Genomic DNA, 72089 nt, shown 5'->3' on the forward strand with positions numbered 1-72089 from the left:
TAAGGACATCACGCACATCCATGCCCGAGGCAGGATTCGAACCTGCGACCGTAGCGGTGGCGCGGTTCCAGACTGTAGCGCCTAGAACCGCTCGGCCACCACGGCCGGTGTTGACTGACAGAGACCGCCGGCAGTTGAACAGGGTTGTAATGTATAATAGGCAGAAACCTATCCACACCATCACACAGGAATTCCAAACTGCTTCAGGATCCACTGCAAGTACTATGCCAGTCAGTGAGGGAGGTGAGAAAACTTGGATTTTATGGTCGAGCGGCTGCTCATAAGCCACACATTATGCCAGTAAATGCCAAACGACACCTCGCTTGGTGTAAGGAGCGTAAATATTGGACGATTGAACAGTGGAAAAACGTTGTGTTGAGTGACGAATCACGGTGTACAATGTGGCTATACGTTGTCAGGGTGTGGGTATGTCGAATGCCCGGTGAACGTCATCTGCCAGGGTGTTAGGGCCAGCAGTAAAAATCGGAGGCGGTGTGTTATGGTGTAGTCGTGTTTCTTATGGAGGGGGCTTGTTTTGCGTGGCACTATCACGACACAAGCCTACATTGATGTTTTAAGCACGTTCTTGCTTCCCACTGTCGAAGAGCAATTTGGGGATGGTGATTGCATCTTTCAACACTATCGAGCACCTGTGGCGGAGTGGTTACACTACAGTAACAACTCTGTAATGGACTTGTCTGCACGGAGTCCTGGCCCGAATCCTACAGAAATCCTTTGGGATGTTTTGAAACGCCGACTTCGTGCCAGGCCTCACCGACCGACATCGATATCTCTCCTCAGTGCAGCACTCCATGAAGAATGGGCTGCCATTCCCCATGAAACCTTCCAGCGCCTAACTGAACATAAGCCTGCGAGAGTGAAAGCTTTCATCAAGGCTAAGGGTGGGTCAACACCATATTGAATTCCAGCATTACCGATGGAGGCCGCCACGAACTTGTAAGTCATTTTCAGCCGGTGTCCGGATACTTTTGATAACATAGGTAATTACGTGACATTATAAGAACGAGAGTGATCTCCATATCAGTGTAAAAAAGCTTCAAAAATGAAGTTTTATTGCCCAGAGCGCAGTTGATATGTATCCTTATTACTAGTTCCAGCAAGGCTGCCATCTTCCGATCATCATATACGTGAATTATAAAGCCCCTACGTGTGGGACATTACCATATGGCCATCAAGTACGGAGCCGGTTGTCAAGGTACACCTATATGACAGCAGTGGGTGTGCTGCATGTGATGTATTTGACACGTCTATGCCTTAATGATACACTTATGGCTTTTATTTTAGTGTACTTAGTGTTGCACGAGAATGTTTTATCTCTGAGCTTACCTCCATGTTTTCAGTGGGCAGATGGCAAAGTGACTCACGTAGAGCCGTAGTAAATTCACGTATCCGATGATCTGAATATGGCAATATAACTGTTCTGCAGCTATTAATCAGGATATGTATCAACTACAATCTGGCCACTAAAATTTCTATTTTGGAAGCGTTTTTACCGATCGGTATCTAACAGAAGTCAAATTCGCATGAAGTGATTCACATGCTTGTATATGTACGTGATTGACAAGCAGCATCTGAACGGTGGGCGTGACTGACATACTGTTCGTTTGGCACTGCAGGACCTGAGTTACGTCATGTACTTTAGGTCAGGAAATGCTCTTGTTAACAGCAAAGCATCTATCACGATATAAATAATGAAAAAAAGCACAAATCAGTTATTTCTTCATGCTAAGGACAACGCGTTTCGAGAAATTATTCTCATTTTCAGTTGCATTTGTGAACATAAATATTTTTTGTGATGTTTGCATGTGTGATTTTCTTCTCCTGTTGCGCTGTAGTTGTCTTTTTGAGGTTATACTGCAATGAAAAAATTGGACAAAGGAATCTTGAAATATGTTTTCATATATTACTATCAGAGATAATATTTCTTTTGTTTTACTTACGAGTATTGTACCTTCTCCATTACTCTGAATATCACACACACGCGTAAATAACCACTTACAATGTTTTCGTAACCAAAGCGTCCTACAGAGCTATTACGACAGTACTATTTCATAAAGAGTTTGTATACAGTCAGAGGTGTTACAGTTTCTGGACATTAAGCGACCCTCACACTAATAATAATAATACTGCCATCAATAATATGTCAAACCTTCAGCATATTTTAGTGGACCTTACACCATCTATAATATTGTCATTATTTTCAGATGGCGATACGATTTCTTGAAGACATCATGTCGAACGAGGAGACAGCGTGTGCCATAATCGTATTAGCATCAGCTGGAAAAACAAACAGCCGACAACAATGAAATAGACGAAATCGTTTCGTGAGTAGTCAAAGAAAAGGAATGACGTTCCACACATGAAGCTGTTGACGGAAATCCGAATCCCTGACCCGAAGGGTTCCTTTAACTATACGACAAATTACTTATGATGATATGGGGAAAAGTCGAAAACCAAGCTCGCAGACTGTCCAGCCATAAAAGAACTGCAGATCATTGTTCCGAAAATCACGAAACCTTGCAGGCTAAAATTGACTCAGTTGCATCTACTGATACGGGTACGCAACTTGTAAAAACTCAGGAAAACTTAAAGGACACAGTACATACTCTAAAATTTGGTTCCGAAAAACACACGGAGGAAATCAGCACATTATCAGAAAAAGTAGCCGGACTTTCGGATCAGTTAACGAATTTATTTACGAAGGGAGATGATGGTTTCAATGTTGCAAGACCGGAAGCCTTTACTGACACAAGTAAAAGTAAATTAGGAAATTTAAACAAAGTCAGAATCAGATTAATACGCAAAGTAAAATAAAAAATGCGGGAAGTACAAGATCAGTTGGCTCATGTGATACAAGAATTATACATTTTAGGGGATACTCGCGCTCCGACACGGGAAGAGTGATTTAGAAATACGGAAAAGACACACACTGTCTTCCGTAGCACAGCTATTCGTATTCACATACTCGTCGTGTCACAATGGTAGAAACATACAGACCCAGCTGCATCCCGACATCAACGAGCCAAACGTTCCACCACTGCCACCGTGCGCTCTGTCTACTAGGACACGAGACAGCTCCACTGCAGTCTTTCTTCCTCCATTGTCACCAAGGTAGCCTTCATACATATCACTCCTTCCGCCAAAGAGAGCGTACCATCACTGCCCAGCGACTTATTGAAGTCGCGATGTCAGTGAAGAAATAGCGCCACCCTTGACCCAGCATGAGGGACGTGGGACACCATGCCGGCAGATTGCTTAAGCAGTTGGCTGAGAGGGCTTTAGGACAACAGCGTGTCAAGAGTAACAGACACGGATCATTCCAAAATGAAAACATGACAAGAAGATCTTCGACCGTTTGTGAGCTGACGGATGACAGAAGCTGAAATCTCGGCAGAGGCTATTGGCAAAGTGTCACCACTAACAATCGGCAACAGATTACTGGAAACTGGGTTGAGATCTAGAGTTAGCATGTGTCATTCATGGCTAACACCCTGCTACAGACAACAGATATTTTCTTTATGTAGAGACTTAGCCATAACGAGCATTCAGTGACATTCTGTAGTGTACATCGGTGAGTCGAAGTGACAGCATCGTAAAGGTGAAAGGTCACAAGAAGCAGCGATTCTAGAGACCCATAACTCTCCAGCTCCTGGTACCAGTGTGGATCCTACAGGATATGAGAACAGAACTCATTTGGTAACTGTTGAAGGGAGCTGAATGCTCGCCAGCGTGAAGCAAAAATCGTAAACCCTGTCGTCATACTCTTCACGACAGAGGTACGAAGTGGTGTATTCCAGCAAAATTCTGCACGAACCCACACTGCTTTTTACATCATGAACGCCAAGGCAAGGATCAAATTGGTGGGGTTTGGGGGGGGGGGGGGGGTTGGGGGAGGCATGTAACCCTCAAAATATTTGTTAAAATCGTTGATATTTTTACATATATCAATTTTAAAATGTTTTAGCCAACTTTAGGATGGCAAAAACTAAATCTATTGAAAGTGACAAGAAATTGTAGAAAATTTCGATATGTGTTTCACACAGGGTACTGTTTACTTGCGTGCCCACTTGAATGGGCTTACGACGATTAAAAAGCTGCCCATGTCAGCTGCCAACAGCACACGGTCTGTAAAACCACAGCTAGAACCTGTAAACCACAAGAAGTTGAGTAAGTAAGAAAACACAGAAAAGGAAGAACCCTCAGCTAAGAAAAACATAACAGTAAGTCTAATATTCAGGATCATAACGCTGAAATAACTGAAAGGAACAATAGACACCTCATCCATTCGTTCACATAGCCGCGTCTGCAGATTTGGGTTCACAACATTAGTGCTAACTGAAATACTGAAAATGGTGAGTGCACACTTCGATTTCATCACATGTAAAGTTTGACGTTGTCAAAATAGTGAGAGTTCGTTGCTATCACAGTTCTTACATCAATCGCATCACTCATGCACCGGTGTCTCTCAAATTTTCCAACAGTAGATTTTCAAATAATATGTCTCTCTTAACAGAAATTTTCTGGTAGTACTGTCAAAGCGATGAACTAAGCACTGACTGTTTTTACAGGGAGTGTTTCCAGAGTTTTTTGTTGTCTTTTACTTGTGCCCACATTATTTTCATTTTCTCACAATGGACACTTTTCCTCTCGGCAGGCGGAGTTCCTCCAGTCTTCTTGGACTTTTCTGCCAGGCCAAGCGTCCAGTCGTGAATGTTCTGCCTAAACGTTTTTCTGTTTTTTATGTGAGGTTGTGTTATTCCTGCTTCATTCAGGACGTCTTTTACTGCGCCGACCCATTTTCTTTGTTTCAATTTTACCTTAAATGTGTCTTTTACAGAACACCACAAACCATCCAATGAATCTGGTTAGCTTCATTATTTTAATATACCAGAAGAATTTTACGTTATGTTTCTTCATAGCTGGATACATCCTGGTAATCTTTTACTTCATTTGCTCTTAATTTGTACTCTTCTTCTTGAGTGTAATTTGTGATCTGAAATTTTTGGATCTCTTCAGTGTCTCTCCTTCTCTTTAAAATGTGTGTGTCAGTCCCATAAAGACCTTTTCTTTGGTGAATTTTATTGCTGATCGTGTTGCGTCTCAGTATTTTTGGCAGCCCTCACACAGACAGCAGACGCTGGAATATTGAGGTCGTAAAGATAACTGGTTAATTTTGTAATAGGTGTTTTCCACATCTATATTTGTACGAAGTAGAGACGATAATGTTAAGTATCAAGTGCAGACTTTAAATTGTTTTCGGTCCACATATGTAAAGTAGAGCCCTATCTATTCGGGGTATTAAAGGTTTAACGTTCTATCTTTTATTTCTTTTTAAAACGCGATTTAGGCCTAATTTTTCTAGCGTACAAGTTCATCGTTTTGGCGTAAGTTAAAGTGCATTCCGTTTCTATATTAATAGTACATACACACATACATAACTTTAGTGATTACTGGGATCTGTCGACAGTGGAATGCTATCATTATTTTGTAGTTAAATAAATTTGAAAACAACCATGATTGCGAACTGTATCAGCTGCCAGAGCAGAGCTACTTCTGGGGTTCTATGCAGCTGTTGTGACGGTTTCATTGAGTGGGAGGGGGGTGGTTGGGAGGGAATATAATGGCATGGTAACTGAGGAAGTAAAGAAGACTCTCCCATGGCATTGCAAAATATGTTAGAGGACAGGAAAATAGCTGGGCAGGAGAGAAGATTAGAGCCCTTAAGGCAGAACTGGTTAATGCTAGGGAGGAACGATGAGGTTGGGGACAAGAAGGGTAAGGACAAGTATGAAGTTGTAGCAGGGAACAGGGGCCACAGAAGGAGAAAAGTTTCTCATAGTTTCATCACTGGTGCAAAAAATAGATCTTCCATGCTGAGTTAAGTAAGGAAGAGGATCAAATAGACGTAGGTGTAGTGAATACCTAACAGACTTTCGTTAGCAAACGCTTTCATAGAAAGTAGAAAGTAGGGGGAAAGTTCTATAGCTAGAAAGTAACCGTGGAAGAGATGGTGGCAGGTTTTTCAGGAAAAATTAGGTGACAGGTACTATGTCACAAACTTTTTCAAGCCCAGTGCATGTCTTAGCCAAGTGGGTAGAGGATGCACAATCCTTGTGCAAGGGTTTTACAAAACAGGATTATGTTGTAATAGTGGGTGAAGCAGGTAACAGTATTGATAGGGATCAGGGCTACAATATTTAGAGTGACCTGGTAAAAATAGCTTCTGTAACGAACTGTCATATGTCAGGTTGGTGCATGCTTTCATGCAGTACGATCAGCTCTGTAAGGAGAGTCAGTATCGAGTTAGATCGACATATTCAGGCGGCTACTAGGTCAGACACGGATGTTGATTTCTTTTGATGCTATAGGTTGGTTGGATTTCATTAAGCATTGCCTGCATCTGAGTAGGAAAGTGAAAGACAAATTGGCTGAGTTGGTAAGAAAATCCTTGAGGGGGGTGGGCGCTGGGACTCATGGGAGTACCTCTTTTTTCAGGCTAATATCGATGTACAGTCATACAACAGTGAAAGGAATAAAGGATAACGAGAAGCTCAGACATGCAGGCACTAAAGATGTTAGAATATCTCAAGATTCTTTTAAAAGTACAGTGAAAAATAATATTAGTAATACTGCATCAGAATATCAGGAGATTAGAAAGCAAAGCAGGTGAATTTCATGTTTGTTTGGAAGATTTAGAAAAAGAGAATATAATAGATGTAATCTGCCTGTCTGAACATTGTGAAGTCACAGATATGGAAAAGGTAAATTTTAAGTGGATATAAGATTTCAGCACATGTAAGTAGAGACAATATAGAAAAAGGAGGAGTTGCCATATGTGTAGAAAGTTATTGTACTGTGAAAAATTTAGAAATTAAACATTCAGCATAGAGCAACAAGTAGAAGCATGTGCCTATGGGATTATACTAAATAACTGCAATTTTATAATTGTGATTGTGTATGGGTAACATTGGGGAAATTTTCAATTATTTCTGGAAAATTTGTGTGCTTGTTGTGCTGTATGTCAGGCAGAGGAAAGCGCATTATTATTTCAGAGGTTTTCAATGTAGATTTTCTGAAAGAGTCTGATAGGAAGAATGATTTTCAAGTATTACTCAGTTTTTTTCAGTTTGACATCAGTTATCGATTTTCCTACTTGGGTAGTACAGGAAAGCATCACACCGATAGATATTTTCATGTATCAAGATAAATTTAATCAAATAAGCATTTATCCCATGGCCTTTCTGATCATGATACACAGCTAGTTACAGTATGTGACATAGCTCCATAGAGTAATGCAAAACAGTCCTCCAAAGTGGTGTTTTCAGCTAACGATTTAACAACTGCAAATTTTAGGGATAGCTTGCAGCACTTAAACTATGATGAGATGTACTTGGGACCTGATTCTAATTTAAAATATCACTTACTTCATGAAATGTTTGTGAGTATTATTGAAAACAGTTTCCCTATGGAAACAGTGAAACATAATTGTAAGAAACCATGTAGAATACCATGGCTTACCAAAGGGATAAAAATATCTTGTAACCAGAGAATAGAATTTATCTAACAGCAAGTTGGAGTAATGACCTAGAAACAGTCAAATTTTATTAAAATTACTGTACCATGTTAAGGAAAGGTATTAAAAAGCTCAGAAGTACTTGTATTATGTGTGAAATTACCAACTCTGTTAACAAAATTAAACAGTTTGGAATATTGTTGAAAGGGAAACAGGGCAACAAAGCACAGGAAGATGTGTTAGCATCAAACTAAATGAAACGTTTATTAATAAGAAGTCAGATGCTGCAAATATTTTTAATAATCATTTTTTAAATATTGTGGGACAAAATAGAATCAACATGATCATCAGAAAAGGTAAAGCAATAAATGGTGGAGGCAATACCTATGTAATTTGGTAAAATTTAAGTTTTACCCACCTCTCCTTCTGAAGTTAGGAAAATAATAAACTCACTCAAAAAGCCGGCCGCGGTGGTCTCGCGGTTCTAGGCGCGCAGTCCGGAACCGTGCGACTGCTACGGTCGCAGGTTCGAATCCTGCCTCGGGCATGGATGTGTGTGATGTCCTTAGGTTAGTTAGGTTTAAGTAGTTCTAAGTTCTAGGGGACTTATGACCACAGCAGTTGAGTCCCATAGTGCTCAGAGCCATTTGAACCATTTTTTCACTCAAAAGTAAAAGCTCAAATGGAATTGATGGCATCTCCAACAAGGTACTAAAAGGTTGTTCCCAGCAGATAAGTAAGACTGTCAGCCAAATATGTAATAGCTCACTGAAGCTGGGCTTTTGCTGGTAAATTGAAAGATTATACTGTTAAACCGTTTGCATTAAAAAGGGGGATAGTTCTGATGGCAAAAACTACCGCACTGTCTCACTTCTGACAGCTTTGTCCAAAATTCTTGAAAGAGTTATGTATTCAAGAATAGCTTCAGATATTTCTAAAAAATAAACTTATAACAACATTCCAATTTGTTTTACGGAACGGCTTCTTAGCAGAAAATGCTATATATGCTTTCACTGAACAAATATTAAATGCTATAGATAACTGAACATCACCCACTGCGATTTTCTGCGATCTTTCAGAGGTTTTTGATTGTGTAAATCATGAAATTCTTCTAGATAAGCTTAAGTATTGTGGCTTCATATTTAACTGGAAGAGTACAGAAAGTTAAAATAAACAGTTCACATAATGCGCAAAAATCAGTAGATTCCTGAAACTGGGGAGATATCAAGAATGGGGTTCCACAATGTTCAGTCTTGGCTCCCTTATTGTCCTTAGTCTATATTAACGACTTGCCACTCTGTATCAGAGAAGATGTGAAACTGACTCTTTTTTAATGATACGAGTATACTAATCACACCCAGCAAACAAGAATTAAGTGAGGAAATTGTAAATGAACCACTTATCACAGAAACCCCTCATGTCCAAAATGAGCGATTTTTCAAAATAAGAAAAAAAAAACATAATTCTTCACACAAAAGTCACAGTGTGATCCAGTTTTAATCTGTTTTAATTACATGGGATGTATCTATTTTCCACAAGTGTAGATTCTTAATTTAATATTCAATGTGGAGATATACATTGTTAAATTTCTGATAAAAATGTAAATACATTGGCACCTCAGATGGGAAACTTGGTTGCGATGAAAAATCTTTCTCCATCTGAACTCTGAAGGTTCCTGCAATCCACCAATGAACGTTATAGTTTTCACCTCACCAGGAGTAAATTTCCTGTAGGGAAACTTCATAAAGTCAAACTAAAAAAACATTGCTTGTCTTCTAGAAAAATTTTCATACCTTGTGATTCCACAGACACTATAATCTTCTTGTAATGCGCTGGCCACCATAATTTGAAGTCTTGAATTTGTTCTTCATTCACAGTGTGTAACGTGAAAGCTCTCTGAGAACTGTAAGAGATGATTAATTCGGTATAATTTAGTTCAAGCACTTCAAGCACTTAAGTCTCTGTCTCAAGGCAGGTAGCTGTGCCCTGTGATGGGAAAATATTGATGAACTGCATCAAATCTACTTTGGCTATCAATGTCAAATTGAACCAGGTTCCGATTAATTTTTGTTTTGGCTAGCGTAGCCGTCAGAGAAAATACAGAAATGTCAGACTTTTTCGCAACGTATTCACTTATATAACTTAAGATAAAGAAGTAAACTTCATTGGGGCTCTTGTTAGCTGTTGTTTCATCATATGTGTAGAATATAGCCTTCCCAGATTTTAAATCATGTGTAATGAAGAATCTAAGTAAGGTGACGGAAATAGAATGTGTCTTGTATGGGTATTATTGGAAGCATGAGATTTTGCATGTAAACAAAGCTAAAGCTGGCGACATCTTCAGAATCTCTGCACATGTTCTGCGCACTGTCAGTTGCCTTGTGGGACTTTTCAGCTCATATTTTATGGATTAATAGTTCAGCTGCGGCCACACGCTTTGCATTGTCATTTAAGGTAGGACTTAATATTTTCACACTTAATTCTTCGCAGATACAACACGTATCAACCTGTGGTTGATCAAATTTCAAATTGAAAGTTTCCAGTAATAGCAATATGTAACTTAGACTTCAGGGTATTGCGATGGAAACAGAACCCATATCATTTTCACATTAAGATTTGAAGCGCAATATTTGTACTCTCTGTTTGTTTAGTGTGATTCATAAATTGAAAAACTGTTTATGTGGTTCTCAACCAACAATGTTACACCAGCTGGATACGCATTTGGAGATTGCTGTTTTCCTTGCATATCTATGGGGACCTTACCAGAGGCCAGTAGATTTCTTAATTTCCGCCGTCTGTCGTCAGAAACACGATACACGAATAAAAATGCAGACTTACGGACTCGAACAAGGCCGTAAGAGCTAGAGAGCCAAGTTTTGCACGTATGACCCTTGTATTTGTTCTTGACAGGTAAGCCGTTGTCGCCTGACAGTCTTGGACGTTTTTTTGCAATGTGACATACTTCTGTTAGCCTCTATAAATAACCATCTTGTTCATTTATAGTGTCGAAACTTAAAAACTGGAACATAATTCCATCATGGTGTATAAGCTAATTTTAGTAGTCACTCATTTCCATTTGCACGTGCAATAACAGATGCAACCGCTCTGTTAAATTGTTAAAAACTTAATCAGCCGGTGCCGTGATTTTGAAATGCGAATTAGTGTGAATGTCGCGTAATAAATCTTTCACGTGAGGCGTCGTTGCGACAGAGGCAAAGGTGAATTGGGAAGCTGACTGACTACACCAAATAAGAGGGCACGTAGATTCGCGAGTGAGTGGTTCAAAATAAGAATTAATGCTGTAAGGGAACATAAGTATAATTATGAGTATGTCGGTACACACTCGTTGTATGCTAACGTACGATTGAGACAGATTCATGTACGTTAGTCTAAGTACTGTCATTCGCCGTGGACTGGGTAAAAGAATTGTGGTTAAAATGAATTTATTCATCTGAGAAAGAAAATAATCGGACTTCGTAAATAAACGAAAAGAAAGATTTCTGGTTCTGAATGTCGCCGAAAATATGACTTAAATATTGAATTAACACTGGCGGCCACGAAGGGAAAGAGATGAACACATTCACGTAGCTCTATTATTAAGCAGCGCCGTTGTGAAGATCGTCGCCTCCACATATATTCTCGCACAAAATTAAATTAATGATAATCAGCCTGAGTTACAGGAATTGGGATCCATGGTATCGTAAATGAACATATCGTATTGTTTCAGAAGTTGCTTTCATTATTTAGCATAATTTCACGTGTAATTACAGGGCACTTCGTTCATACGTCTTTTCGTCTGTACAGAGAACAACAAAAGGTAACTGTTACTAAAACTAATAAAGGAAAAGCGTAAACCCTCTTTTGTCCGTCAGCGTAGAATATTTTTAAAATGAATCTATTAGAGTTGAATAATTATCTATGCATTTATCAAAAAGAAAAACATTATTAAGTCTCTTTACACGGATCAGTGCATTCGTAAATGAGTAATACTAACAATACCCAAACAATAATAGCAGTTTCTTTAGACTTAACGGTTTCACCTTTAAAGTCCACATATTTAATGTTTTTAACTCTACTCTCTTTTATTCGTACTCGTTGCTATATAACGCTCTTAACATCTTTCATTTTTCATACTGAATTCACCACTGCTGAAAGCCATTTCACTTGCAACTGATGCACAAAGCCTGAAATGTGTATACAGTAAAAATGAGGGAGGAAACCAGAAACAGAAGAATAACGAGTGATATTGCCAACACTACGCTTTGAATAAAAAATCCTCGTCTGCTGGACTTGAGATGCTCCTGCATCAAATTAAAAGTTCCACCAGCTATTGGAGCCTCTGTTTGCTGCTGACATGAGGGGTTTCCACACAAATCGATGCATCTGTACACAAATTATCATATGATCTTATAATATCAATTTGCTTAAAAAGTGGACATGAGGGGTTTCTGCAAAAAGCGGTTTAATTGTTTAGTGGTTCTCTACAGATTTTGATAAAACACGATATATACAGTTCTGTTCAGTAAATCGCACAACACCATTAATAAATACAGAGTCTGAACAGAGGTCTGTCGCTAAGGCACAATATTCCCAATATTCGGGTGCGTGCATTGATGAGACATTGAAAAAAAAATGGTTCAAACGGCTCTGAGCACTATGGGACTCAACTGCCGAGGTCATAAGTCCCCTAGAACTTAGAACTACTTAAACCTAACTAACCTAAGGACAACACACACATCCATGCCCGAGGCAGGATTCGAACCTGCGACGGTAGCGGTCGCGCGGTTCCAGACTGTAGCGCCAGAACCGCTCGGCCACCAGCGGCCGGCGAGACATTGAATTGTAAGAAACATTTTGATGGTTTGCTGAAACATCTGGGTTCAGCTTCTTATGCTAATGAGGTTATTGCAAATTTTGGCGATAAAATATGAGTAAATTAGCTTAATATGTGTTGTATTCATTCACTGCTTTTGCATGGCATCATATTTTGGGGGAATTCATCATTGACGAAAAGTACTCATTGCACAAAAGTGTGTAATCAGTTTATATGTACATTGTGAAGCCGCTTCGAATGTCCTTAGTTCCTTAAATAAATGTTTGCAAAATGCTCTTGGCCGGGCTCCAGGTATTATTTAGTCTTACTTTTGGTCAGAAAGGGGTGAACTACGCAGCCACAAAAATCTTTGGTCACTGACGAAGTAATATAAAAAGTCTGACAGATAAACAACCAACATCTAAAAACAAATTAAAAGAATCTCTGAATGACAAATTTTTCTACTCAATACATGAATTTTTGTATATAAAGTAGTAATCTTACAAAATAAAAAAAGCTTAAGTAGTGGCATGTCCAGAAACCTTCTCTTATACTGGCACGTTCCACACCATTACAAAGTGTTTTATTCATGATCTATGTAATACATATTAATCTAAATTAAGCTAATCTTATCTCTGCGTATTTTAAAACACATTTTTTCTTGTAGGTATTTTTCTATTTCTGATGGGTGTTTCTATTTTGTAGTAACGTATTTCGGAACCAATCCTTTTCAGGTCAGTCCCGTGGATGATTTCACCTACATATTTGAACTAAGAAACCCTCGATTTTCCTGTATTTATTTTGTAGATCTTTGATCACAGTACCAGACTGTTGCTAGGTGTAATACTTTTTCATAAAATTTTGATGTTTCTTTAGAATTTCTATTTTTTTGCTTTGCTTTCATAGTGTTCAATGGTTGTCTCAAAAGTTAACCAGTCTATCTGAATACTGGTTCTTCCTCATTTGATTGAGTTTGCAGCTTCAAGCTCTGATCTTAGTAGTCATTAACTTTGGATTACTTCTTATAAGATGCGTGAAAAGTATTGGGGGCAGTCGATCACCTTTGGTCACGCCTGTTTTGATTTCTAAATTTAGCAAACAAATTATTGCTACAATAAAAATCCACTGCATCTATGACACATTGTAAGTGGGGGTGACAGTGACTTATATTTGATAAGGAGGATGACAGACAGTTCCCGTTTCCAATGAAATCCTTCAAGAATACACGGATCCTATACTAACCTGCCTGGCCACCTATTTTGTCACCCATAGAGCATAATTTTCTTCTTTGTAGGTCCACAGCCTCAATAAATTTAAAGTTTTCCACCAGGAAGTTCGTTAAGTGAGTGTGAACAGTGTATCTCGTAGGAAATATTGGAAGATGAGAACGTTTGAAAATTTGTAGAATTATGCACGACCCGAGATTTTTAAATTAATGATGACAATGTAGCCACATATGTTACTAGAGACACGCCTGAGAATGGGCAATGCCCGAAACTCTGAGAGGTGCTATGTCACTCTCTCACTTTAACAACATTATCAGCTAAATATTCATATTTTAGGGCATGTTCTCGATGTTCCCAGGTGCTATGTTTGCTATGTGTGGTTAATGAGCTTTTCTACATGATTAAAGTTTGGGCAGAATGTTCGTGGAACTGCATGTGTAGCCGGTAGAGAACTTGTACCCAGGACGCCATAGTGTAGGCGACCAAGATCAGGCGGTGAGATGAACTGAGGGCCGAACACAGCAACCTGGCCATGCAAGTGTTTCTGAGAAACAGTGTTTAGTAGCTTTTACCTGCAGAGGGACTTCTGGCCAAAACCCATTCTTCCTTCTGCTTAGGGTTGGACAGAAGGGCGCCGGTTCGTAAAACATTTTACCTGGGCCAGGCGCCCCTGCATCGCGGAAGACGTCCAGATGGCTGAAAATGGATGGAGGAAAGCATTTAAGAGAGACTGCTGGCGGGTGAGATGAGACAAATATGCGAGGGGTCGGTCGTGTAGAAAGTCAGCCAAAAGCAACAGCACGTCACCGTGATTTCGCTGGTCACCAGGAATGTCAAATACAAAATTCTGCAACTCAACCAGTAGCCACATCCCCGGCACAGACCGATAAACGGCAGGAGCGCTCGCTTAACGGGTACAGCGCTTGGCCGAGCGCGCGCCATCAGTGGCGAGTACCGAGCCGGGCCAAACAACTGCGGCCGACCCAGACGTACGGAAACTTTCCTGCATGACTGATGACATGAGACGAGGGTACAACAGCATTCTGCGATCGTTCGACCATGAAATCTTGAGCACACGCGTTCCGAAAGTTAGAGAAAGTCCAGTAGCGCAAAATTATGAATATTTGTACTTAAAACATTTTCTCCCAGTTCAGAATTTTCAAGTTTATGAAGACAACCGCAGTTCGTTACCTCCCAAGTCATGGATTGCTCAGTATGATAGTGTATTACCCACGCCAAGGTCACTAGTATACAAATTAAAATTTGGCTGTGGATACCTGGAAGTTTCAATAGCAGAGCATGTGGACAGCGTTGCAGCAAACTGCCGCAGCTACAACGAATTCAGAGAGGCTTTTCTAAAGATCTGCTGGTCACAGGATACTCAAGAATGGATTAAACAGGATATTATGTGAGGGAAGCATCATGATGCTGCAGTCAGAGATAGTTTTTCGAGATGTTAGTCATCAGGAACCGTTACCTAGACCAGCCGTACGGTGACAAAGAGACAATGCGACACTGCTACAAAACTGCCACTGAGGCACCAGGAATTGTTCATTGGCAAATGTAATGACGCAACAGAGTCATTCAAAAGCGCTGTGGAGAGCTATAGTTTGCCAAGGAAGCACAAAATGCAAGGGACCGAAGCAGACATAATGAACAAAATTTGCAAGGTGTATCTGGTGGAAATAATGAGGGGCAAAACACAAACAGAAACAGGGCGACAAGAAACAAATATCGAGGCCAAAGATTTAATAATGAACCTCAGTGGAATGATAAAAGTAGAACGGATGTATGCAGGCAACTTTCAAGAAAACAGAAATAGCAACAGGAGGGAAATACAAAATTCTAACTGGTTAATGCAGCCGGTCTGGAATTCATGACAAACGAGGAATAATCGAGGGATTGACGAGGGAAGTACGTAACATGATCACCAGAATGACTAGTGGAAATCAGATCACTTAACCCCTCAAACAGAAACTGCAGCAGACGTCCGCGTAGGATTTGACAGTCGGTCACTGTGGCCTCAGTCCAAAACATAGACTCTCGTTTTATTGGTTTGGGCAACATTAACATATTAGAGTATGAGGAGATATAATTTTTACGTGAGAAGAAAGAGGTGATTAGCAGACAGGATCTACACCAAGGTGAAGTCAGTATAATGGACACTGTCGACAGTGGGAGCAATATGCGGCCGTATCAGACTGCATACGATAGATACTCTCATGGCCTGCACTCAAAATCACTAAAACAAGAATGAAAGGTGCCTTGATTGGGAAGCACAATATGGTGCAGTTTCAAACTCGGACGGTGGTTAACTGCCAAGGCCATATGCTAGAGAAACTTCCTTGTAGCCCCATTTCTGTCTGTGGAATAGTGTTTCGAATAGACTTCTTAAACGAACAGCAGACCATTCTGAAGGTAGGGCGAGGTGCACTTATCCTGCAGAAAGAGGGTGTGGTCAGATCGTCACTTGCAGATCCCCCAATACGAGCGCACAGGCCCCAGTAGATTGTTTAAACCTGAGCTACACTACCAATGGAGAAGGAGACGTAGAGTCACCATGTCGTTACGGAAGTACAGCACAAGACGCGAGACAAATTCAGCAAGTGGTGCACGATGTAATACACAGCATGCTGAGCACCCTAGAAAATAACCCACTTCACAACAAGGTGGATCTGGAGAGTGTGTTAAGAGAGAATGCAGATGTACTTTTGCCAAAGACAGGTGCAATCAGAAATTTCGAATATGTGTTGCGAGTATGGGAACACAACAAATTTTTTGTGCCTCCCTTCTCAATATCACTGCCATACTGGCAGAAAGTCTATTTGGAGATTAAGAAAATGTCGGGCGACGATATTATCGAACCAGCGACCTCCTTGTGCAATAACCAAGCCACTGTGGATGAGAAAGAAGATGGCTCGATTCGCTTGGTGCTAGATTCACACCAGATCAACACAATTATTGAACCGGAGATGGATCGTCCAGAAAAGCTAGAAGAACTGCTACGAAATTTCCATGGAGTGACTGTCTTCTCCACAATAGATTTAATATCAGCTTCTGGCAAATAAACCTCCGACGTAATAATGTAAGTATCAAGTGCAGACTTTAAATTGTTTTCGGTCCACGTATGTAAAGTAGAGCCCTATCTATTCGGGGTATTAAAGGTTTAACGTTCTATCTTTTATTTCTTTTTAAAACGCGATTTAGGCCTAATTTTTCTAGCGTACAAGTTCATCGTTTTGGCGTAAGTTAAAGTGCATTCCGTTTCTATATTAATAGTACATACACACATACATAACTTTAGTGATTACTGGGATCTGTCCAGAAAAGCTAGAAGAACTGCTACGAAATTTCCATGGAGTGACTGTCTTCTCCACAATAGATTTAATATCAGCTTGTGGCAAATAAACCTCCGACGTAACTGCTGGAATGTATGGCATTTCTTGCGTTCGGTAAATGCTATCAATTCAAACGGTTACCATTTGGTTTGAATGTCTCTTTGAGTGCTCAGGCATGGGTGGGTGTGTGTTGTTCTTAGGATAAGTTAGTTTAAGTTAGTTTAAGCAGTGTGTAAGTCTAGGGACCGATGACAGCAGTTTGGTCCCTTAGGAATTCACACACAGCGACCTGGCCAATCGAGTGACTCTAGAAAACAGTGATCAGAGGTTCTTAGCTGCAGTGGGACTTCAGGTGGAAGCTCCTCGTTCCGCTTAGGGTCGGACAGAAGGGCGCTGGTTCACAAAACATTTTATCGTGACAAAAGATGACCGTATGACTGAAAATGGCTGGAAGAAGACATTTAAGAAAGACTGCTGCAAACTGAGCTTTTATTCAAATGATGGGAAGGTCATTAAACTCCGTGCATCCTCACGTTAGAAGCTGGGACAATATGGCGGAGTGGCTAGTATATGTGTCTAGTAGACTTAGGACTGGATTGCAGCACATTTCTTATCCCCCACCCCCCACCCCTCTCGCACCCGCCAATGACGGGAAGTCGTCAGGTTCTTCTAATGAGTGGCAAAAACTTATATCTCATGGGCACAACTGTCTGAGAAGCTTAACACCTTTCTTTCAAGAAATGAAAATGGTCATCCCAGAAAGATTAGCTCACTCTGTAACTGTGGGACTGTAGTCCCATCTAGATACATTGTTTTTTCCAAATATGGCCGTGATTACCGTGAAAATGACGCCTCTCCACTCTAAAATCTTCTTTTTTTCAGGCATGGGAAATTTGAAGTTGCCGATTGGCTCTTCTCAGCATATGCAAAGTACAGGCTTGCACTCCCACACTGCTCCCACACTGGGTGCTGTGTCTGGATTGACTACCAGGCCAACAGAACAATCAAGAGGGGAGATTCAGTGAGTAGAGGATAGTTGGACTGGTTTTAGCAATATGGGGGCTGTTTTATTTTTTAATTCGGCTCCCATACCGAGGCTTGGTGGAAAGTGGTTGGGATTCTTTGTGGCTTCGTCTTCTGGTCCTCCCCTGGTGGAAAACTTCAGGTTTTTTTCGTAGTGGGTGAGACTTGCCTGTATGTTGTGGTGGACTAAGAGCCTGTTTCCACTGCATAGCATCTTCGCCATATCGTGTGTCACGAGGATGAACTTATTCATCCTGAGTCGGCCATCTGATGTTTGATAATTCCAGCACACACCATTGTGCATATGAGTCAAATTGGTTTGGCCAGACCAGCAAACGGGTGCACCTCACACTAAAATTTGTCTGGATTTCGGGACTCTGATAGGGAAGTTTCCAGCGTCCTGATGATCAGAACGCCAGGCCGCGTAGCTTGCATATTTTCGTGAACGCATCAGAACTTCACAGATACCGCAGCGACCGCTCCTCGCTCACAATGCGCTGTTTTCTGCTGCTGTGTGAAACAAGGTGAAAGGGTAAAGTATGTTAAATGTTATTCACATCTCCCTGTTTTCAGGTGAACCATAATTTGTGGAACAGGTGATCGTAGTTGATTCCAGTTGAATAGAGTTGGTCCTCACATGTAAACAAAGTCAGATTGCGTAGTAAAAGGGATTAATTCAGGGTAGAGTTTGTGTAGCTTCCACCCTAACTTATTCTTTGACTATCAAACACCATACTTCAACTCATTTGTGTTTGTCATTTTTGTGGTTCTCCAGAAAGTCGTAGCTACTAAAGGTTTAATGAAACCTGTCATTCTTTTGTAAAGTGAAATACGCTACTGTTCTCTTTCATACTGGCTCTATTATTCACTGTTTTTATTTTATTGCGGTGGTACATGATTACATCAGCAATTTAAGGTTCAATAGTATTAAACAATAATAATGTGGTTAAATAATAATAAGTCGATTACTAATTTTGCTTCTGAAAGTAATTACATGCATAGTGCAACGGAAGTGTCATGAATAAATTCACTAATTCATGTAGCAGATTCGTGTGGGTAGCACATGATTTGAATGTTATTGACAAGATAATATTTTTCTTTATGTAAATATAATAACATTAGCTTCACTCAGACATACATTTATGATTAAGGCAAGCGATGGCTTGCAATTGGCAGTGTGAGAAATACAAAATTTTATACAAAGTCTGATGGAAAAATGTGCTCTTCAACCCATAGAGCATGTATGGATTGTGATAGGATAATGTATGCTTTCTTTGCTCTAACGTGTTTTCAGATGTGACGAAAAGTTTAGATGACATTCATTTGGACATTGTTTGCCTCTATGCTACAACTATCACGAGGTCATGCCCATGGGAATCACAGCTCATACTGATGCTGATGAGGAACACCGGTTACTAATGGAGTGAATGTTTAGTCATTTAGTATCTATTATGTGATGAACATCTCAGTCATTATCTGATAAATATCGGACTGGTGTTTCGTGGTGTAACACTTTATATTTCCGTCAAAGTGCTTTGCGTGACTCAGTAATGTATTCATCGTTAAACCGATTTTTATCTAAGATAGTTACGTGGCCAAATCTTTCATGTTATAGCTTTGCTTTCTGCATTTCATTTCATTTATTTCGCACTGGTGCAACTGAAGACAGAGGACATTACATAGGCAGTTGCTTGGTTTTTCGTCAGTGATAAATCGACTGCATGGGTAAAGTAGAAATTGGAGGCGCGAGTCCGAGTTCTGGTTCAGATTGTGAATTGTCACTTGAGATTGTGATAGTATGTTAATAAGTCAATGTAGACTATGAAATGGGCAATAGTACCTCCTTCTTTCAGCGGTTGGGTGTTATTTGGTTAATTCTGAAGTATCATAAAACGTCTGTGAAGGTCAGTTTGTTGGGGTGTTGTTGGACTCCGGGGAGAGAATGACAGGGACAGTGTGTGAATTTGCGACACAGTAGAATGTTTCGAGGGCAGCGCTGTCGTCCGACAGCAGTGCTGCTGTAGTGCTGCAGGGCAGGCGGTCAACTTGCAGCGGCAGTCGACGTTCCAGTTTGGGGCGTCATTCAAGATTCATTAGGCGGAGTGCTGCCGGCAGGGCTCGGCGCGGCGCGGCGCTGCAGACAACTGCCTGGCGCACGCCGCCTCGTTCCGTGACCGGCCGGCAGAGGGCACACGTATCGGCTATCGGCGCGCCGCGGCGCCGCCCGCTGGTTTGAGAAAGTGGCCCATCTCGGTAATGACAATCGGCCAGTTCTGTTCTTCTTTACTCTTCTGGATGAAAGCGGCTGCGTTCCCTCCCGTTGCCCGCTGCTTTGAACGAAAATTTGCCATTAAAATGAAGCACCACTTGCGGAAGATTCTTTTTTGTCTCTTAGCACGTAATCACGAAATATTTTAAAACACGAAACTTTTTATAGGGCCGTTCTCAAAGATATCTCATCGGATTCGAGTTTGCGTTCGGGTAATAACGATTTACTGCTGTTCTGTCCTAACTGTTCTGCAATGTCCATCTCCTTATCCACATTATCTCTCACCAAGTAAATAAACTTAACTCCGCTATTTTTTCTCCTTCGATATCCAAGAAAATCATTGTATGGAAAAGGCATTCTCGACTGCTTTTCAAAAGATGAACTTACGCGTTCACCGTTAACTGTGCCCACCTTAAGACAACTTTTCACTATCGCCAACCAAAGCTTGTTGTGATATTTCTGGCATTAGCAGGCATTATATCTAGCCACCAGATTCTTTCCCCAGAGCAGTAGACATTGCAGCATTATGCGTATGACGCAATCAGTGACATGAGGTTTCAATAGGAGATGGTATCTTCCTCGTGGGAATTACCGCGAGCATTGTAGTCTATCAATGTGGTTGGCTGATATTTTTGGCCGGCCGGGTTGGCCGAGCGGTTCTAGGCGCTTCAGTCTGCAACCACGCGACCGATACGGTCGCAGGTTCGAATCCTGCCTCGGGCATGGATGTGTGTGATGTGTCTAGGTTAGGTTTAAGTAGTTCTAAGTTCTAGGGGACTGATGACCTCAGAAGTTAAGTCCCATAGTGCTCAGAGCCATTTTATTAATATTTTTGGGGGCTGCACGCCAAATGCTTACATTCTTTTATTAGTATTTTAATAACGGTGCATTAAGCTAGCTTAACATTCTGGAATACTTATCTTTAAAAAGCAAGCCATCGCTTACTTATTTCGAAAGGCCGAACTACGTGTTAAGCTAAAAACAAAAGCCAAACGAAAAGGCAGGTGAGGCTCTTCGGATGTCTTCTGAGATCCTCCGCAGCAGGCTCCCTAGCGAAGTAGCGGCAGTGCCTGGTGTGACCGGAAGGGGCAGTCGTAGTGGACACACATGTTGTCTGGTGCGGCCCACCAGATATTAATTTTGTGCAGGAATAATGAGTTTAGAACAGTTGAAGAATACGTAACCTGTGATCAATACTGGTGTCATAAGATGATGTTTGTAAATATGCTCATAATGTCTGCGTTGTTAAAAGCAGTAATAATGTTTGTAAGTTGTAGTTTTCCGTGTTCTGTTAAAATAAATACCAGTGGCATCCCTGAAAAAGTAGTGAACGAACAGCTTAATTACACATCAGTTCCTCGTTAACGGTTTGTTACAGCCTGGCAACGGATCTGTGACCTAAGTGCTGCTGTTTGAGCAGCGGACATCTTTAGAAGAAAGCAGGTTGGTGAAATTGTTAGAAGACTATGCAGTTCACTCAGGGTAGTGAAAGCAACTATGTACCTCGTGTGTAATGCATTCCCAGAACAAATGGGGCCTTTATACGTCAACTGTGCTAACACAGAGGAGGTTAAGAGAATAATAATAACTAATATTTTTTTAAAATCGCCTTTTAGTGTCACAATCAACCAAAAATGTTCTAACATCTTTTGTTATAGTGATGGTGGCTTTGAGGGAACTATCCTGGTCCATATCCCTTAAATCTGTCAAACTGAAGACATCCCCCCACCTCCAATTCTCCCTCCCCCTCCATCTTCTATCTCCTTCATTATGTTCACAAGTCCGAATATACACTCCTGGAAATTGAAATAAGAACACCGTGAATTCATTGTCCCAGGAAGGGGAAACTTTATTGACACATTCCTGGGGTCAGATACATCACATGATCACACTGACAGAACCACAGGCACATAGACACAGGCAACAGAGGATGCACAATGTCGGCACTAGTACAGTGTATATCCACCTTTCGCAGCAATGCAGGCTGCTATTCTCCCATGGAGACGATCGTAGAGATGCTGGATGTAGTCCTGTGGAACGGCTTGCCATGCCATTTCCACCTGGCGCCTCAGTTGGACCAGCGTTCGTGCTGGACGTGCAGACCGCGTGAGACGACGCTTCATCCAGTCCCAAACATGCTCAATGGGGGACAGATCCGGAGATCTTGCTGGCCAGGGTAGTTGACTTACCCCTTCTAGAGCACGTTGGGTGGCACGGGATACATGCGGACGTGCATTGTCCTGTTGGAACAGCAAGTTCCCTTGCCGGTCTAGGAATGGTAGAACGATGGGTTCGATGACGGTTTGGATGTACCGTGCACTATTCAGTGTCCCCTCGACGATCACCAGTGGTGTACGGCCAGTGTAGGAGATCGCTCCCCACACCATGATGCCGGGTGTTGGCCCTGTGTGCCTCGGTCGTATGCAGTCCTGATTGTGGCGCTCACCTGCACGGCGCCAAACACGCATACGACCATCATTGGCACCAAGGCAGAAGCGACTCTCATCGCTGAAGACGACACGTCTCCATTCGTCCCTCCATTCACGCCTGTCGCGACACCACTGGAGGCAGGCTGCACGATGTTGGGGCGTGAGCGGAAGACGGCCTAACGGTGTGCGGGACCGTAGCCCAGCTTCATGGAGACGGTTGCGAATGGTCCTCGCCGATACCCCAGGAGCAACAGTGTCCCTAATTTGCTGGGAAGTGGTGGTGCGGTCCCCTACGGCACTGCGTAGGATCCTACGGTCTTGGCGTGCATCCGTGCGTCGCTGCGGTCCGGTCCCAGGTCGACGGGCACGTGCACCTTCCGCCGACCACTGGCGACAACATCGATGTACTGTGGAGACCTCACGCCCCACGTGTTGAGCAATTCGGCGGTACGTCCACCCGGCCTCCCGCATGCCCACTATACGCCCTCGCTCAAAGTCCGTCAGCTGCACATACGGTTCACGTCCACGCTGTCGCGGCATGCTACCAGTGTTAAAGACTGCGATGGAGCTTCGTATGCCACGGCAAACTGGCTGACACTGACGGCGGCGGTGCACAAATGCTGCGCAGCTAGCGCCATTCGACGGCCAACACCGCGGTTCCTGGTGTGTCCGCTGTGCCGTGCGTGTGATCATTGCTTGTACAGCCCTCTCGCAGTGTCCGGAGCAAGTATGGTGGGTCTGACACACCGGTGTCAATGTGTTCTTTTTTCCATTTCCAGGAGTGTACATGGACATCACACTCCTCCTCCAATGCCATCTAATCTTCCAGTGGATTGGTGTAATAGATGTAAATTACAAATCCACGAAAAACGAAGCCACCATTTACTGCCCCTCCTTTCGATTATTCCGCCGTATTGATTTCCACTTCTTGACCTACAACCATCTCACCCCTCTTACCGAGTCAACTACTGAGGAATACCCAAAATAGGAAATTAACTTGCAATGCATAAACTATCACCATCTAAAAAATGCCCGAAATTAACTAAAACTGCTAACAAGGCGTACCTGGGGATGTGCGTAAACAGTACTGTTGCCTTTATTGTGTTGAGGAGGTGATGATTTATTGAGCCTAGAAATTTTTTGAAGAATCATGACTTGCCCCCTGCTATATTATATTTTTATCACACAGCCAGTTTATCATAAATAGACCATCTTCAGGTACTCTGTGATATCTCAATCAGATGTACCACAACCCATAACCACTATCAACTGTCGTGTCACAAACCAACATGTCAGTTGAACTCTAAATCTGGAGCACATGCAACAGATACTGGATCCGTGGCATGGCACATGGCAACACTACAGTCTCTGTGATGCAAGATGGCTGTTTTGTGGCTTCGGCCCCTGGGGTTAGATGAACAGTTCCGACACGCTTCCGCAAACGCTAAATGAACCGGTGACGAAACGATTTACTCTAGTTCGAATTTTCTCTATTTCCTCAGCTCTATCTGGTACCAAAGTGCCCCGGACTAAAATCTCCACCTTATTATAGAACGGACTAGGATTTTTTAAAGCTATCTCCATCGTGATGGGCTATTCTTTTTGAGGATTCTTCTGATGAATTTCATTATTGAATTAACTTTCCTATAACTGGTTTTACGTCGTCGTTGTACTTCGTTCCAGGCACATACTCCTTCATGTTTACTGAATTATGCCAGTGATTGTTCGGCAAGCGTGCAATCAGACGATAACTGACCTATCTACCTATTTACATTTATTTATTACATTGTAGTCTGGCAATTACTACTTAAACACAGGCAAATTATTGCTATCAAAATCATTTTCTTTTATATTCAAATGATAATACAATATGCGTTATTACATCCGCCATCATTTCTTTCCGGCTTACTCAGTGTACAGACTGAATAATATCGGTAACAAGCTACAACCCTGTCTCACTCCTTTCTCAACAACTATTTTCCTTTAATATCGCTCGACTTTTATAACTGTCGTCTGTTTTCTGAACAAGACGTAAATAGCCTTTTGCTTCCTGTATTTTTGTCATGCTACCTTCAGAATTTCAAAGAGAATATTCCACCCAACAGTGTCAAAACTTTCCCCAAGTTTAAAAATGCAATAGACATAGATCTTTCTTTCCTTAACCTATTTTCTAAGATAAGTCGTAGGGTCAGTATCGCTTTGCGTGTTCCTACATTTCCCCGGAATCTAAACTGATTTTCCCGAGGTAGGTTTCTACCAGATTTTCCATTCTTCGGTAAGGAATTTGTGTTACTTGTTTGGAACCAAGACTTATTAAACTGATAGTTCGGTAATTTTGAGACCTGCCAGCACCTATTTTTCTCGGAATTGTAATCATCACATTCTTCTTGAAGTCTGGAGGTACCTCGTCTGATGCATCTTGCACACCAGATGGAAGAATATTTTCTACATCTACATGGATAATCTGCAAATCACATTTAAGAGCCTGGCAGGCTCTCCCAAACTATCTGTAGTTCTTAATGTGTCATCTAATTCTGGAGCTTTGTTTCGATTTAAGTCATTCAGTACTCTGTCAAATTCTTCTCGTAGTATCACATCTCCCATCTTATCTTCATCTACGACCTCTTTCACTTCCATAACACTGCATTCATGTCCATCTCCCTTTTGCAGACACTATACAGAGTCCTTCTTTGTTTATGACTGGTTTTCCGTCTAAATTCTTGACATTTATACAGCTTCTTCTCTTTTCTCCAAAGGCTTCTTTAATTTTCCTGTAGGCGGTATTTATCTTTCCCCTAGTGATGTATGCTTTAAATTCCTTATGTTTTTTCTCTAGCCACTCCTGCTTAGCCATTTTGCACTTCCCATCAGTCTCATTTTTTAGGTGTTTTATAGCTTTTCAACTGCTTCATCTTCTGCATTTTTTATTTTCTTCTTTCGTCAGTTAAATTCTCTCTCTTACGTTACCCAAGGATTTCTACCAGGGCTGGTCTTTTTACCTAATTGATCTTTTACTGCCTTCACTATTTCATCTCTCAAAACCATCCATTCGTCTTCAACTGTATCTCTTCCTCCTGTTCTGGTCAATCGTAGCCTTATGCTCCCCCTGACACTCTCAATAGTCCCAGACCCTTTCAACTTATCTAGGTCCCACCTCCTTAATTTCCTTCCTTTTTGCAATTTTTTCAATCTATAGTTCATAACCAATAAATTGTGATCAGATTCCACATCTGTCTTTAGAAATGTCTTGAGATTTAAAGTCTGGTTCTGAAATCTCTATCTTACCATTATACACTCCTGGAAATTGAAATAAGAACACCGTGAATTCATTGGCCCAGGAAGGGGAAACTTTATTGACACATTCCTGGGGTCAGATACATCACATGATCACACTGACAGAACCACAGGCACATAGACACAGGCAACAGAGCATGCACAATGTCGGCACTAGTACAGTGTATATCCACCTTTCGCAGCAATGCAGGCTGCTATTCTCCCATGGAGACGATCGTAGAGATGCTGGATGTAGTCCTGTGGAACGGCTTGCCATGCCATTTCCACCTGGCGCCTCAGTTGGACCAGCGTTCGTGCTGGACGTGCAGACCGCGTGAGACGACGCTTCATCCAGTCCCAAACATGCTCAATGGGGGACAGATCCGGAGATCTTGCTGGCCAGGGTAGTTGACTTACACCTTCTAGAGCACGTTGGGTGGCACGGGATACATGCGGACGTGCATTGTCCTGTTGGAACAGCAAGTTCCCTTGCCGGTCTAGGAATGGTAGAACGATGGGTTCGATGACGGTTTGGATGTACCGTGCACTATTCAGTGTCCCCTCGACGATCACCAGTGGTGTACGGCCAGTGTAGGAGATCGCTCCCCACACCATGATGCCGGGTGTTGGCCCTGTGTGCCTCGGTCGTATGCAGTCCTGATTGTGGCGCTCACCTGCACGGCGCCAAACACGCATACGACCATCATTGGCACCAAGGCAGAAGCGACTCTCATCGCTGAAGACGACACGTCTCCATTCGTCCCTCCATTCACGCCTGTCGCGACACCACTGGAGGCGGGCTGCACGATGTTGGGGCGTGAGCGGAAGACGGCCTAACGGTGTGCGGGACCGTAGCCCAGCTTCATGGAGACGGTTGCGAATGGTCCTCGCCGATACCCCAGGAGCAACAGTGTCCCTAATTTGCTGGGAAGTGGCGGTGCGGTCCCCTACGCTCTGCGTAGGATCCTACGGTCTTGGCGTGCATCCGTGCGTCGCTGCGGTCCGGTCCCAGGTCGACGGGCACGTGCACCTTCCGCCGACCACTGGCGACAACATCGATGTACTGTGGAGACCTCACGCTCCACGTGTTGAGCAATTCGGCGGTACGTCCACCCGGCCTCCCGCATGCCCACTATACGCCCTCGCTCAAAGTCCGTCAACTGCACATACGGTTCACGTCCACGCTGTCGCGGCATGCTACCAGTGTTAAAGACTGCGATGGAGCTCCGTATGCCACGACAAACTGGCTGACACTGACGGCGGCGGTGCACAAATGCTGCGCAGCTAGCGCCATTCGACGGCCAACACCGCGGTTCCTGGTGTGTCCGCTGTGCCGTGCGTGTGATCATTGCTTGTACAGCCCTCTCGCAGTGTCAGGAGCAAGTATGGTGGGTCTGACACACCGGTGTCAATGTGTTCTTTTTTCCATTTCCAGGAGTGTATAATCAATCTAAAATCCTCTGGTGTCTCCAAGTCTCTTCCGCGTATACCATCTTCTTTCATGATTCTTAGACGAAGTGTTAGCAATGATTAAAATAAGCTCGGTGCAAAATTCAACCTGGCGACTTCTCTTTCATTCCTTTTCCCCAGCTCATATTTACCAACTATTTGTCCTTCTCTTCCTTTTCCTACTTTCGAATTCCAACTCTCACCACAATAAATTTTCCGTCTCCCTTAACTATCCGAATTATTTCTTTTATCTCATCACACATTTATTCAAACTCCCCATCATCTGTGGAGTTAGTTGGCACATAAAGTTGCACTACTGTCGTGGGTGTTGGATTCGTGTCTATCTCGGCTACAATAAAGCTGTTAATAATATACACATTAAAGAAAGGTTTGCATCCACTCGGTTCCGAGTGCTCCGGAACATGTACAGAAAATTGGAATAGAAAACAACATAAACACCATTTCCGCCATTTTTATTGCTCATGGAAACCACAAATTGCATGTTGTATCAGCATACAGCGAGACCTCCAGAGGTGGTGGTCTAGACTGCTGAACACACCGGTACCTCTAATACCCAGTAGCACGTCCTCTTGCATTGATGCTTGCCTGTATTAATCGTGGCATACTATCCACAAGTTCATCAAGGCACTGTTGTTCCAGATTGTCCCACTCCTCAACGGCGATTCGGCGTAGATCCCTCAGAGTGGTTGGTGGGTCACGTCGTCCATAAACAGCCCTTTTCAATCTGTCTCAGGCTGTCCAATAGAGTGCATGTCTGGAGAACATGCTGGCCACTCTAATCGAGCGATGTCGTTATCCTGAAGGAAGTCATTCACAAGATTTGCACGGTGGGTGCGCTAATTGTCGTCCATGAAGACGAATGCTTCGCCAACATACTGACGATATGGTTGCCGTATCGGTCGGATGATGACATTCATGTATCGTACAGCCGTTGCGGCGCCTTCCATGACCACCAGCAGCGTACGTTGGCCCCACATAATGGCACCCCAGACCAGCAGGGAACCTCCACCTTGCTGCACTCGCTGGACAGTGTTTCTAAGGCGTTCAGCCTGACCGGGTTGCCTCCAAACACGTCTTAGGCGATTGGCTGGTTGAAGGCATATGCGACACTCATCACTGAAGGGAACGTGATGCCAATCCTGAGCGATCCATTCGGCATGTTTTTGGGCCCATCTGTATCGCGCTGCACGGTGTCGTGGTTGCAAAGATGGACCTTGCCATAGACGTCGGGAGTGAAGTTGCGCATCGTGTAGCCTATTGCGCACAGTTTGAGTCGTAACACGACGTCCTGTGACTGCACGAAAAGCATTATTCAACTTGGTGGAGTTGCTGTCAGTGTTCCTCCGAGCCATAATCCGTAGGTAGCGGTCATGCACTGCAGTAGTAGCCCTTGGGCGGCCTGAGCGAGGCATGTCATCGACAGTTTCTGTCTCTATGTATTTCCTCCATATCCGAACAACATCGTTTTGGTTCGCTCCGAGACGCTTGGATGCTTCCCTTCTTGAGAGTCCTTCCTGGCACAGAGTAACAATGCGGACGCGATCGAACCGCGGTATTGACCCTCTAGGCATGGTTGAACTACAGGCAATACGAGCCGTGTACCTCCTTCCTGGCGGAATAACTGGAATTGATCGGCTGTAGGACCCCCCTCCGTCTAATAGGCGCTGTTTACATCTTTGAGCGGGTCTAGTAACATCTCCGAACAGTCAAAGGGACTGTGTCTCTGATAAAATATCCACAGTCAACGTCTATCTTCAGGAGTTCTGGGAACTGGAGTGATGCAAAACTTCTTTTGATGTTTGTAGCTTACCCGCATTCCTAATTTCTTATTCATTATTAAACCTACACCTGCATTACCATTATGTGATTTCGCATTTATAACCCTGTATAAACCTGAGCCAAAGTCCTGTTCCTCCTACCACCCCACTCCACTGATTCCCAGTATATCTAAGTTTAACCTATCTAGCTACCTTTTAATAAATAGAATTTTTCCACGACTAGGTCATCTCCTTAATTAAAATATTGTCTTTTTGTATTATTACTACTGATAGAACTGGAGGTTGATATTAGTCTGTGTGATTCCAGACTTTTGCATATCTGAAAACCTTTGTAATTACAAAGATTCCGTTATGTTCCTCTTAAGTCCCTTTTGTACCACTATGTCTTTACCATCTTGTAAAGGAACCAGAAAATGATAAACATTTGCAAAATCTTTTAGGCAGCATAGCTGTATGGTGCAAAAAGTGGCAGGTGACCCTAAATAATGAAAAGTGTGAGGTCATTTACATTAGTACGAGAATGAATCTATTAAATCAGACAAACTTAAATGCTTCCAGTTCAACTAAATGCCTAGGAATTAGAATTACGAACTACTTAAATTCGAAGGAGCGCATAGATAATGTTTGGGGGAAAGCAGATCAAAGACTGCGTTTCCATGGCAAGAAACTTCGAAGATGCAACAGATCTACGAAAGAAATTGCCTACACTACGCTTATCTGTCCTCTTCTAGAGTACTACATCTGCATCAGATAGGGTTGACGGAGGACATTTACAAAGTTCAGAGAAGGCCAGCTCATTTAGTATTATCCCAAAATAAGTGAGAGTGTTTCAACAAAATGTACGTGAATTGGGGTGTCAATCATTAAAACTAAGGCGTTTTTTGTTGCGGCGATATCTTTTCGCGAAATTTCGGCCACAAACGTTCTCCTCCCAATGCGAAAATATTTTGCAGACGCCCACCTACCTACGGAGAAATCAGAGCTCGCACGGAAAGATTTGGGAGTTCGTTTTTCCCGCGTGCTTTTAGAGAGTGGAACATCAGAAAAATAGTGTGAAATTGGTTCGAAGGACCCTCTTCCAGGCACTTAAGTGTGGAACATCAGGAAAATAGTGTGAAATTGGTTCGAAGAACCCTCTTCCAGGCACTTAAGTGTGAATTGCAGAGTAGTCGTGTAGATGTTAATATCTACGCCAGGACGGGTTCTGTGTTTCATCAGTAGGCAACATAGAGACACTAATACTCCCCATACTCACCATGATGCTATTCTTCGAAGACGAAGGAACTTCATACGAAAGCTCACACAGGCTAGAACTGGAGATGAATGCTTGTGTGCGATAAATTTGTGACGTACGCCTTTCCGTCCGCATGATACCAGTCTACCAACAATTGTGAAGGTTACGCGCCGATAAGCGTAGAGACCGTCATCCTCTATGTTTCCTCTATAACCTTCTCAGTCACTACAACCCCTCTTCTTCGTCTTTAACTCTTGCACTGCTGTCTGAATAGAAATACTCCTTCTCAAATGGTTCAAATGGCTCTGAGCACTATGGGACTTAACATCTGTGGTCATCAGTCCCCTAGAACTTAGAAATACTTAAACCTAACTAACCTAAGGACATCACACACATCCATGTCCGAGGCAGGATTCGAACCTGGGACCGTAGCAGTCACGCGGTTGAGGACTGTAGCGCCTAGAACCGCTCGGCCACCACCGGCCGGCACTCGTTCTCAATAAAGTATAATTCTCTCGGTACCATCACATGACACTGCCACGTTTTCTAAATCATTTTATGTATAAGGAACCCGACGTTGCAACAATATTTCTCAAGCAATCAGAGGAACTGAATTCTATACAAACCTCAAAAGGCAGCCAATGGTCCGCCTTCTATCAGAATAGCTATCTCTCCAATATTCTGTGGAGCTCACTCTCGTCAGTCCCCCTTCCCCACAACTTTTCCATATTCCTTGGCGCCAGAGTTCTCTATTTACATTCTGTTCTTTACGGAAAGCCACTTTCATTTCTGTCTTCTCCTGTTCCTTTATCCTTTCTGCTTCTGATATTATTAAGCAAGGCTTCAAATGTGCTAAGCTAATCTACATCGTTATAAATGTCCTTTACTACTACTGCTATTATTATTAGGGTAATTATTATTATTATTATTATTATTATTGTTATTATTATTTTCATTTTTGTAATTATTATTATTGGGAATGTTTTAACATCTTTGGTATGTGATGTTCCTGCTCAGATGTGAGAAAGTTACTTAAGATCCTAAACTGGTCCGACTAAATAAGGAATAAATAAATAATAATTAAATAAACGACGTACTTTGCTTTCCTATCACCTGTAGCGGCGCAGGCGCAAGACAGCTCCTGATGCTGAGATCTGAACGCTCACTAACACCCAAAAGCTCAGCATATCCATCATTCCAGCAACTCCGCAATTACGACCCAGACGCTGTGGCATTGACCGGCGTTTCGAGACATTTCAACGGCGCTTGGTGGTCCGCGTACGTGACCGTAACCGCAACAAGACGTCTGCCTTGTATAAAAGCTGGCTATCCACCAAGGCTGGATATCGGGTGGGGGTGGGGGGGGGGTGTTATTTGTCCCTGTCGGCCGGCCGCTGTGGCCGAGCGGTTCTAGGCGCTTCAGTTCGGAACCACACGGCTGCTACCGTCGCAGGTTCGAATCCTGCCTCGGGCATGGATGTGTGTGAAGTCCTTAGGTTAGTTGGGTTTACGTAGTTCTAAGTCTAGTAGACGGATGATCTCAGATGTTAAGTCCCATAGTGCTTAGAGCCATTTTAACCATTTGGCCGCTGTCGCGTGACGTCAGCAGGCAGACAACGAGACACACGAGAAAGACAGGCCGCGGCGCCTACGTCACGAAAGTAGGCCTGAATTCGCTCACTCTCTCAGCACAGCAGACAAAATGCGTTTCTAAATCTGTTAACTCGCAGGTGGGGAAGTACGTACCAACGAGAATTGCATCTTCTGCTGGAATCTGCCTTATGATGTCTTACAGATTAACAGTATTACAAGAAAATTTTGTTATAGATCAATATTCGATATAAATTGTATAAATGACTTCCGTAAATGATTTAAACGCTTTTAGTCTCTTCTGCTTAACAGTCCTCATTTCATGCAATAAGTGGTGTCTTACGCAACTGATAATCATTTTGGCATGATTTTAATTTTATTGTAGCCCGGTAAAGCCATAACAAATTATAAGTAGGCCTGTGGACTTCCTTTTATTGTAGGACTAACAACTGTAAGACTACAGAATAGCAGATTCCAGTAGAACATGCAATTCTCGTTTGTACGTACACATCTAGTTACGAATTAAAAGATGTAGAAACGTAGTTTGTCTGCTGAGGTTAGCGAGCGAGCGAGTGCAGGCCTAACTTCGTGATGTACGTGCCGCGGTCTGTCTTTCTCGTAGGCCTCGGCAGTCAACCGCCGGCCGCGCCAGACGTCTTGCTCTATGAAAGCAACGTTGCGGAAAGGTTTATATAGCATGTGTCTTCCGTAAATGATTTAAACGATTTTAAAGTGTGTTAAAGAAATAGAGATAAATAAATTGGCCATAACAAATATATAACTAAAAATACGTAGGTTGGAACTTAAATAGTGGCAACACTGCTGTGGAGACACTATTCAATGGAATCTACTATAGTCGCTGATAACACACGTTATTGACATAGATACCTTACCTCCGAGGAAATGGACTCGCCCGTCCCACGTCACCGGCGTGCGCACAATCGAGGGAAAAACAGCCACTTGTGAGCGAGCGGTCTAACGTAATGGTGTCACTATGTTTTCGAAATAGGAACAACGGAGTTGGTTCAAGATTGAATGTGCTAGAGGTCGTGCAGAACGATAGTGTCATCATGGTCTTCAAGAAGCGTGCGACACTTTTTGCGCAACCCACACATCATTTTGCACGACAATGCGCGGGCGCATATAGCGCAAGCTGTGGCTACTCTGTTCGGTCGATGGGACTGGGAAGTACTGTACTATCCACCATACTCCTCGGACTCCTTGTGACTCTGATTTTATTCCGAAGATGAAGGAACCACTTCGTGGCATTCGCTTCAGAACTGTTCCAGAGATTCGACAGTAGACCGTTTTATTCGCACCATCAACAGAACAGGCTCTGCTGACGATATACTACGCCTCCCACATCGCTGGTAACGGGTTCTACACAATACTGGTGACTACTTTGAAGAACAATAACAGGCGCAAACATGTAACTCTCTTGTATCGGTTGTGAATAAATAGTTGACACTATTTAAGTTCCAACCCTCGTAATTCCACAGCACATGCAATAATTCATTTCGGTAACCGAACATACCTGTATCCTCTAATTTTTAAGTCTATTAATCGCCTGTTACGAGTGAAGGAAGCGAATTTTCAGTTTTTACATGGTCGAGTTGCTGTCCACATCAAATTCTTCTTAGTTGTATTCTTGCTTGCCCTTTATTCAGATGGCCAATGTGGATAAATGTTCTCGTTCTTGCATACAAACTAATTATATCTTCGTACACCAGAGGAAATTTTGCTTTGATGAATGATGTCAGAGTTTTAACTACTTTGTCACACTTAGAAATCATATGTCGATGAAACCCAGAAAATATAAATTCAAATTGTTTTATTGTGTTCACCCAGTCTGTTGTCGGATTTAAAAGACCCACTAGAGAAACAATAGATATCCAGGAATCAAAACTTGTTCCAGGTTCAAATGGCTCTAAGCACTATGGGCTTAACATCTGAGGTCATTAGTTCCTAAGACTTATGTCTACTTAAACCTAACTAACCTAAGGACATCACACACATCCATGCTCGAGGCAGGATTCGAACCTGCGACCGTAGCAGCAGCGCTGTTCCGGACTGAAGCGTCTAGAACCGCTTGGCCACAGCGGCCGTCTCTTGCTCCAGGAATTAAGCACATTTCAGTTAGTGATTCGAAGGATTTGCCAGTGGCTTGTCACTTAAATGCGAGATAGCCTGCCATGTAGAGTACAGAGTCAGGCGAAACGTACTCAGCATCAGAATTTTTTCCCTCTGTCTCGTGGGTTGTTCACATGGGCTGTTTTTCCTCTTCCGTAATGGGTGCATTCACTTGGTTTTCCTCTGTCGCGTCAATACATAGTTCACTGGTAATGAATTTCATGAATTGGTCATTTTGCGTTTCGGTGTCTACAGCAGCTGTACTACTGATTCTCTCATTAGCAACTGATGCACTGCATGATAACGGTACGTCCTTTGCATTTCCTCTTAAAACAAGGAGCCGAATTCTGTGCTAGACCTCGACTGCTGAAGGGTTGTCATAGAAAGCACCAAGACCTCGAATTCTCGAAAAATAATTTTCCAGACAGTCTTCATTTAGTCGAGATGTTAGTATATACCTTCTTTTATCTTTTCTTACTTTTTCAAAGAGTCCTAGAAGTGATGTGATGGAGACGATAAGCCCCTTTTGAAGCGGCAACAAACCCTTTCTGTTTCAAAAGCTCATGTCATGGCGAACATCTCGAAAACTTCTTAAAGCGTTCTCTTGGCTTGGAAGTTTCAGACCGAATCTACTACGAAGAGGCTCAAAGGGAATTCAAAACGTCGAACGCATCATTGAATACTTTCATGTTCCTTTCCTAGAACATGCAACAGAACTTTAGCCGTGCGGTGTGAAAATAAACGAGCAGTCGTCCTAACATTTTGTCGCGCTTTACCTGTGACACTGATGTGAACTTTTGATAAGTGGAGTGTTATATTCAGGTCCCTTTTCTGGCTTTTTAAAAGGCTCGCAATTAACTTCTTCGTTACTGAAGTTCCATTACGTAGAACTACTCCTTCACCCGAAAAGTGGTTTCTAAGAAGCTTCAGTAAGTGACACACAGCGGAGAAAACCCAGATATTTCTTTCCTTGTACGCTGGATTTTTGAAAAATGTTTTGTATGTGTCATCGCAAAGCTCTTTCCATACACTAGAATTTTTTCATCCCATTCACACATTACGACTGCAACATGCAGCCCTGAAAGTTCAATTTCATTATTAATTATATCTTTGAACAAATTACTGTTCATTGTCACATCATAATCTTAATAAACTGGCTGCTTCCAAGAGTTACATAAAACACGAATCACTAGCACATTGCTATAAGGTCCTAAAACCTTGTCTTCCGTCGCATCATAGCAGATACGCCCGTCAGTGTTTATTTCGTCAAAACATAGCACAGTTTTCTTTTCTAGAACAGTAAATGTAAGAGTCTTTGCTTTCAAAATTGATAAAATTTCTTCCGGAACCCCTGGATTGCACTTAAAGTTTCTAGTCCAATTCTGAAGCATTGCACGACAGGGCAAAGGCACGTTGAGCTTTCTGAAATACGTATAATCTTCTCTAGAAAGGGCCTTTAAAATTAGTGCATTGGAAATATCCTGAGAACTCCATTGAAATCGTCTGTTGCCTAACAAACAGCGAATTTGTGCCGGAGTGAAACATTTTGATAATACATTTTGTACTTTTTTCCTTATTACACTTTCTTTCACAGTTGCACTTAAATTTCTCTTTTTCAACAACAAGCGCCTGACAGCTTGGACTCGTTTCAGGGCTGCATCATGTTCTTTAAGGGTCATTTCCAGCAGGGCATTTTTCTTCTTCAGAACTTCTATTTTTTTCGGTCTTTTGATTTATTCGTCCTTAAGTCTTAAATCACTGAGTTCACAGATCGACACTCTATTTGTTACTTGGTCCACTTTCTTCTTGTTTGGAGACACAAATTCCAAGGCTTCAACTGCTCTGTTTCGCACATCTCTATTTTCATAGCGCAGAGTTCGATCGCGTTCAGCCTGCAGGAATAACAAAAAATGTGGTTAATTGTTTGTTTCATGTTCTCTCTTTTATTAATGACATACGAGAAATAATAACTATGTATCCATCCATAAAATACATGCCATTTGAGAACATTTCAAATGGTTCAAATGGCTCTGAGCACTATGGGACTTAACATCTGAGGTCATCAGTCCCCTATATCTTACAAGGGAACCTCCCCATCGCACCCCCCTCAGATTTAGTTATAAGTTGGCACAGTGGATAGGCCTTGAAAAACTGAACACAAATCAATCGAGAAAACAGGAAGACGTTATGTGGAACTATGAAAAAAGAAGCAAAATATACAAACTGAGTAGTCCATGCGCAAGATAGGCAACATCATAGCTAGTGTGAACACAGGAGCGCCGTGGTCACGTGGTTAGCGTGAGCAGCTGTGGAAAGAGAGGTCCTTGGTTCAAGTCCTTCCTCGAGTGAAAAGTTTAATTTTTTATTTTCAGACAATTATCAAAGTTCAGGCACTCACACATAATCAAATTCTCTCTCCAATATTCCAGGACATGTTCAGATTTCCTTGGAAATATGCAGGATTTGATGGTCTACTCACGGAAAAATTTGAAAACGTTAAAAACATATGTTCTGACAGAACACAGGGAAAACTGTGCGACTGTGAAACTGTTGCATTCATTTGTTGCAGTTTATGTGACAAACTCTTATGTTTTCATCACTTTTTTGGGAGTGATTATCACATCCACCAGAAAATCTAAATCGGGCAAGGTAGAAGAATCTTTTTACCCATTCGCCAAGTGTACAAGTTAGGTGGGTCGACAACATACTGCTGTCATGTGACGCACATGCCGTCACCATTGTCGTATAGAATGTATCAGACGTGTTTTCCTGTGGAGGAATCGGTTGACCTATAACCCTGCGATCAAATGTTTTCGGTTCCCATTGGAGAGGCACGTCCTTTCGTCTACTAATCGCACGGTTTTGCGGTGCGGTCGCAAAACACAGACACTAAACTTATTACAGTGAACAGAGACGTCAATGAACGAATGGACAGATCATAACTATGCGAAAATAAAGAAAGTAAACTTTTCACTCGAGGGAAGACTTGAACCAAGGACCTCTCGTTCCGCAGCTGCTCACGCTAACCACGGGATCACGGTGCTCCTGTGTTCACATTACCCATGATGTTGCCTATGTTACGCATGGACTATTCAGTTTGTATATTTTGCTTATTTTTTCATAGTTCCACACAACTTCTTCCTGTTTTCTCGATTGATCTGTGTTCAGCTTTTCAAGGCCTATCTACTGTGCCAACTTATAACTAAATCTGAAGGGGGTGCGATGGAGAGGTTCCCTTGTTAGAACTACGTAAACCTAACTAACCTAAGGACATCACACACATCCATGCCCGGGACAGGATTGGAACCTTCGACCGTAGAGGTCGCACGGCTCCAGACTGAAGCGCCTAGAACCGCTCGGCCACAGCGGCCGGCTTTGTGAACATTTAAGTTAACGAAATCGACACTGTAATTTAATCAGATCAGCAGTAAATGACAGTACACTTTGCTTGCTTACCTCGTCGGCAGCTTCACTGTTGCTTTCAGTGATACCTATATTTCCATGCCAGTTTCGTAAATGCTGTGATGGAACTGCATTTGATTTCAGCTTCTTTTTTTTTTATTGGCAAACCAAGGAGCTCGTTTTTTAAATCACGCTCGTAATCTTCCGGAAGAAAGTGAAGTGAGCAGATTCGTATATTGTACGGCAAGAAAGGAAGAATGAATTGATTGTTGGTGTTAATAATGATCATCCTCCTTTACCTCCTCTGCATTACTGCAGATGACGTGTCACTGAGCACATTTGTTCTGTTATAGTTCACTGACCTGCTGCCTTCAAGTTGATGTCCCCAGCGCAGAAAATAGCACGCAGGTCTTAGGTTTTGTAACTTGAGGCTGAAACTGACTTTTAGCGAGGTTCAAAAAAATGGTTCAAATGGCTCTGAACACTATGAGACTTAACATCTGAGGTCATCAGTCCCCTAGAACTTAGAACTACTTAAACCTAACTAACCTAAGGATATCACACACATCCATGCCCGATGCAGGATTCGAACCTGCGACCGTAGCAGTCACGCGGTTCCAGACTGAAGCGCCTAGAACCGCTGAGCCACACAGGCCGGCTTAGCGAGGTTCTGTTCTGAAATAATCTATCACTTCTTTGGGATGCCACTCGCGTATTTTAATATAGCCACACGAGAAGACTACATGATCTTAATACAATACCTTCTGATACAGCAAAGTACATGATCAAACACAATGTTTACGAGAACGTAACTTGTGGCACTTGTCTGTGCCTCATGAGGACCGGAGTGAATCTTTTAATACTGAGCACTGGTAAACATATCCTGCCACAGACAACGTGACTGTACATCTCGACTGCCTAATGCAGAGTGACGAACAGGAAATTAAACAAAAATTGGAAACACATCGTACGACAGACAACATGTCTGTTCTTCTCGAATGCCTAATCCAGAGTGACGAACAGCCCGAAACACTTCGCGCGCCATACCAGAAAAGTCGTCACCCGAACTCTTCCGAAGTGCTTCGTCTGCAATTTCGTCAATATTTTATTTTTTGATTTAAATTGTTTTTAATAATTCTAAAATCACTGATTGATAGTCAGCTGTTGAGAGATATTTATATTAAAAAGTGAAGTCATTTCAATGAGTAGTTTAACTAACAATAATAACTATACTCGTACTTTAACGTTTTGGTGCCCTTGCTCCGAACACAGCAGCCAATCACAGAGCAGTAGCATTATGCAGGCGGTCTTTCTCACGGGAATGGTACCGAATCTAACATCAGTCACAGGTACCTCACACCACATCTATATACTTCTTGCATCTTCACTGCTCTGGGAACAGCTTCTTGGAGCCTAATATGGTGGCTGACTAAGCCAGAAATATTACAGTTGTTAACATTGATTTTATCTCCTCGCTTTCAACGTGCTACCCACTCCCTTTGTACTGAATTTTTAGGGAATCGATGATATACTCGTATTATACTACTAGTTTTACCGTCATAATTGTTACTGTTTGAAACTGCTCGATTAGTAGTGTTTTTTCTAGGCGCTTCAGTCCGGAACCGCGCGACTGCTACGGTCGCAGGTTCGAATCCTGCATCGGGCATGGATGTGTGTGATGTCCTAAGGTTAGTTAGGTTTAAGTAGTACTAAGTTCTAGGGGACTGATGACCTCAGATGTTAAGTCCCATAGTGCTCAGAGCTATTTGAATCATTTTTCTCGTGTTTGTACTCATCTCTTTCGCTCTCTCGCTACACTCTTACAATAATTATTTAGCCTCGCGTTCTGTGTTGATTGTACACTTGCTATTGGCACACTTCCCGCTGTTTGCCGGGTGACGTCACAGCGCGAAAGACACTGTGCGAAACTTGGCTGCAGGCCCTCCCAGAATGATCTACCTTATGGTGGCTACTTACCGTGGCTGGAAGTCTCTCTCCACAGATGGGCTTCGAATCGCCGTCCACTATCTGTTGCCACCCACCGTGAGGACGCCGACGTTCTTCCTTATGCAGGCCGCCGTCGGATGTGGCGAGGGTCGAACCTACGCACTCTTAGTCACGGAGCCTGCCGTCACGCATGACTGTCCTCCGCTGCACGGCACACAGCCACACCGCCACAGCGTAACAATAACACAACGTCGCGACACTTGACGCAGTGCTGTGGAGGTGTGCCGTCCTCTTGACAAAGCCTCTCGCCTCTGTAGGACGCGAAATCGACGCATGGCCACACCCCTGGAACAAGAATGGCGTAGGTAAACGCTGGACTTCGCTCACGGTCGAGAGTATGGGTGTAACTGCTGCAGTTTCTTGATGTGACAAAGAGTTTACATGCACGCCGTCTGTCTTGCTACAACCACCGTCACCTCCGACGGACCTGATAGCCACTGCCAACCCATCGAACTCACAATGCACATGTGAGAGAGCTACAGGCATTCTTACCACTAGAAGAACGGTCCTTCCACCTCTTCATAGTATCATTGTACCCCCGACCAGCACACGCTTAATTTTCATGTTCAACGACGGAACGATACCAGTCTACGAGGGCGAGATGGAAAGCAATGCCTTTGCTTTTTTATGTGAAAACTCTTAAACCTTTTAAATAAAACAAACGTTATTAACATTACACATCTTAATTCCTCATGTCTACGTACTTGCACCCTTTATCTGCTAGAAGGCTACGAATTGCGGCGTGTAATATGGTGGTGTGTTAACGTGCTTATGTCGGTGCGGGAGAAAAAGAGTACTGTATTGAGTTTGGGACCCGAAGGCTTCGTCCGCACACGGAGCCCTCTCTCTTTCAGCATGACAATGCCAAACTACACACCAGCGCTACGACATCTGCAACAATCCGACGCCTTTGGTACGTAACCTCGCTCAACTGAAAAACTCCAGCACATTTTAACGTTATTTAATTGCACAATGCAGGTCGTAATGTCATTTTATCTTTTGCGGGTTTCTAAAGATTCCAAAGAAATGTTTTCTTGATTAAGCCTAACTTATGAAAATCATATAATAAGATGACATTGATAGGCTCACGGTAGTTTGTACCTACAGGACATCTGCGACAGTAGAAGGTAGAACAATAGTCAGAAATGGATGGAACCAATGCGTTGCCTTTCACACAGTTCAGGCCCAAGATACTATAAGGAAAAAAAAAAAAAAAAAAAAAAAAAAAAAAAAAAAACACCTTCTGCATTATCATAATTTGGGAACAAAGAGTGTAAGTGCTTAAAAGATCCTGATCTAGGAAGAAATAAAAATTAAAATAAACGCGGTCAGATGTAAGAAATAAAACAGTCTAGAGAAACATGTGATGTTCGAAATCACGTACAGCAGCTGAGATGCTCACACGTTAATGGCTCAAATGGCTCTGAGCACTATGGGACTTAACATCTGAGGTCATCAGTCCCCTAGAACTTAGAACTACTTAAACCTAACTAACCTAAGCACATCACACACATCCATGCCCGAGGCAGGATTCGAACCTGCGACCGTAGCAGTCACGCGGTTCCGGGCTGACGCGCCTAGAACCGCACGGCCAACGGGGCCGGCTCACACGTTAATGACGTAAGGAGACCACAAAGGGAAACTCCACCTGAGAAGTGTCTTCTAATGCTCTTCAAAATTTTACGACTCTAAGCTGAACATTGAACTTTAGACTGTTATTCGTCACTTCATTTGCTGGACATGATTTAGACCATCATTCAAAGGCATGTCAACTGTTTCTCTAATATATTTTTATTTCTTACTGTTAGGTAAATCATTTCACAAAATATTTGCCTCTCTTTTGTCAATTATTTTTATTTTCAAGTATTGTTCAAAAAAACATGAAATATAAATATCGAACAGTATTATAGCCTCTACTAGAATTATTTTTATGAATGCATAGATCGAGAGGAAGCAGAGAAGTTTCACTTTATGCTGTAATCTGATATTTTTTGACATTTCATTTACGCACCTAGTACCAGTTTTCCGTAATATCACTAATTAAGTTTTTCCTAACCACTCTAATTATTTTCAAGCCTCTTTTCTCCAAAGGAGACCACAATATGGTCAGTGTGATACCCCATTCATCTATTTCTAACTCTTCGTTTGACTGCGAAAATTCCACTACATTTACATCTACATGACTACTCTGCAATTCACAATCAAGTGCTTGGCAAAGGGTTCATCGAACCACTTTCACGGGAAAAGCGAGCAATTAAATCTTTACGTGAGAGATCTGATTTCACTTATTTTATTAAAATGATAATATCTCCCTATTTAAGTGTCAACAATATATTTTTGCATTCAGTGGAGAACGTTGGTGATTGAAATTTCGTGAAAAGATCTCACCGCTACGAAACTTCCTTATCGTACTTGTGACACACTCTCCCCTATTTCGCGACAATAGTAAATGAGTTACCACTCTTTCAATTTTTACGTTGTTCTCCACACCTCGCAGAAATACTCAAGAACAGGTCTGATAAACGTAGTGTAGGCAGTTCCTTTAGTAGACCTGTTGCATCTTCTAAGTGTTCTGCCAATAAGATGCAGACTTTGGTTTGCCTTGCCCATACATTATCTAAGTGCCCGTTCCACTTTAAGTTTTTCTTAAATTTAATTCGTAGGTATTTAGTGGAACTGAGAGTCTTTAGACTTGTTTCATTTATCATGTAACCGAAATCTAGCGGTTCCCATTCAGTACTCACGTAGATGACCTCACGCTTTTCATTACTTACATAGGCTCAGCTGCCACTTTTCACAGCCAACTGGTATCTAGTCTAAATCCTTTTGCAATTGTGTTTGATCTTCTGATGCTCTGTTGAAAATATTTCGGAACATTCGTAATTTTGCGCCAATGGTGTGTTGGAGCGAAATGCGGTTGCCATCCCTGCACATCCCTGTATTTAATTTGCAACTGCCGAAAGTTTAAACTATTGTATGTCTGTTAGTTATTTTTCGTTCCTGTATTGAGTAGAACGTTGTATCGTACAGTTTGCTAATAGCAGAGCTAGAGCAGCAACGCATCTGCATTAAATTTTGCGTGAAACTCAAGAAAACCTTTATTGAGACACATCAAAGGATGAAGGAGTGCTTAAGCCGTACTCGGTGCTACGAATGGTTCATACCGTTTGAAAATGGCCAGACGCAAGTTACAGACGACCCTCGTTCACGACGCCCTTCGACGTCTGCCGACGACGCTCATGTCAGGAACGTCAACGAAATGGTGTGTCCCAATCGAAGACTGACTGTCCGAGATATTGCAGAATAATGTAACGTTTCAGATGGATCAAGTCATGAAATCCTGAGACAGCATCTTGGAATGCATCGTGTTGCCGCCAAATTGGTCCCATGGATCATGAGTCAAGACCAGAGAGACCTATGTCTCGCAATATGTGAAGTGCTTTTGGAAACTGGAAATTTGTTGTAAGTTCCTATGGGACCAAACTGATGAAGTCGTCGGTCCCTAGGCCTACGGACTAATTAATGTAATATAAAGTTGTGGCGTCGATAGTTACGATGCCACAACGTAGGGCACACTCTCGTAAGTTGGCACTACGAGAGAGGACTAACTACGCCCACGACAGCGCCCTCTGGCCGACGCTGTGCAGCTCAGCGAGTGCCTTCTTGATTTATGCCCATTTCATCAAGAGCAGACGGCCTGGAAACATCGCTTCGACTACCGAGTGGGCTAGGTTGCTATTGAGACTTTGATCCGACATGGACTACGGCGTCTCGCGTACGTGCTCATCCTAGCCAAAGTTGTGTAAGCCTTTGTTATTTAGTTGTGTTTCTTGACTAGTGTTAGTTACATGCAGTACCGAAGTGCTTCACCTCTCCTGCTCCTACTCTCTTCCTTCACTCTCGACCTGTATTATAGAAGCAGTTCACAGGAGCAAACCCACGCGCTGCCTATCCAGGCGGGATACAAAACTAAGGACAACACACATACACCCGTGCCCGAGGAAGAACTCGAACCTCTGAGGGGTGACGGGTAGAGGGGTGAGGTTGGGGTGGGGGGGGGGGGAGGGTGGAGGGCAGCCGCGCGAACCGTGGCAATTCGCCCTAGACCGTGCGGCTACCCCGCGGGGCAAGAGGTTTTGGATCGCGCAAATGAGAACGAGATGTTCCTTAAGAGAATCATAGCTGGTGATGAGACATGGATCTATGGTTATGATCTTGTGACGCTGAAAGGTCGAAGATGAGATAAAAAAAATTCGCAGACGGCGCTTCGAGTGATCCAGCAATAGGCGTTCCTAGAATGGTTCCGGAACTGGAAAAGGCGTTGGCAGCAGTGTATCAAGTGTGGAGGAGAGTGTCTGGAAGGAAACCATGCACAATAAGTGAAAAGTAAGCCAAGAAAAAATTTGTGGAGATAGTCCCGGAATTTTCTGAACAGACCTTTCTGTAAACAACAGTTGTATTTGAAAACAATTTAAGATGGCTGCTCAGATGCTCAAATTATCTCCTAAATCATCTAGGTAAGGAACAGCAGAGAATCTATAACAAGTCCCTGGGAAGCGCCAGACATTACTTCCGTTTTACACGGTGACTACCTATCAGTTACGATGAACTGCGATCTCTACGACAGGAAATCACGAATCCAGCAGCACAACTGAGGCGATACTTTGTAGACATGCAACTTGATTATACGCAGCTTGCCGGGGACGGTATCAAAAGCCTTTGGTAATCTACAAATATGGAATCAATTTGAGAACCCTTGTCGAATGCGCTCATTCTTTCGTGAGAATGAAGAGCTAGTTGTGTTTCACAAGAACGATGTTTTCTGAATCCGTGCTGACTATGTCTCTACAGATAGTTTTCCTCGAGATAATTCATAATGTTCGAACACAGTATATGCAGCAAAATCTTACTGCGTCTCAATGTCAGTGACATGGGTCCATAATTCATCGGATTACTCCTACTTCCTTACCCGAGCACTGGTGTTAACTGTGCAACTTTCCAGTCTTTAAGTACAGATCCTTCTCCGAGCGACGTGCTGTATATGATTATTAATACGGAGCTATTATATCAACGTATTCGGACAGAAATCCAGTGTAGGATTTTCTTTCAGATCACTAATTAAGTTTTCAGGTGATTAATTATTTTCCTGGAAAACTAGAAAATATTTTCCTGAAAAACTAGAACTCACTCTGATACCTTCCATATCTGCTTTGTCTATTTTCCGCTCTTTGTTTGGCTACGAAAATTCTAACAATAATCCAATGTGTAACTGCTTATCCTCCGCTCAAACATTTGACCGAAAGTACAGCAGATGATGGTAGTAGCGAGTCGTGGAAAAGTAAAGAACAAAATGGAAGAAGTTAAAATAAGATGATATAGGGAAACACTCAGAATGAAGAAAACGAAAAATATGTAGAATTGCAAGAAAGTCGTGGAAGCTCTTGTCAAAGGCTAGTGAAGTTAGTGTTGGTGGGACATATTCACAGGCTTTGAGAAGAGTTATCTTGGTTCTGGGCGGGGCAGCCTCAGGGCATCAGGGACAATTTTGTCGATTTTAATCTGAAAACTGACATTGAATGTAGCGCGTATAATAAGGAAATGAATAGCACAATCTGCTAACAGCTGAGGGAGGGCGCCATTTCAGTTGAATGTGTGATAATCATAAAAAGAAAATGTCTAGCGGGACTTCGTTCTTGGAACTCAGAGCCTGGGCTGGGAGGAAAGTGATGTTCGCAGGCCGTTTCTGAAAGGATGCGAACATCAATAAACGAGCGCTTGACTCATTAATACCCGTGAATCTGCCAGTATGTAATCGAAACTTGTAATGACCTGCCTGGCACGGCGAGCAAGTCTGAATTAAGTTCTCGTGGACTCATAAAGCTTTCATTTCGCAAGCTGAAAGCGCTGACTCTCGGTATGGACGCGCAAGGCTGTGCTTTGAGTTTGCAATTTATCGTTAATAGCATGGTGATCTCGTTTGAGGAGCCATTCATTCCGAAGCGGTTCCACAAACGATTTTTCTTCAGTATACGTCCACTGACAGCCCTTTAGAGCCCATAATGCAGTAATATACGTTGTAATTGGAAGACAGCTTACGTTACGCCATTTACTCGGCTAGAGCGTTTCTACAAGGAGAGTCGGCTCAGTGCGAAATATTACGTTATTGCTTCGGTGAATACGTGATTGCAGCCTAAACAGAGAGGACGAGAAAGGGACAAACCAACTTTCAGAGTCGAGAAGAGCAACCGTCTGCAACGAGGACATCTATCCAAAGGCATTTGAGTCTACCGGTATTCTAACGCACGCAACGATGAGTGTGTATGGCTATGGAAAATCGTGAAGCCATTAAAAGAGAAGAACTATTTCATGAGATTGGTACTGATTACGATTTTTCTGTAAATTTTTCTTCTTTTTTTGCTAAGAACTCAGGAAATATTTCTCTGAGGATCAGCTTGCGCACTGTGAGAGGAAAGGAACAAATGAATACATTTGCTTTAGCTATGAAATGTTTTCTACAGGTGAAATAAAAATTCCGAGGCTTTGGTTGAGTCCAATACTCCGCCTCAGCCATTAGCCCACATACTAGCACCCAAGGACACTCAGTATGGTTTTTGGTAGTAATGGAAAGACGCAGTGACAGGTGGAAAGTTTGAGTACGTCAGTGAGGTGTGCTCGAACGACACAGCATTACACTGGAAGCGATCCGCACTACGTCACTGTTTTCGCTGCCCACCTACAATGGATGCAGTGCATGTTCCACCAAGAATAAAATAGCAGTGAATACTGTAGACGATTGGAACCAAACATCAATGCTCGAGAGCGCTACACCTGCAATGCCCGTCTATTTGACCATGTCACTGCTTCATACACTGAGTTAAGTTGGTTGCAGTCAGTCAGGTTACATGACTACTACATGCTCTGTTCACTTTAACTGCTCCTGAGTGAACGAGCATCACAGTATCTCATATCAGACATTAAGCGCCTGTCAAGTCATCTATTATTCTAGCGGCGCCCATTCATGAAACACAAACATTGACAAACACCTTCTTTGTGGCTGCTGTCGGCATTGGAACAATTCAGTGCCTCAAGAAGAGGATGAAGCGCTTCCTTTTATCCTCCTAACATTTTGGCATAACTTGGCCAGCTTCCCCTTTGCCAAAAAGTGGACCACATCTTCGCGTCATCTCCTTGTTACGCTTCTGTCTCTTACAGTTCTCTGTCTTCTTTTCCCAGATGTTCATTAATTGTGATATATTACTGTATCTCTCTCTGTCTCCTTTTCCTCTTCTCTGATGTCCATTACTGCTAGCGTTCATAGCTGAAATCTATCAACCTGTAGTTTGTCATGTACGGATATAAATGTAATTTCTTTTTGCACTATTTATGTCACAGTAATTTTCAAACGTTGAATTGTATAGTCTTACAATATTCTTGTAATGAAACAGACGGCGTGATCACTCTAATCTTTCCAAATCCATGCATATTATCAAAATCGATGTACGTATGTAGGAGTACGTTCCAAACCCAGGCCCGACTTCGACCAATCTTGGTGTACACGTCACTTATTGTCTGAAGAGAATCGTTTTATGAAAGGGATGTGTTTGAAAATCATACTTGATTCATCCAGTATTTTAGAATGAGATTACTTACTGTCTTCAACAAACATTGAACATAATTTCAAACCTCTACGGAACTTTATCTCGCGAACAACGCGCACTAAATGATGAAAGGAGAAAGTTGATCGCATACTACATTTTCGCTGTTCATGCAGTAAAACTGCCGCGTGAAACATTTGGCTTTAATTTGTTACTTCTTTACTACTACGAACTGTATTTGTGACATTTTGCAAAAAATATTTACATGTATTACTGAATGTACCACCAAAACTACTTGTTGTGTAACACGTAGTTCAGGAGATGTGACATCAGTAACACTGAGATGCATGAAAAACCTCCGCGTCATGCATGACGTTTAAATTTATTATTTCTTTGCTACTAACTCTATTCGCAACAAGTTTCGCAGACAGTGTCCACATATGCCGCTGAATGTACTTTCAACAGTATATCACCGTAGGACATATAGTTTAGGAGACAGGACGTAGAATATTGAGATGCATGAAAAACTGCCATATCATGTGCGAGTTTTTAATTTATTATTTCTTTTAATAACTTTTCCTGTGTTTTGACCACGCTTTTATTTTTCAACAACGCCTTACGCGTTTCGACTTTCCGTCATTTTCAAAGGCAGTGTTATGTCAGTCATATAAAAATGTTCATTAGATACACTGTATCACGTCAATCTTCTCAATCACGAGACAAGTTTGTCCTTGTCTTACGACTGAGAATGTTGACGTGATACAGTGTATATAATGAACAACTTTATTTGAGTGATATAACACCGCCTTAGAAAATGACGGAAAGCAGAAACGCGTAAGATGTTGTTGAGAAATAAAAGTGCGGTCAAGACATAAGAAGAGTTATTAAAAGAGTGTACACAGCATTTTCATGTAAATTGCAGCTATTAATTTTTTATTAATGACTATTCGCAACAAATTTCACAGACAGTATTCACTTATAATGTCGGACATACTTGCAAAGATTAATCATTTTACAACACAAACTTCAGAGGATGTGGTGTTATAAATGCTGAGCTGCGTGAAAACGAATCTGCAGGGCGAAATTCGCTAGAGATACAGATAAAATACAGATTCAGACAAAAGACAAGTGTCGGGAGTTTGTGTATACAATCAGCGGCAATGAGGGCATATTTGATTAAAGACCACAGCATTATGTTCACTGAATTTTTCAAGTTAGAAAAAAATTTTTGGTACGCTATCAGATTGTTCATTGACAAAAAGTAGCTCAAAAGTCTCTAGTATCGATATAAAATTGAGTCAACCTACTAAAATTCCACGTAAAGTCTCACACGTGATCAAAACTTCACTTACGGGGAGACTTAAACTCTAAAACTTCAATTTAAAATAATAATAATAGTAATAAAAGCAGTTTCACATATTCGGAGGGTTCACTCAATCCCAAAAGAATTTGGCTGTATTCCAATTACAAGTACGTCTAATAAACATCTGAAATATCGACTGTGCGAGGGGTCGTGACACAGACAGCTGCCAATGTGCTCGAGATAGTATATGACTACCAAAGACTTGCATCTGATGCAACACTGGGATGCTCTAATCTCTAATGGCAAGACGCATAATGCAAATTAAAGTTTGCACAGTGTCATTCGGTCCAAGTGAAAAAAAAAAAAAAAAAGAATGGATCTTGTAGAAGCTGTTTCTCAGTTCAGTATGGAATATTTGAAGACAGAAGAAAGTAAGAGTCCCGATACTATTTTACCACGCTCCCAGAAGACTCTCTGCTTAACTTGAGATCAACAACGGACCAAGCAGTCCACAAGATGCTGACTGGACAAGGAAAAATTCAAGGAGTGGTTACGCAGGTCTTGAAGTTACAAGAAGAGGAAGAAGCCTTAGAGGAGCAGGAAAGGAAAACGTATTGTGGTGGTGAATTTTAATGGGTATGTGTCTTTTACTAGCATCCATTTTTTTAATAAAATTTTAAAATATATTTTTCCATAATGTTGTTTTACGAAGTTCAGTGCCAACATTTTCTTCCTAAGAATTAACCAAACCCAACAAAAATTTTGCAGGAAGTAATCTTGAGGTATTTTCATGCCTCTATCCACTAATATTAGCGGATATATTTGTCTATTTTATCATCACACGTTTGAATCAATTATTAAAGAAAACTGAGTTCTCAATGCTAGAAATTCAAAACTGAAAATCCAATGAAGTTCTTGGGTTCAAAGCTTGGTTAATGCAACATCTTTACATGACAACATGATTTTGAAATTCTGTTGAAATCGGAAAAGAAGTAGAAAAATCAAATTTATGTGAGGACTCTCCCCTTAACAGAGACTGCGAAATTGAGTCAATGTCAGATGTTATTTACATTTGTAACAAGTAACGTTGTCTGATAAAGTGGCTTTATACTTTCAGCAAAATGCAGTCCAACATTTCTCACATGTCAACGAAATCCAACGACGCTACATTGTCCGTGCTGCATCAGTCAAAATCTCCCAAGTAACTACATCATTCTGCTTTTGGATACACTGAGGAGGAGCCGGAGTGAGAACAAGGAATGGAAGAAGCAAGAAGGACATAAAAAGCAGACTGGAACAGGCAAAGAGGGCGTTCCTGACCAAAGTAGTCTGTTAGTTTCAAACATCGTTCTTAATTTGAGGAAGAATGTTGCGAGATTGTGCGTTTGGAGCACAGTATTGTATGGTAACGAATCATGGACTGTGGGAAAAGAAGAGAATCGAAGATTTGGAGATGTGGAGCAATAGAAGAATGTTGAGAATTAGGTGGACTGGCTAGATGAGAAATGAAGAGGTTCTCCGCAGAATCGGCGAAGAAAGCAACGTATGGAAAACACTGATAATAAGAAGGAACGGAACGATAGAACATGTGTTAAGACATCAGGGGTTAACTTTATTGCTACTGGAGGGAGCTCTAGAGGGTAAAAACTGTAGGGGAAGACAGAGATTGTAATACATTCAGCAAATATTTGAGGACACTAAGTGCAAGAGCTCTCTGAGGTGAAGAGGTTGGTACAGGAGAAGAATTCGTGGCGTGACTCATCAGACCAGTTTCCTGGATTCAAGTACAATTCATTCTGACCTACGTTGCTGAGCAACACCTTCTCTTCTGCAATGGTTGTTTGTTCCTGTCCACTATGTCTCGCTGTGGGTAGTCAGTAGCGAGAGTGGGAAAGAAATGTCGTGTAGACTGTTGGCCAGCGCCTGGAGCGTCGGTTACAGGCTGCACCCCCTGGACCCGACTTTCATATAGCAACGACATTCCTCCTTTCCTACTCCTTTTTTTTTGTTTTTGTTCCAACGTCGAAATTAACGTCTTCTCATGACCTCCATGACTGGCTAAGACTTCACAAAGCAACATGGGCAAACGTATTTGTATTCCAAACCAGGAATAAACTTCCTTTTTTCTCATGAAAATTTTGCGCCTTGTAATTCAATGATATCTAAAGGATTCCCACCATGCCTGTCCTGACGATGGTCCTTCTGAACGTCATACCGTTTTTATCTACCATTTAGTTTCTTGCTCTGAATCTGTAACATTAATTCGTTAGCCTTAAAATCACTGACGAAAATGTAACTTCTGTTCTACACAACCCCAAGATCGTGTTACTGAGGTACAATGAGAACCAAGTGTGGTTTTCCGCGTCAGGATGCAACACACATGCACTTGCGCTTACTCTGTAAGTACATTCTGTGTCTTTGAGGGCCCTTTACCCTCAGTCTTCCTATAATATAAGCGACTTTCACTGTTTTCTTTTGGAAAAACTAATGAAGTAGAGAACGTAAATCTTTATGCATATTATCGCAGACTGCAGGACTTTCACATAGACACACATCATTTCGGACAGAGTAACTTTAACTTCGCGGTGGGGGTTTAATGACGATTGAATTGCTTAAAAAATCAGAAAATGTTGTTCAAGGCCCAATAAATAATGTCCAAATTGATTTTCGTTGATTGGTTTATTGGTTTTTGTTTCTTTTTTTTTAATGTGAAAAACTCTTATTTTATAGACTGTTTGAACCCTAAAACTATTTGCTAAGCTGTGTCTATAGACGATTTGACTAACTTTTTCGAATTGTAACAGTGCATGTAGGGCGCTAAGCTCTTCACCAGTTCACGTGCTGCGACAAGAAATCTGCTGTTTTTGTCACTAAGAAGACAAGTCGTAATGAGTTTTCACAATCTAAAAACGTTGTGGATGCAATAAAGATTTGGTGAGTGACGCAGAGTTATGAATTTTTTCAACAGAAAGATATGTTTATGCAAACAAATCGATGTGGTGGAGGGGTAAGACAACAGACTCGTATTCGGGAGGACTGTGGTTCAGATCCGTATCCGGTTTTCCTTGGTTTCTCTAAAATAAATTAAGGCAATTTTTGGGATTTCCGTCCCCTATCCGAGCTTGTACTCCGCCTCCAAAGACCTCACCGTCAACGGTATGTTAACTCCTAACCTCAACCTTATTTATTTTTTATACAACTTTTTGTAGGGAATAAAGGAACAGGTAACGTAAGTTGTCATGCTCAATAAGCGATTAAAATTTCGCACATTGTACCACAGTGAAAGTAACATAAGCTGTCACAGCATTTGTAATGTCAAAGGGAAAATGTTTCATGTGTCAGGACAATACTGACGACTAAGGGAGCCCTCTGGATCGGCTTGATACATCTGGCACATTTGCACTGCTGCTGAAAACAAATTACCTAACAATACTCCAAGTTCTTAATGGACTACGCTAGTTTTTTTATTAAATTTCTTTTGGATTCTACGTCGGCATCCTACGATCTAGTTGTTTAGAGTATTCACTACTTGTCAGGACTAGCGCAGGTACCTGAAAAAAAAACCAAAAGGGTTTATTTTTGACAATATCTGAAGAAACAGACCGGTGACGACCTAGCAGCTGTACTAAATTTATGAAATTTACTCGCAACTGCGGAATCTTTCTAACGTTAGCTGCATTAGGCATGAAGATATTACCTATTAGTGACGCATAAAAATATGTGCCGGACCTGGACACGAACCCGGTTCTGCCGCTTGTCGCGATCAGTCGCCCCAACCACTCTGTCTATCCGAAACTTGAAACCCTGTGGGGAGAATCCAAGCAAAGGCGCGGGCGATGGGATCGTAGGCAGTACGACATATGGAAGTTTGCGCCGGTTCTGGAAACGTGCTCAATTAGCTGCAGTGGTCAAGGCGAGCGTTTGAGACAAGCGGGAAATCCGGGTTCGAGTCCTGGTCAGGCACAAACTTTCTTGTGTCACCAACAGCTAATATCTGCATATTTAGTGCAGCTAATTTCAGAAGGATCCCACAATTGCGAATAAATTTCATAAACTGAAAATTAACGAATGAGTCTTCACGGAGTTTCTGTCGCGTTATATTTGTCAATCTCGGGCTTTCTATGACTTCCTCCGTCGTCGTCATCAATAGGTTACATTTCAGTAGGCAGTTGGGTACTTCAGTTGGTCGAATTGTTTCATGGAGGGGTCACGAAGCCACGGAACTTAAATTTACTAGCGGAGATGATGTCTATGTCTGTGACTAAAGAACATTGGTAGCGATACTGATTTCATTAGGTGGTGGAAGACTCAATTCATTTCTCTGTTTCCTTCCAGTATCAACTGGCCATTTCCATGCATTACTAAGGGTGCAGTCATTGCCTGTGTAAAAATTATTGTTCCACATTCTGATTTGAACTCTGATTACAGAATCCTAGTAGGTGGGTGCAATGGACGATTATGATTGAAGTGAAGCTACTTGTGGTGGTCCAGTGCCGGCAGTAGTTTTCGTGTGGCAGCGATACTTGGTGTCAGATATGGTAATGCGTTAGTTGCGGAACAGATTTACGCCGAAAAAAAATGTGTTCCAATTTTGGCCACAGGTGCAAATCCGGCGATGTGAATGCAAGAAAGACGCATAGAACTGTTTCCTATGTAATGGACTAGGAATGGGACGTGGACAAAAAATGTCAAACAAGTGAGAAAGGCATAACGTTGATTTTATTATTAACCACCGCTTACACAATTTGTTCAGTATCAGCACCGGAGACGTCGAAGAGGTGTCGCAGCCGCAAAACGACGTGATGGACAGCTGTTCGCAGCAATTTCGATGTAATGTGAGCAACGTGGCCCTGTATACTGGGCTGCAGATCGGGTAGAGGCTGAACGTGTCCCTGGTAAACGCGTTTGTTTAGATATCCCCAGACCAAGAAGTTACATGGATTCATATCAGATGAGCTTGTAGGCCATGCATCTGGAAAACCTTTGGAATAACACGTTCGTGGAATGTTGCATTAAGGGACTCTTTCACCATGCTAGCGATATCAGGTGTTGCCCATATTTCATGAAAACAGTAGTCCCCACATACTTTCGCTCTTAAAGCAGGAATCACGTGCTGTACGGGGAGGTCTCGATGAGATGCAGACGCCACGGTACATCTGACAGGCTGTATGCGTGTATTCTCTTCAGAGAAGAACGGGCTGAGAGCGGTCACGTATGGCAAGTGCTATGGCTCTTCGTGCAGAACACTCGGTTGAACAGTATCCTAAATTCAGTAGTTCTGTGAATTCACTGCACCTTTTAGTATAAAACGTGCCTCGTCGTTCCACAGAATATTACCTGGCCACATGTCACCAACTTTGATCCGTGCCACAAACCGAAGAGCAAATTCAGAACTTTGCAGCGGATCATGAGGTTTCAGCTGCTCCACAGTCTGGATACTGTCCAGTTACCGTTGTAATAAAGGCCGCGAAACTTCACGCACTACTGAGTGCGGGATGGACAGTTGTTGTGACAGTGCACGAGCGCAAGCACTACTCAAGCACTTACTGCATGGTCAGTAACTTCCACCGGGTCAGGACGTCTTCCTCTTCCAGGTGTCCAATCACCCTCACCCGTGTTTTAGAATTTCATTGTCATGCTGTCTAACCATTTAATAACATCAGGCCTCTCCTTAGACCTTCTCTGAATGCAGCGCTATAATTTCTGCCGTTCGCACAAAAATCTTCCACTAAGAGTGCACAGTCTCTCTTCTCGATAGCCACACTGTTCACTCAAGTTATCGCTCATCAAATGATAACGCCGATGTCATACCACCACACTGTGTACAGCGCCAGACTTGCACCTGGTGGACAAAATCGGAAGTAATTTTTTCCTAACGTGAATCGGTTCCGCATTAACGCAGAAGAATGTAAATCAATATTCACTGCCAAACGAGAATTACTGCCCACAATGACACTATGTGAGTAACTGTACTTTAATTATAACCGACTAGTATTTTCGTTTTATCAAAAATAATCGTATGTTTGTCTCGAAGCTGTATGCGGTAGCAGCATTTAAAGGCATACTGAAATCTTATCTGTCGTTGACGAAGGAGGAAGATGTCGGAAGCCTGAGACAGACAAATGTAATAAGACAGGAACTCAGTGAAAAATTTATTCAAAAGCGTCACCGCGATAAAAATTAATCACTAGCTTTATTTTTTCGGAGTTACATTTCGAAATTTACAATCAGATTCTGTATTGTTTCTGTGACGTGATCAACGTAACTCGTGGCCCTCAGAATGACGGGAAATCTATTGAACAATAAGACTAACACAGGAGTACCATATCTGAGTCGGCGAGAGGGCTTCCTGAGGTCAGGGTCGAAGTGCGCTGAAGCACGAACTGCAGTCCTCATACGGATGTGTCCTTTTCTCGGACCGTGCATGCGTGACGGTCAATGTAGACCAGGGGGGTTGGGGGGGGGGGGGGCTGGCCGAAGCTGAGTCCGCAAGCGCTCGTTCCACCCTCGCTGCCCCCGACCCTCCCCCCTCCCTGTCCCTCCGGAGCTAGTCTTCCCTACGAGGCCAGCCCGTTCCCCTCGGGAGCACCGTGTCGGCACCGGAAATTGCTACAGAGGCAGTCGAAGAAGGCGGCTCGACCGCTCCGGAGAGAGAAAACCAATTCGTGTGAATATCCGCAGAGAGAAGCTGGCGACATTTGTGCCCGTCCGCGGGCAGGCGGGCGGGCCTATCCACTGCTTGCCCCCTGCCGGCCTATAAACCTCCCCCTGCCGCTGCAGCCTGACCACGACCACGACCACGATGCCGCCGCGCGCCCGGTAGCGGTGGAACCTCCACGTCGCCGCCGCAGCGCACGCACTCTCAGTGTGCGGTCCTGTGTGCGACGCTTCGGATGCGTTGTGCGCGCGCTGATCGATAGGCGTCACTCGCCAGTTTTTCGGGTCACTGTCCGCGAGGTGGGAGGGCGGACGCCGAGCCGCCATTAACAAATTATCTCGGGGGAAATGTCTGGTGTCACCGTTTTGATTGATGTTTAAATTTACGGCCCGCCCGATCCACTGAATAATCCACTATTTCAGGACAGTCCTCGTGAAACTGGGGCGCCAAGTTGCGGCAGCTGCTGTTAACCCGACAGAATTTTGCAGGCTACTTGGTCGATTTTGAATGTATTATTCTGTGGGTGGAAAGCTTCATCATTCCTTTTAAATTAATCTGTACGGTGTAATATCTCCCCTTACTGGTGGAATTCTTTTACTCTCATTCGTATTTTTTTCTGAGAATTTATGTGGGTTGTTTTAAGCTCAAGTGATAATCGAACGTCCTGGAACTGAAATTAGAAACGATTCTGTGTACGAAAAATGCCAAATCGAAGAACTGCTTGATAACACACTTCACGTTTTATCCTTCGTCCTCCGAATTGTCGTGACGTCGCATGAAGTGTTATTCACATCCGTGATAGGAAATCATATGCTTCAATAAAATTGGGTATTACAGTACTGACCTGGGTGCTTCGGACAAGAACTGCACAGATTTGGTCGAGAAGACACCTCCAGTTGTGAATACGGGGACGTGGAGGTAATTAATCACATAGGTTTTGGGTATCTACTAAAGAAACCTAAGAGACAATATCCTGAAGCTGCTATACACTGAGTGTGTGGTGAGCTCCTTAACGGTCAGCACCATTTTAGCACTCGAAGACGATGGTGTCTCACTATAACACGAAAAAGACTAGCTTCATAAGAGACCGTCTGTGAAGTTAAGTTTTACGAAAAACCTGCAGCATTCAACAATGCAATAGGCTATTAGGTACGGAACACATGAAACAAAAAAACTTGTGGTGTTTTAACGATTTTTAATATCTTTATCTAAAGTAGCCTGTCTGAGTGTTATGTGAAATGTAGAATATTTATTGATCTATAAACGGTATAGCGGTTACTTTGAATGTTCGTCCACGAGAGAGAACTTACGTAGGTCAATTCTTACAAAGAAGAAAACAGCAACCAGCCACTATTAATACTGCTATTTATTTAGGTAAATAGCGCCGTTACCGGTTTCGAACTGGCAAGTTCATCATCAGAGGGCTGTTCACATGATTTCAAGGTACATTGTACATTATCGTCCGTTTTCGATTTTTGTTATTCCACTGTGGCTAAGTATTTTTGGTGTCTTGTTGCCCTGCGGTAGAAAAACAGTGTTAGAAGCGGCCTATGTGAAAATAATTAACCTCCAAACGATGAAATACAGCGTAAATAAATATGTGAGGTTAAGTGGTTATGGTACTTAACGTCGAAAATGCCGCGCGATTTTGTTGGGAAGTTGCAGGATTGTATTTTTCGGATATTGCTAAGTATATCCAGCACTTGACTAACTCGTACATCAGCATATTGTGCAAAGCACCACACACACACACACACACACACACACACACACAGACGCACATACACACACCAAAAAGAATTTGCCACATGTGAAGTTATCATAGAGATCGCAGATTCTTTTTGGTGCGTATGTGTATTAATTCCCATTATCATTCATAGACCAACAATACAAATATAACTTCAGGGTTGATTGGACTGGACGTAGAAATGACTCAGCCACTGAGGAAGTAAGAGGTGGATTATCCACTTCATCTCACAATCTAACGGAGTTTGTGTTGCCTACATGCACGTGCAGCTGTTGCGAGGTTGGTGGAATGTTTGATCCCCTCCTTAGCCGCTGAAGCTGTATTATTGTTCGTGCACCAGTAGCGTAATGTCTGCAGGGACTATCTCGCAGAGACGACGTCGGCGTCGTATCTGAAAGCAGAGCTCAGACAAGGGTACACTGTCACATGTTCTAGAAATAAGAAATGGACCATAAGAAAGACGATTCGACATAAAACAGGAAATGAGAATGTCACAAAGTGATGATGGACATGGGAATGAATGCAGGTATCCGGCTCAGACTCCGAAAACTCAGTCGACAATAGGTCAATATGTCTCCAGAAGGCAAAGCAGAACGCTATAAAAAAGAGTACAGAAATCACGCCAGCCGGAGTGGGCGCTTCAATCTGGAACCGCGCGACCGCTACGGTCGCAGGTTCGAATCCTGCCTCGGGCAGGGATGTGTGTGATGTCCTTAGTTTAGTTAGGTTTAAGTAGTTCTACGTTCCAGGGACTGATGACCTCACCTGTTAAGTCCCATAGTGCTGAGAGCCATTTGAACCATTTGAACAGCAATCACTTCTTCTCAGCCACGACGGGTCTTCCTCCCTTGGTCGATCCGCTGCTGAACTTCTGATCTCTCACCGGCCATCTGCTCTCTGCTCTCTCGCTGATCGAACCTTTACCACCTGTCAGATCCGTTGGCTGCTCTTGCTTGCCACTTTTGTTCGTTTTTTTTTCCAGTCTGACCTCCAGGGCGCTGAATTTCCCGGTCTATCGGCTTTGCATTGTTGGGCTCAATCTGTAGTAGCAAGCAATGACCGATCGACACTACGTAACCACATATTACCAGTTTTCTTACAGGGTCCCAAAAATTTTAGTATTGTATGTCGGAAAGCCCCTGTGTGGACTGCGAGGTCCCGCGTCGCTTTCAGACCTTTAAAGTATTCCTAGGCGTTCCCGAGTTGTCAAGAAGGTTGAAACCCCAAAAAACACGAAACAACAATGGTACGCACTACTGGCGTAAAGTTGTCTGGGAGTGGAAAGACCGAGCAAAACAAAGATTGAACATCATTCGTATTAACACTCCTCAATAAAAGTAACTTTACCAAGTACTTCAATGGGACCTTGACACATTAAGACAAAACCATCCAATTAGGTAAAACAATTTAAGGAAAATTACTGATAATCGGTAAAACACTCTCTTCAAAGGTTCTTTTCATTTGTTAAAGGGATAAACGATTAATTATAGAACTCAAGAAGGATCCAAATCACAGTGTTTTGGAACAAGTATAACAGATAGGAAAACAGTCTTCAAAACAGGCATGCAATAAACATCTTTGACTAAAACACAACAAATAATTCAGGTTTACCTAAAAGAGCTCATTGAAAGAACAGAAAAGCAAATAGAGCTATTTGATAAGAAACCACCAAGCACTGGGCAATGTGGTCCGGGCGAACGGACTCGAAATTACTTAGGGCAGGACCGATGCACTGCTCACCAAACTCCTTTTCTAAGCAACCAGTGGGAACACGCACTAAGACACGAACATACGATGATAGCCTGATGGTCAGAGAAGTAGAATTTAAGTAAAACTAGTAAAAACTGAAGCACCAGGTTACACGCTGTTAACATTGACAGAACACTTGTAAAAAGTCGTTAGAAGATAGTAAGGTAACTGGCGAAGGCAGCCGCTGATTGTAAAGAAGTCCTGCGACCAACCGAGATTCAGCTTCAAATCACGCCACGCCACGAGACGGAAACGATGAATACTTAACCGTTGTGTGGGATGGGAAACACTGGTGGAAGGAAGAGGCGAATGGTTGTCAGATGAACCTACATTGAACACACGCTTGACTTGGAAATTTAACCCAACAAAAAGCTGAATCTCACTTATCATCGAACATAAAAAATTACGAAACAATAACTTAAAAGATACAATCAAGTCACACCTCAATGACAGTTACTGCATTAAAATTGTTACGTTTCCATACTAGCAACGCGCTCCTCAAATCGCCTGGCCAGACACAGAAACAGGAAAAAACAACGGGAGGCTGAACCGAGTCCGATATACGATAGAAGCAGCAAGACACAAACCGAACCAGTCACAATTATCAAGCTCACAGCGGAGAGAAAGATCAGTCGGTCTCGGCACCAAAGTAACGAACCAAAAGTAGCTTACCGAGCATCCAAAACTGACGTGCGATGACCAGTAGTGGAAAAACTGGAAGTCTCCAGGAAATGCATGGATAACGCCACCTACAGCCCGACACCAAATCTGGTCGGCCAAAAGAATGATGTGTCCAATCCCGGTTCCGGTACATGTCCCTTGAGTTCAAAATGGTTCAAATGGCTCTGACCACTATGGGACTTAACATCTGAGGTCATCAGTCCCCTAGAACTTAGAACTACTTAAACCTAACTAACCTAAGGACATCACACACATCCATGCCCGAAGCAGGATTCGAACCTGCGACCGTAGTGCTCACGCGGTTACGCGGTTCCAGACTGAAGCGCCTAGAACCGCACGGCCACGCCGGCCGGCCTGTCCCTTGAGTCTGCGAGATGCTCAGCCAGATGGTTGGACAAAGGGCCAGCCCGTTGCCTTGCAGGCCTACACTATTCGTGCTAATTCACTCACTGCTTCTCCCGGAAAACGGCCCCAACGCCACTCGGGGAAAATGTGCCACGCCCCTTTCACGCCAAAGATGGTGTTGCAGGGGACGTGGCGCGAGCTGTCGATGGCGCAGCGGTTCAGGCTAGAATATTCGTCAAAGAAATACAGTGGGTGCCAACCTAAATAATAGACCATGGTAGAGCAATCTGTCTGAGTGCCTTAGTCGTAAGAGCACATGCGTTGCAACAGGAGACACAGGTTCGAATCCCAGTCTGGCACAAATTTTTAACTTTTTCTATTTGTTTAAGTCAATGTCCGCTCGCAGCCAATAAATGAAATCCGTTTGTCTTAATTCATAGAGGCTGCTGGAAATGCTGTCTGTTCTTTCGGACATAATCGACAAATATAAAGAGTGATTTCCTGACTGGAAATGGAGGAAAAAATGTCCTTTGAACACTTGTACGGAAATGCACCGTTGCCACATGGCGGTGACTAATGACAGTTTCTTTGACAACATGTCGTGTATTCCTTGTGTGTTGCAGGCAGTGAGATTGACGCAGCATACTGTAAAGATATTCCAGCATTATTGTATCTGGTGCAAAAACCATCGACAAAATCCTTCCTCTAGATAGAAATCCGCTGCTGAAATCTTTGCACTCGTTGCATGTGATAGGGATAGTAACAGCGTCATGCAGGATAGACATAATCGTGCTTTGGCTTATACCATATTGACGGGCCACTTGCCTGGAGCTTGTCTCAATGTCCTGCAGTAACCAGTCCTCCAAATTTGGTGTATGCACCGTCCGCTGCTTCCCTGCACGTTCGTCTGTCTGAAAGGAGCCATTATAACACAAACTCCAAAAAAGGTCTTGAAATGTTATGTGATGTGCTTGGTGTCTGTGTGCGTACTAGTTTTGTTATAGCTGTGCTGCCTCTCGACAGTTTCCATCTGCTTGGTTTGTTCCCAACATGAATACCGGACCATTCTGCTTCTAACAGTACGTTGAGTCAATCACACAGCATGTAGCACACAATGAAGACATGACACATAGTCAGAGGAACTATCGTTAATCAGCGCCATCTACCGGAGCAACGGTGCGTTTCTGGACACATGTTCATAGGACCTTTTTTCCTCCATTTCCATTTAGGAAGGAGGAATGTTACATAGTATCGTATATATATATATATATATATATATATATATATATATATATATATATATATATACTCGTGGAAATGGAAAAAAGAACACATTGACACCGGTGTGTCAGACCCACCATACTTGCTCCGGACACTGCGAGAGGGCTGTACAAGCAATGATCACACGCACGGCACAGCGGACACACCAGGAACCGCGGTGTTGGCCGTCGAATGGCGCTAGCTGCGCAGCATTTGTGCACCGCCGCCGTCAGTGTCAGCCAGTTTGCCGTGGCATACGGAGCTCCATCGCAGTCTTTAACACTGGTAGCATGCCGCGACAGCGTGGACGTGAACCGTATGTGCAGTTGACGGACTTTGAGCGAGGGCGTATAGTGGGCATGCGGGAGGCCAGGTGGACGTACCGCCAAATTGCTCAACACGTGGGGCGTGAGGTCTCCACAGTACATCGATGTTGTCGTCAGTGGTCGGCGGAAGGTGCACGTGCCCGTCGACCTGGGACCGGACCGCCGCGACGCACGGATGCACGCCAAGACCGTAGGATCCTACGCAGTGCCGTAGGGGACCGCACCGCCACTTCCCAGCAAATTAGGGACACTGTTGCTCCTGGGGTATCGGCGAGGACCATTCGCAACCGTCTCCATGAAGCTGGGCTACGGTCCCGCACACCGTTAGGCCGTCTTCCGCTCACGCCCCAACATCGTGCAGCCCGCCTCCAGTGGTGTCGCGACAGGCGTGAATGGAGGGACGAATGGAGACGTGTCGTCTTCAGCGATGAGAGTCGCTTCTGCCTTGGTGCCAATGATGGTCGTATGCGTGTTTGGCGCCGTGCAGGTGAGCGCCACAATCAGGACTGCATACGACCGAGGCACACAGGGCCAATACCCGGCATCATGGTGTGGGGAGCGATCTCCTACACTGGCCGTACACCACTGGTGATCGTCGAGGGGACACTGAATAGTGCACGGTACATCCAAACCGTCATCGAACCCATCGTTCTACCATTCCTAGACCAGCAAGGGAACTTGCTGTTCCAACAGGACAATGCACGTCCGCATGTATCCCGTGCCACCCAACGTGCCCTAGAAGGTGTAAGTCAACTACCCTGGCCAGCAAGATCTCCGGATCTGTCCCCCATTGAGCATGTTTGGGACTGGATGAAGCGTCGTCTCACGCGGTCTGCACGTCCAGCACGAACGCTGGTCCAACTGAGGCGCCAGGTGGAAATGGCATGGCAAGCCGTTCCACAGGACTACATCCAGCATCTCTACGATCGTCTCCATGGGAGAATAGCAGCCTGCATTGCTGCGAAAGGTGGATATACACTGTACTAGTGCCGACATTGTGCATGCTCTGTTGCCTGTGTCTATGTGCCTGTGGTTCTGTCAGTGTGATCATGTGATGTATCTGACCCCAGGAATGTGTCAATAAAGTTTCCCCTTCCTGGGACAATGAATTCACGGTGTTCTTATTTCAATTTCCAGTAGTATATATATATATATATATATATATATATATATATATATATAACATTCTTCCTTAATGGGTTTGCTGGATTTGGTTCCCACAATAACAATTAATATAACAAATTACAGTGATTTCTCTTGTACTTGATCGCTTGTGATCATCAAATGAGTGTTGTTGTGAACTGTGTAAGTTATGTGAGCGGACTCAGAAAAAAAAAAAATGTATTACTTAACTGTATCTTCTCAAGCTGTTATATACTACCTTTCACTTCTGATATGCAAGCTAATCTTAACATGCATAAATCTACATTCCAAGTAGCCTACTAATTTGCAAGAAAATTTCTTCTCCGCTATTTGCCTGATGCTTCTGACAGATGTTTGTGAACTTGCAGCTTACAAAATCATGATTTGTGGGTGACCCTCACCTTCTAAACAAGCTACGTACAACTCTAAAAATCGCTTGAAAAACAACAACAAAACGTTAGCATATCATATTAAAAACGTGCATAAACAAAATAACTAATTTAAAGTAAAGGGTATGAGTTACGGTGTGCAGACTGGAACACTTGGGCTCGCTAATACAGATGGTTCCTCTCAGTCTCGCGCAGCATGACACGTCAGCGCATAGACTACATACACGTGCACATGCACTCGACATTTCATCTCTCCACATCCTCACACACACACACACACACACACACACAAATTACAATTCAACTACAGTAAACACATACTAATTACTGTTACTTGCAACATTTATGAAATACTGCGTGTTCTATGTCTCCTTGCAATTAATCACCCCCATCTAAATGAGGTACCCACTCTCTCTTCCGCCACTTTGACACATGCAAAAATTTACGGTCTTCTGACAATTCTTTCTTGTATGAATGGAATAACATTGTCTTCTGCTGCTGGTGGATCGCATTAATGGCGCACCTCAAACCGCCTCTATTTCACACTGCGATCTCCATCGCGTTCTTCGCTCCACATGAATGTCTAAGTTATCACTGGGGCTTCACTTCTAACGTTTTTATTCATTCTGGCGATCTTATTGCAGTTTGGTTGCGGCCTCATGTCTCACACTATTGTCTTATTCTCAGTGCTTGACTTCCATATTCGCACAGGAAACTTTGGATGTCACGGTCACATACTCATTAATGGCCTCCGGCGCGGTAAGGCCTATAGGCATAAGTAAGACGCTCTCTAACACACAAGTTGTCGTAACATGTCAAATTCCCCTTCGTCAGATAGGTGTTTCGAGGGATCACAACCAGCCACAAACGATAAACTGACCTCGTCTGGAATCCCTGTTCCATCTAATAAACTAGATTTCAGGTCCCAGGGCCCATACATAAAAATTATTCTTTTCCTCATTACATGTCAATAAATTATATGTACCCTTAGTGTCTTTGCAGTCCATGCGATCGGATCTGTAAATATATTAGTCGCAGTTTTCATGGTAAAGTCATGATCACAGCCTGCCCCAAAGATAATAATTACCCATTACAAAATCAAACGAGGATCAATGATAACCACCGCATTCACGCGAAAGTTGCTCCTTCCGTCGGTTAGCGACACATATCTCCGTCATTCTACTGGTTTCTTTTATGCCCCAAACGCGGGAAACTGTGAAATCCCTTTGCCCAATATCTCTGTCAATTTGCAGCCACTCTCCACAAGTTTTGAGTAAAAAGACGTCAAAAGTGCAATCAGTTCCGAACCAGAATCAGGATGACACAGGAACAAAATCGTTATCAAATGGAGATACTTAAAATTATGCCAACAACACCAGCAAGAGGAGAGTTGATGTCGAAAATCATGAGTACTGAATTCCTGACTGAATCCGTAATGGATGTGTTCATGCAGGCTACCGTAGCGTAAGGTATCATAAAAAGTAGAGTATGTTACGGAAATCTGCCAGAAGAGCGAAGAAGTACGACTAAACCATGTAGAGACAACGCAAAGAACAAAATACCAAGAATGATGAACTATTGAAGGCAATGTAGAGGCAGTGAGACATATTAGAAAGACAGGATGCCACATTGGGAAAACAGTGCCGAACTGGTAGCACAAAATGAAGAAAAATTTCAGGGAACCCATAAAATATGGACGAACACAAAAAAACAAACTGAAGGATGCATCTGCGCTGGAAAAGGAAAGTACGGGGTGATCCTGCCAGGTTGAACAGAGAGTATTCGCAGGACTAGAGACGAGCAGATCCAGAAGGCAGGATCAGTATTAGAAACACTTGCGAAGGGGCACCACACTGTCGTCGTAGCTCTGCAAACTGAAGTGCACAGTGCAAAGGACGAAATAACATTTTGATGAAGGTGACAGATGAAATAAAACTAGATATGAAATCATTAAAGGAGTGTCACAACAGGTGGAAAGATGAGGTAGCTATCCGGGCTGTTGAGGTGTCAAAATGTAGAGAGGAACATAATTAGAGCTGGACAGCTGCATGCAAGAGAAATGAGAAAAATGATCGGAGTCATTGCACTTCACAGATGCCTGAGTCACAAGATCTCTACAGAGAAGATACCAAACAAGACACTGTACATAGAGAATTTATAAACGCAAGAGGTAAGTAATTTTTCGATCGAGTCACACAACGTTCATCCAAAAATTTGGATCAGTCAATCCGACAGTTTATCATCATTGTCATGGTTGCTTGCTCAAAGAATGAGATACGTGTGTGCACATCTACGTAGTATGATTAGGGGGAACAACACGTTAGATGGACTGATGATGGAAAAGGATATCATACAGCTCTATTTTGTGAAACTGCCACAATGGATGAGAAGTGAAATCATATTAGCCAGATGACGCATATATGAAGTAAACACATTTCAAAGTCTATTGGGAGAATTGGGATTCGAGCATGATATGGGAAGCAATACACCTAATACACCTGACAATGCATTCAACACACAAACAACGATAACACTTGTAACACTGTTCCTACATTTAACCCCAAATTGTCTTTTTTCTCATGCAGACGTCGGCTTCAGGTGCTCTAAACACTCAACAAGTGATAAAAACGTAATCATACTGATTTAGCAGACGATAATACAGGGTAGCCAGAAAAGGATTCCCTGATTTCAAAATTAAATATGTCGAAAACAAAGATCGATAGAGGAATGCAGTAAACGGTATGTTTATTGTGAAAGCTGTAAGAAGTTTATATACAGCAGTTTGAAATAATAGTTACAATAGCTGTTAACAGATGGCGCTGTAATCGCCATACGTAATGCCTAGTATAAATAGTGATCCGAAGCCCAGAGCGATCAGTTCCACTATTGAAACGTGAAAGGAGGTTAGCGGTGTGTGTGTGTGTGTGTTGGGGTTTATGGGCGCTCAACATCGAGGTCATCAGCGCCCGGAGGTTAGCGTACCGAAGGAAGAGATTAAAACCATATACTCCATTGAACAACGCGTTTTTCTGGTGCTAGAGTACCACAGATTAGAAGAGAGTCCTACGGCAACAAGGCGAAGTTTTCAAGCACGATTTAATGTTCCAAAAGGACCCGATGCGAAAACCATTCGTACGCTCTTCGCAAAATTTCAACGAACAGGCAGCGTAACTGATGATCTAGTGGGGCATGTTTGCCGCAAGCAAACCGCAGTTACGCCTGAAAATATCGCCACAGTTTCTGGAATTATTCAGCGAAATCCAATGTCATCCGACCGTGGAATTGCATCTGAGACTGGTTTGAAGCGTTCCAGCACGCAGAAAATACGGAGAAAGAGCCTACACATGTTTCCATTCAAAATTGAAACGCATCAGGCTATACCCGTACGAGCTGTGCAACAAAGGGTTGCCTTTGCTAATCAGATGCTCACAATGATTGATAGTGAAGGATTTGATGTTGGCTGCATCTGGTTTACAGATGAAGCACACTTCCACCTGAATGGATACGTGAATAAGCAGCACTGGCGATTTTGGGGTTCCGAAAAGCCATATTGGTGTGAAGCGAAACTCCTGTATTCTCCTAAAGTTACTGTGTGGGCTGCAGTATGCAGCAGAGGCATTATTGGCCCTTTTTTCATTCGAGGAACGGTCACTGATGCACGTTACGTTGCAATTTTGGAACAATTTGTCGCCACACAGCAAGCGTTAGAGGATCGACCAGGTACTGAATGGTTTATGCAAGATGGAGCCCGACCACATCGGACCGAACAAGTGTTTCGCTTTCTTGAGGAATACTTCGGGAATCGAGTCACTGCTTTGGAATATCTCAAATTTACTGGTGCAGGCATGGATTGGCCTCCATATTCGCCGGATTTGACTCCCTGTGACTTTTTTTGTGGGGCACAATGAAAGACATGGTCTACCCGAAGCATCCCGCCACGCTGGACGAGCTTGTATCGGCGATCTCTGTGGCATGTGAATCCATTTCGGTTGAGACACTACGAAATGTGATGGCGGATTTCATTCTTCGTTTGCGCCACCTCTGTAGTGCCAATGGTGAACATTTTGAAAACATTGTGATATGATTGTTTGCAAAGATTGTTTTCATATGATTATTTCACTTATGTATGCTGATATGAGCTGTACAGCGTACAGCGCCATCTGTTAGCAGCTTTTGTAACTATTATTTCAAACTGCTGTATAAACTTCTTGCAGCTTTCACAATAAACACACCGTTTCCTGCATTCCTCTATCGATCTTTGTTTTCGAGATATTTAATTTTGAAATCAGGGGGCCCTTTTCTGGACACCCTGTAACTTCTCTTCCATTGCTTGTGTGTGAGAAAGAACATGGCCGTGCCACTCACTGCCGTGTCTGTTTTTCTGAGTCAAGCCATGAAATATTCGCGTCACTCACTGTGATTATTAGGACACTTGCCATTCATTAGAACAGGGAGTCGCAAGCTTTTGGTGAAAGGCAATGAGAGTAGTAGACATGAGAGTGACCTATTTGTTGAGTGCAAGCAAACAATGAGCTTCAGTATTAATGCTAGCCAGCCTGTTGATTGAAACTGAGATGTGGCACAAATTAATAGAAGGAACTCTTAATTCGAACTTATAAATCATGCTGCGATTGTGTGAGAGACTCTGTGAATGTTAACTCTTCTGCTAACATGTAATTTTTGGTATTGAACTTCCGGTCAGGGAAATCTGTGTGATGAACAGTGTGTTTGCCCAAAAACAGCGCAGTGTATTAACTTTTTTGTGTTTTATTTGTCCGTTTACAAGGACATATTTTATTCCTTTATGTGAATGTATAGGTATTTCTTGCAAAATGCGCTTTCAGTGACGCCTCTAGACATATGCAAAGTCGTTAATTAATAGAAACATCCTGAAGTACACCATCAGCATGATTACAACTTGTTTATGTATGCAACTTTACAAAATCTCATTATGAGTTGTCTTATATGACAGTAATTTTGACTTCCGTCAAGCATGTCAGTGTTATACCTTTTTCAGTGTAATGTCACAACTAAAATACTAATTCTTAAATCTGTAAGCAAATTTATTCACACAGTGACTCAAGTGACATTATGTAAGTATGTTCCAATGTTTTCAATGTCAGTATTGTTATCTGTGCACTTGTGTATTCAAATGACGCCACGACTACAAGTGTAAACCTGTTTGATACTCTACAAAATTTTAGTTCCATTGGATCATACAGTTGTAAGTGATGTACAGACTTATTTTCTAAAGTTTCAATTGTTAGTTCTGTGTAGATATAAATGTCGTCTATTTGTAAGTGTCTACATATACAGTGTATTTATCATGAATCATGATGATAGGATAATTTTCTAAAAGGATGAATGATTTGCAATTGTAATATGGTAAGTGCAAATGTGTAATGAATAACTGACCAACTGACTTAAATTTGAGTAAATTTGAGCTACAAGACATCCACATGTGTGTGGTGTTATGAAGGCATTGCCTTCTCTCATAACTACTGTAAGAACAAATAATAACTGTGCTTGGAGACTTCTGAGCTGATGCTCCCCTTGCTTACATTTGAAACTAATGAATTTACCCTCACAGCAGTGAACATGAATCTTTGGGTGGAGGTTTTTTGGTTAAGTGTGTCTATGAAGTCCCATGTTTGTTGTTTTGGCACCAGGTTAGCTATTTCTACTACTAATACGTGTTACGAAACACATCAGACGCCCATATAAAATAAAATGAAATATAGTACCCACATCCCAACAAAAAAGTGTTTGACGTACTTGTGTTACTGTTTAGTTTCAGTTTAACTACATCGGCATCCATTTTGAAAATTAGGAAGGGGTAATGTTATGTGGCAGTTTCTCCAAAACTGTTCCACAACATGCTTAATAATTGGTATACAGATCCACCTAGTAAATGAAATCAAGCCACTAACACTGAATGAAAGCTGAAAGACAAAATTAGCAGATGCCAATGACTGCAATTCTAATTAGCTCTGTCTCCTTTCTTTTTCGTACAGTGACAGATTCTTGTAATGTAGTGCATCCTGCGGCGTTTAGTTGGCTGGAGTCATGCAGGGAACCACATGGGTCATTAAAACGTTTCTGCTGAAAGCCGTGTCTGACAATTACATGTTGAGGAGAGCACCCTGTCAGCCAAATGCAGTCAGGATGACAGGCGAAGGTGCCCTACACTGTTACATGCTTTCTTTGTGTGCAGAGTAATGTATTTTAGCAAAGATAAACTCTGAATGATAGTAGCAAACACGACGCTGCTAGTGTGGGATCCAGTCTCTAGGCCCAAAGGAGGCCAGCTGGAATTTTTGTTCAAAATTTAGTAAGGAGGTCTATGATTGGTTCATAGCAATTAATTTGGTAGTGGGGGAGAGGACACGAACATGTGTATGTGCATGACCTCTCATTGACCATTTCTACAAATCTGTCATATAGTGTGGGAGAATTCCTGTCTTCTGTCCCACTCCAAGAGAGAAGTGTACTTCATTTGTTAATCGCAGCAGAATCTGTAAGAGTAGGGAATTTTTCAGCATATTTATTAAATTATCATTGGTCGGAACTCACAAGGTGTGTTGGAATTAGCTGGCGAAATCCTGGTGTTGGCAGAACCAGCTTAGTTTTATAGAGGAGAATAAGAGAACACCTGATCCAAGGGTATCAATGTGGTCACTCCTCAAGGCTTCTCCACACGGCTTAATACGGCAAGCTTCACCTAGGCGCTTGAGAAAAACATGTCGACTTTTCTTGAACTCGTTAACTTATCCAGCAGTCACTGGTTAATAATCAGAAACACATTTTGTATATTGTTTCTGTCATGTATCCGTGCACCCGTGATAAGGCCATCATATATGTTTTCAAATACTTCTTCCCTTGGTAGTAAATTGTATTCTTGATTCAGTGTCTGAAACATTTTTGATGTCTTTTAGTGATAAAGCAATTTTTATAATAACCCTCAGTTTCTGTTTGTAGCTTGGCGGATCCTATTATCAGTTCGTCTACATGAGATACGGTACCCATATTTCATTCTTGCTTGGTTCACCCCTGGTAATTTAATCAGACAAGCTGTTTTTCACTGAGCGACTACGTTTTCTTTTAATCTGCATGATCTTATGGGGATGGCGCTATCAGTCAATGTAGGTCATCGGAGATAATTTCTGTAACATCTCACGTTTATGCTAAGTGCTCAACTGACACCTCACAATAAAGCAGGGAGTACTCTAGAGGCGTGCTGAAGCCATCTTCCATAATGGAGGCAACCTCGAAAGAAAATCTAGCAGGGCGCGATACCTAGAAATGGTAGCCCCATCAAGCGACTTAGCCTGTGAGCGGTTATAACACAATTAGGCAGTTCTAGAATTACTGGCAGACCCATTTACAGCCTATAATTTCGTTTGTAATTTCGGATAAGCCCAGTTGCCTAACTCTTGAAAGGAAGTTGATGGTGATGAGTCTGAAGTACCGACACAAAAACATGGTGTGTTCCTTGGTACACTATCCTCTATGTACAACATTCTTCCCAACCTGTCAGGTTTTTGGGAGTCTCCCTGCGTCTATCTGTGGCTAAAGTGGAGCAGAAGTGTTGCATTGCTGTACCCTCGACTTCGAAAGTGACAACTGTCGATCAAGTTTTCTACAAGCCTTCGGCCCGAAAATCACACATTCCTGCTCTGACGCGAGAACGTTCGATAGAGAAACTCGTTTCCTTGTGATTCTGCATTTCCTTTTTTCGCATCTCTAGACCACACAATAGAATTTATTAGTTTATGAAATCTACGGCAGCTCTTCAAATTAAACATTTTAGGCGTATTAGGCCCTATGCCAGTAGAATGACAGTCTGGTTTCAAGCCTATAGGGGAACATTCTCGTTTCTGTTGCATGCTCTACAGCAAACAAGTCGCAGCTGCATGCTGTCGAATGGTAGTTACCTGAAAATTATCCGTAACTTCACTAGAAACACACACAGATCAGAGTAAGAGCTATCTCTGATTTTCAAAGCCCTGGTATTCAGACTAAATATTCCGCAAGTGCGTCTAGCTTTCTCGAGTGCTGTACTAGCATCTGATTTGAAGAGAATCTCCCCAATCACCCAAGGCTGCAGGCATTGGAGATATCCTTGAGCGTATGTGGTTCGAAGTATCTCCATAATATCCAGCTGACATGTGTGCCCGTCTCGACGACTACATTAGTCTACCACACTGAAATCAATTCTCCTTATAGACGCCCAAATTGTCTCAAAACTGATACATAACACCCTCCTGCCTGAATTGGTTGCCTTACAAGTGGTGAGGTGATTTCTCATTTACTTTATACTAACCCACGAAAAATACAACCTGTAGTTGTCTTCTAAACCGATTCCCTAGGGATTATATGTTGACGATCTTTCATCTGGGCCGATAGGAGCTCCATCCACATTTTTTACATTTTAGATTAAGACCCTTCAGATCGGTTTCACTCGATCTGCCCTCACTTTTCCTTATAACCGTAATTTCCCGTATCAAGTATTGTGGAGCGAGAGAGCTCATGCAGTTGTTTAGACGCTGGCATTGCATTAGGGAAGAGTGGGGTTCATAACTTTGACAGAACATGCAGCCATAGATCTTCCACGGTTTTCGATATCACTTAGGGCGAATGACAGAGTAGACTCTTTAAGACAGAGGCACCCGATTTCGTCCATTTTCGAGTCAAATCTGAGCTTTTGCTCTGTCGAGAAACGTAGGTTGATATTCTTTTCCACCTTAAATAGATCATACTATGACATCCCCAGCACTGGAGGACGAAACGTTATGCAAAAGAAACTAAATTAGACCATGGCCTTGTGCCCAAAATACAAAAAACTCAAAATCGTTAACTAGATATATATTTTCTTGGAGATCCGCCTGCATTTTGTTCCTCCCCTACTTCTTATAGCATCTCATTTTGCAATTTATGTGTCCATATAATTTTTGATGCGTATATTAAATATTCAATTTGTGTTGCGTCCGGTTTACTCTTCTCCGTTTTCCTAAGTAATTGTTTTACTTCCAAGAAAGCTCTCTCGTATGCCGATAATATCAGTTTTCTTCTCTTTTTTTTCAACAAAGCTTTCATCCCATAAATAAATTTGCATTCGATACCATCCTTTTTTAAACATCTTGGGAAATCATACGGGCCAGAAAGGAGAATACTTGCATTCCCACCGCTATTTGTCTATTCCCATTTTGATGTTTATCGAGTTACTGCTTGGGCTGATATTATTCGTCTTTTTCATGTACGCTTTGTTTACCCTTAATCAAAACTCTGCCATAAGTAAGCTGCCATTCCATTCCATGGTTTTTGTTTCTAGCTTATTTGTGGTCAGGAGGCTTACGTAGTGTGCAAAGTTGAGAATT

Source organism: Schistocerca nitens, chromosome 4 (assembly GCF_023898315.1).
Source record: "Schistocerca nitens isolate TAMUIC-IGC-003100 chromosome 4, iqSchNite1.1, whole genome shotgun sequence".
NCBI lineage: Eukaryota > Metazoa > Arthropoda > Insecta > Orthoptera > Acrididae > Schistocerca > Schistocerca nitens.